Source organism: Cupressus sempervirens, chromosome 5 (assembly GCF_028749045.1).
Source record: "Cupressus sempervirens isolate cs-2001-9-10 chromosome 5, ASM2874904v1, whole genome shotgun sequence".
In the NCBI taxonomy this organism is placed as follows: Eukaryota; Viridiplantae; Streptophyta; class Pinopsida; order Cupressales; family Cupressaceae; genus Cupressus; species Cupressus sempervirens.
Window position 1 is genome coordinate 622,758,963 of NC_143122.1, and position 72,089 is coordinate 622,831,051.

A 72,089-nucleotide genomic window follows, 5' to 3' on the forward strand; every position below is an offset into this window, starting at 1 on the left:
ATCCATCATCAGGATGAGAGAGCTAAGAAAAAACATATGCTCAAGAAATCACAAAAAAACCACAAACTGTTCTTTATGATAAAACAAATTAAATTGCTGACGTTTTGAAGGTTGTCAAATTTTGTCTTGAAATTTGACGATATCAACACTGCACCTACTATACTAACGACGTCAGATCTCTATTGATGTCAGCTTACCTTTGCATGACTTTTTAAAAAAAGGTAATGCCTTTCTTTAAAGAAAAAGGACTCTTTTTTAAAAAGGGATTTTGTTTTCAATGTAATTTTATTTTCATAAAATAATAAAATTGTCACCTCAAGTAACATGCTCAATTTGAGAGCATTTTTTTGCCTCAGACTCCAACTGTGTCCAAATTGGACGTGCCTTTTATGAAAATAGGGGTTTTTGGGTGTTGCAAGCTCAACAATAAGGTCAATTTTTGCTTAAAGTGCACTAAGAATCAGTGTTTGCTTAAATTTCATAACTAAATTATATTCTTAATAATTAGTCATAATTACTAGTCATTAGGTCTTACAACACTTCAAACATCAAAGTTCAATTCATGTTTTCCCATGATGCTCTTGCATGCAAATTTGAAGTTGTAAACAAAATGCTTAATTGCTCATTTTATACACTTGCACATAGTTACAAGTAATCCTAACTAGATCCTATGAATGGATCATCTTAACAACAAGTTTAAGTGATTTGACAGCTAACTGTTATTATTTCACAATACATTGGACACCTAGCACAATTTGATGATACATATGATTTTCTAAATAGTATCTCACATTAACAAATATTCTTCAAGCTACTCACCAATTATAGGTATAATCATTTAGCCATTATCCAAATTCACAGCATCGTCAAACATCATTTGCATATTACGTGTCTCATCACCCTTCTAAAAATTAAATGTTTGAACTTCCAAATTTCCTATAAAGTTGGATTCATCCCCTACTGCCCGAATTTAGTTCCATGTCCACGCGAGTCTAAATGTGTATCTAAGTTCCCTATAGATCTAGGTAGGGTCCTTATTTTGGATATTGGCTCATCTGGGTCCTTGCTAGAGCAAACTCAAGCAAACCTAAGCAGATCAAGGCAACAAAGTCCAAAATGTGAAATAAAACAACTTTAAAGAGTTTTCCTTATTTATTTTTTATGTAACTCTAAAAGAAGACTAATAAAAAAATATTTCACTCATCTAATCTCTCATGTTGAGGAGGAAGATGACTTAGTTTTGCGACTATGCACATTTCTTGCGTGTGTGTGTGCACGTGCACACACACAAAAACCCAAATGGGGAAAGAAAGAAAAAATGGCCCAAACCCAAACCCAAATTAGTAACTTCGCAAATTTCAGCTCCCCTTCTCTATCGAACACCTCAACCTATTGAACATTTATTCATCTTCTTTTGTACCCCTTTGTTGTTTGTGTAGGCCTCATCAAAATAGGACAAATTCATCTACGATGGTGGGATCATCAGTAATATCTAATGGTTCCTTAACAATTGCCATGTTTACTATTTTTTTGTGATTATAAAAATTTAATAGACTCTTACACAAGTCTCAGCTTTAGCTACATAGTAGCTTATACCATGTACTATAGGTTGTTCGCAACAAACCAATAGAGAGCATATTAGCTAAGTAAAAACAATTAAGCTTACTCCAATCTCACTTAAAATATAAAAATATATACTATATATTCAGATTAAAAACATATCGCCAAAGCTAGTAATCATAAAAATGGACTTCATATACACAATTGAGAACACATTCAAGGTACAACCCCACTTCCTTCAATCTCTAAAGATGAAAGAATCCATCTTCACCCTACCGCTACAAAGATCTAAGTTTTTTTGGGGGTAGACAAGTTAACCATTTGACATTCCAACAAATGCACATCACATATCAAAACATTTAAGCATAAATTTGTCGGTGGTAAAACTATGTTTTCCTTCCCGAAATCCATCCCCAAAAGCAACACTATCACCATCTTTTTCAATTAAACGTTTTTAACTTTTAGATTTTACCTCTAAAAATTTATACAATTAAACATTTATCTTCAAAATTTACCTATAAAAACTATCCATATGCCAATGTAACTTTGTCAATAAATTAATACGCCTGCTTGAAAAGGATAAAGAAAGTGAATAAAAAAGTTTTAAGTTCTATATTCTTTAGAAACTAATTTAATAATACTTAAAAAATTATACATTTTTAAGAATTTGTAGCCAACTGAAGTAACTATTTTAGATTTATAAATTTTATATCCAATCAAAAAGTTTATAAATATGAATTCATTCAGCTGTCTATATTTTCATTATTTTATATCATCTTAACCAAGTTTTAAAATTATAATTACGAATTCAATAAAGGAGTTCAAGAAAATTAATACATACATTGCTATTTTGAATAGCTAAAAGTAACAGCACAAGCTTAAAAATGTTAAAATAATGCTTTATTAATTAAGGGAGTGTAAGTATGCAGGATAAGGAGTAACGGATGAAAATTTGATCCCTTTAAAACAAATCATACCGCCTATTTTGCCGCTGCTTCTCTTTTTAATCTTTTTTAATAAAGATGGTATGGATCTTATTTCTAAAATAATTGCAGTCATTTATTGGTTCACTTTTTTTTTTTGGTGGGGGGTGAGGGGCGGGACAGGTGTCAGCACAACAATGTTCGAGTTTTTTTAATCCACTGCTAGGATTAAATCTTTTACTCCCATTGTATGGTCCATGTAGGTGTAACTATTTTCATTCAATGAATTTAGCACAGAAAGGATGAACACCTGAAGATACATACAAAACACATTTATCCTCTTTAACTCCTCTGAATACAAAAAAAATTGCCGTTATTCGTTTGTACACAAAATTTACATCGTAACACAACCAAATTTCATTGTTGAAGAAAAACAAAAGATAATAACAATCACTATACAGATTCTATTCTCTGATCTGGACTTGCTCCTCTGGATGCTGTCAAGAAATTCAAATGAACAATCATTAATGATTCGGAAAATATTATCATAATTAAATCCAACAATCTAAAAAGCATTTAAAATTTGAAACTACAGATCAGGAATATCAGGAGGAAAAGTAATACAATAATGTTAGTAAAATCTTAATCTCAACCAATAAGGCTACTAGAGACATCCTCCAGAACAAGTGTCTCAAATAAGAAGAGTTAAAAAGAGTCCAAATGGACTCAACAATATGTTCATAGAGGAGGTTGAGTTCAAGTATCACTCTACATTATCCATCTACCACATAACTTGAGTAAAGAATAAACTAGTAAAACACTATTTACTTCCGACACTCCCTTAAATACAACTTAGGTCGTACAACAATCTAGTAGAGATGTTTTATAGGCCTCAACAAAACCATGTTAGGTAACCCATGTACAATTACGATGCAATCTCTCATAACCGGAGAAAAGGTGAAAACCCAGTGGAGAAAAACTCTCCTCCAAAAAAGAGAAGATAAAGGTTTGAGGAATTCCCAAAGAGATCTCCTAAAAATCATGAACATAAACATCACTAAGTATGAAGAATCTGTCAATTACTGTCAATGACTGATATGGTGCTATATTTGAAGATCCTCCTTAGAAAAGATGATGATCAGGAAGACAACAATCTATGTGAATGCTCCAAATGACACTTTCCAAACAATGATCAGACGGCAATAATGAATAATAGCAATAACATTTGTCAATCAAAAATACAGGCGGCACATGAATCTGCATGAGTGACTCTCAAGAACACAAACCAATGAAATTGTTTAAATGATACCATCATCACTTCTCAACCAACTTGGAAATGAATGTCAGACACACTTCAAGCAAAACTAAAGAGCCTCCATAAAATAGATTGGAAAGAGTGTCTCAACACACTTCATTCAAAACCAAGAAAACATTAGCACGAACAATATTACACGCCCCTCGTAATGCTGACTTGGGAAATATTTGGCAGCGTATCACTATGATATGCATAGGGGACCAAAAGAGTATCTACAACTGAGAAAATATTGTGTCAAACTATAAACTTGCATTAGGCAAAAATATCAAAGATTCTTCTATTGTTGTGGAAGAACTCTCAATTTGTCGAAGCTGTGACTGGCAAACAGAGGCTCGACACAAGCCCTCATGGCACTTTATAATTCAGTGCAAGTACAATAATTTTATGGCACATCATGTGTGCAAAGCATGACACCATATCTAATGTGTCTACAAAAATAATGCTTGTTAAGGGTGCTCAACTGATCCAAAGGACAGAGACTCAAGAAAAAAATTGCACTAACAAATAGCATACAAAACCACCTTTGTGACTTTATGCATTTGCCAAAAATAAGACTTTAGGGCCTAAAGGTGAAAGAAATGGCCCACCCCGTACATGCCCAGGGGCAAGGATCATGATACCAGATGCTACCCATCTCATCAAGTCAATCCCACCATCCTAGTGAGAAAAGGTTTTGTTGTCCGAACACGGATGAGGGAAGGGATGTTTGAGGGAATCATAGTCGGGGGTGAACCGTATCTTCTCGTCTTGGCAGTGAGAGCATATAGCTTCTCAGGCTCATCTGAATGAAATGAAGGTGACGGAAACGAGTTAACAATATTGGTTGGAGGGAAAGTTAGTGACATATAGAGAACCATTGGTGCAGGTGGGCCCAATTTCAGCTCTGCAAGTCAGAAAAAATGCCCTCTCCCTATTATAAAAAGTGCTCACAAAGAGTTGACCAACTAAGGCTAGTTGGAGAGATTGAATGAGCTGGATATGATGGAGAGTCACGATCCGATGGTAGCTCCACATGAGGCTAATAATCCATTAGATTCCAAGAGCCCCACTAAATTTGAACAAAACCGTGACACCCCACAGGCTGAGGTCTAATAAAAAATCAATCTGCCTAACTTCAACTGAGAGGAATGCCCTACACCACGTGTCTTGGAGACAGAACCACCAAATGACATTAGAAAGCTGCCAATGTGCATGCAATAGAAATCTAAAGACAAAGGTTAGAAAAATGAAGAGTTGCACACACAAGGTCAATAGTTGGGTTTGGCCAACCACTACTTGTAAACAATGAATTTTCCTAGGAAAATTATGTAATGTAATGACCAAATAACATGGTATTATCATGATACCATGTTAGGAAAGGCCATCCTTAATCCAGAAGCCAATCTACAAACATCCTCCAAGTAATGAGGTGAGTACCAATATACAATAGGCTTTGCTTAGATAGGCAAGAGCCAGTAGGAAGAATGGATAAGGTTCGGACAAGCATCTCAACCTGGAGGAGCTAAAAATCCAAATGGGACTCAACAATATCCTCCTAGAGGAAGTTCTAATTGGGCTTACTCAACTATCAAGCAGGGGATTCAAGTTGGATGCATTATCTGCATTATCCATCAAATTCATAAATGTATTTGCCTAAGTAAACTTAAGTAAAGAATAAACTAGTAAAACATCATTTACTCCGACACTATTGAAACGAAATATGCCTCATTGCTTTTTCTCCTCTGATATGATGTTTCTTTTTGTATGGCAATTGGACAAATAATAGCCAAAAAGAAAGAATTGATTTTGATAATGTTAAGGCAATGATACTAAAAACTCGTGGTTGCCAAAAATTGGAAAAAAGGGTAAGCTGAAAGATACGGGAAAATAAAATAAAGCAAGAGGAATAGAAGAGGAAAATTAGACATTTGCATTTAATCATTTTTTTCCAAATTAGCTAAAGGAAAGGAAAAGTCAAGTGTGAAACAAAAGGACAAGATAGAAGAGAAGACATAATAATAAAAATAAAAGGAAAGAGAAAGTGAAAGATGAAAGAACCAGGTTGAAAATAAGACACCAAAAAAGTAAAAAAATGGAATTAGAAAACGAAAAGAATGTGGAGTGAAAATTAAAAATTCCATTTATTAATCGTCTCTCATATTAATAATTAGCCAATTAAAGGATTCCAGGAGTCCTAAGGAGGATATGTTAAGGTCAAAATGGGGGAAATACTTAAAATATTATTCCCGTAAGGCAAACAAATGATATAAATTAAAAAATTATCAAAATTATTAAATCAAACTTATTCCCCAAAGGCAAACAAATGATAGAAATTAAAAAATTGTGAAATTATTAAATCAAACTAACTGACAAAGAGCCACAAGGGATAAAATAATTGATAAAACCGTGTAATCAGACTAGTGATCAGGGACAAAATCAGAAGGTTGTGACAAGATCAGAAAACATGATAAGAGTCAATTAAATAATTATTATTAAATTAATTGACAAATGACAAGAAATCAATAAATGATAAGGACTTCATGCAGGGTACAAGACACATGTTAAAGAGGGCAGAAGCATTGACCATTTTCAAGTGTCTATAATAAATTGTACAGAACAACTTCAGATTCACAGTTTCATTCTTAAATATCTCCGAGCAAAAGGAAGCAAGTTTGTACCTGCAGGCTGTTTTCCTTGGATTTCTTTCGTAAATAGTCCGCAAATGGCTTTTTAGGCACAGGAATGCATTTTACAATAGCAGCAAGTGGCCAACTGTTTTAATAAAGAGAATTAATCATAAACTACACAGTTTATCAATGAGTTTGACTCAAGAACTACACAGTTAAATCCTGATAGCAATATCATAAAGAGAAATAATAATTCAAAATCAATGAATTGGATAAGGCAATAAAATTATAAATTAATCATGGGACAAGTATTTTGCGACCAACCTTAGAAAACCAATCACAACACAAAGGATCCATTGTTTTATATTGAGTTGAGTGGTTTTTGCAAATTTCTTGAGAAACTCAACGATCACAACCTGGAAATTAACCAAAATTTTAAAAAGATATATAATCTTTTTGATTGGCATCAAATATGGCAATATATAATTCAATAGTTCTGGTTATGATTTGCTCATTTAATGTGTGAAGAGAAGCACTTTGCCTAATAATTATAGAACTCAAAACAGCAGAATGAATGGATCCCTACCTGAAGGATAACAGTAACACATATGATGCCAATAAACAAACGATTTTTTTGAAGTCCTCGAAATATGTTCTTTTGATCTGGCTTCCTCGCATTGAATTCATTGAATATCTGTACAAAAGAACTCTCTGAACTGTCAAAATCATATCACCATACAACCCAAAAAAGGGTAAAAATTTCCTCGTCAAAAGAAAATTAAGTTTTAACTACAGATTTTTAACTCTCCCCCAACATCAGATGCAAAAAAAGAAATTTAAAGCAAAGAACTTACCTGGCAAAACACAAAAGTATTAAAAATTATCGTGTTTCTAAGTTTGTCTGCATAGCCTGCTACATTTCCATCCTTCAGATTTAGAATGTCCTTCCCCTTGAAGGTAAATGTAAGGAGGACTATAATTTGAAAAATCGCCTGTGTCCAATTTTATAGCTAGTTAGCGCAACAATGAATTGATATAGTACTGTAGTCGTCATTCAGTACAGAAAAGAAAGAGAAAACATACTTGAGCAATAAGATTCCTCCACATTATATTTGTAATAAGCGGCTCCCTGCAGAAACCATTTTACAGTAAACCAATAGGATTTCAGTGTTGAGACTTAATGTTCTGTTATTGATTAAAAATTAAAAACATAAAAAATCATCGAAAGTACAATGCAGCATAACTTTTTATGAGCAATCATCAAAAGAGAAAGAAATCCTACCCAGATTTATGCAGCATAATGTTTTGTTATTGATTAATAATAAAAAAGGAAAAACCATCAAAGTACAATGCAGCATAACTTTTTATGAGCAACCATCCATGATATCTTAGAAAATCTACCCACAACATGCTCGCAAGTCTTGTGGATCTTGTCCCATTTACTAAAGAGAATTTAGTACTTACAATAACTTGAATAAATTCTAGCTCCCAAATATTTTCAAGGAAATAACATGAAATAAAAATCAGATGATTCTGCTAGAACTAAGTGTGATGCTAGTAGACAGAAATATGACAAATCCTGTAACTCTGGGAATGTGGAGCTGATTTCCTTTCTAAGGTCCTGTAGAAAGAAAAGCTAAAGATACCTTTAATAACAATTTGTCTACATAATCTCACAGCATGATCTAGCCAGTAACAAGATTAAAAAGTGTGACATATTTTACAAGTATTAAATGGCTAAATGTAATGCTGCCATGATTAAACACATTCCCGAAGTCCCAAAACAAAATGAAGGTTTAACACCCATTAGTAATTACACCCCTCAATGTCTCATAGCAAACATTTCTAAGTAAATTATAGGTATTGAAACTGAATTACCATCAAGGGTTCAGGTTCATAAATTATGGAGTTTAAGTACAGGGGTTCTTAAACTTTTGGACCCTAGATACAGGTCAGCATGGTATATAGAAGGAAAAAAATATTAAAAATATCAAAAGTTGTAGAAAATGAAATATTAGCCGTAATATGGTTTTAAAAGAATAAAGTAACCATACAACAAACTCGAGATTTTCTCTAAGATACACCAAGTTTCCAGCATGTTGAATATTCAATCATATGATGTAGCCAGGTCTATTGTCGTTTCTTCATATGTCAATGCCATACCATTTCATGGCAGACTCTCCATATAAAGAAATGTTTTTAGATGTACGTATTGTTAATCCTTCAATTATTAGCCTCTGAAAAACATAAGCTACGATGAGTATTACAAGTTGGTGATGGAAATGATGAAACAAATTTTAGTAATGGATGGTTGCTCTATCATTATAGACGGGTGGACAAATATTAAACATTGATCACCAATCAACATCACTGTCGCATGTTCAAACAGTCCTCCATTTCTCTTGGCCATGGATTGTTTGGAGAAGTAAGATGTAAACATGTATTGTCAGACTTTCAAAGATACCATAGAAAAGGTTGGGCTATTGAATGGCTGTAAAGACTAATTCTGTCTATGTAAGTATGTAAGTTGACTTGATGGTGGAGGGTGTTTACAAGCACAATTTTTGGACCTCTGTGTGTGTGTGTGTGTGTGTTGAACAAAGCATTTAAATTTTAAAACATAGATAATAAGGCAATGATGAGCTGGAGATGTACAAATGTTTATGTGCAACTATCACACTCATTTCACTCAAGACTTTAAGGTATGATGCAGGAGCATTATGCATGAGAAAAAAAATTATTAAAAAAAAAATTGTAGAGAGAAAGTGACGAAAATTAGAGGAAAATAAATAAATAAATAAAAAGGAGGAATTTCTATTTTCGAGGTGCATACGTGGCATAAAATAGAAAAGTTAAAATAAAAAATGGTTGTCATTCCATTTATCGAGGTGTGTGGGTAGAATTCTAGAGAGTTATGAATATTGTAGAAAGTTGTAGATATTGTAGAAGGTTGTGGATATTGTGTAGGTGGAATTCTAGAAGGTTGTGGATAAGTCATGCATTGGGTGGTAAGTGCCTATTTAAGCAAGGCATATGAGCATTTCTAATCAAGCTCAAGAAGTAGAAGCTTTGGAAGGTGAAAGCTTCAAGGTGTGAAAGCTGTGGAAGGTGAAGCTTGGGAAGGTAAAGCTTTGGAAGGTGAAAGCTTCAAGGTGTGAACGCTGTGGAAGGTGAAGCTTGGGAATGTAAAGCTTTGGAAGGAAAAGCTTCAAGGTGTGAAAGCTGGAAGGAAAGCTTTGGAAGGTGTGAAGGCTTCAAGGTGTGAAAGAGGAGGAAGTGAAGAGTGAGTTTTCCTGAGTCTGTGGACAGAGCGCCGAATGTGAGGCAGTTTACAGCAGGATTGTGATGGAGTTGTGAGCGTGTGAACAGAGCGCCAAATGTGAGGCAGTTTACACTTGGATCTTGGATAAAGTTGGAGAAGAGCTAGTGACTGCGGTTTAGAAACAAAGAGATTGCTTGGTGGCTTGCGAGCACAAGTTGAGATCTCGAAGGTTTCTACTAGAGTGTGGATCTGGACTAGCTTGGGTTTGGATTGGATCTTGAGAGATCTTGCAAAAATGTTATTGTAATTGCTAAGGATTTTCAAGTATAATAAAATTTCTTAGGAAGCATTTTATCTCTCTTGCCTTCATATTGTTGCATTCTTGGTTATGAGTTCGTAAGGGTGGTGTGGCCCTTCATCAAGTGGTATCAAAGCATACCTTCATCAAGTGGTATTAGAGCAATACTGCATCAAGGTAAAAGTCTGAAACAAAAGATCCTCAATCATGATTAGTGGTTAACAATAAGATTAAAAAAATCAAGTGTTCTTTTTTAATAAATTGTTATGCTATTATTAAATTTCTAATTTCATTGTTTCTCAATTTCTATCATGTAAATTATTTTCGTTCTTTGGAAATACATTTACTCCATGTCACCTATTTTGTGGATCATAAGATATGTTGACACAAACTCTCCTTGCCTTGTAGAGATGTAGAACACATTTGGCTTCGTCTCTAGCCAAAAAAGGTAACCAATTCATAGCAGACAAATCATGGTATTTTATGAAAAACCATACAAGTCCCATTATGATATGGTGATTGAACATTCTGAACACCCCCTTCATATAGAAACCTACAATTTAAACCCCAAATAGCATGCAGCAAGGCTTAAGAGAGTGCCCCCATCTAATCATGAAGAGGTAAAAGAAAACTCTCATTAAGGCTGTTCAAAATATTCAAAAAATATATAGTGAGAAGTCTATTGTACTTGGAGAACAATGACTAGCCTTTGTCAATCTTTGTGGTCCAAAATTCAACACACCAAATGAGAGGATGGATTAAGCTGCAGGGCTCAAACTGGTGTTACAATACTCGATTGGGCTCGCCAAGACTCAGCAAGCCTTGCAATGAGTGGCCCTGATTGTGTCATAGAAACTCAAGCCTTGGGCAACCAGCAAGTCTAGATGACATGTTGAGTCTTCCAAACCCATCAAATCCAACATGTCTAGCTTTTGACAATATTTGTGGTCCAAAATTCAACAAACCAAAGGCAAAGATGGATCAAGCTACAAAGTGCAAATCAATGTTAAAAGGCTTCCTTAGACTCACCAACAATCCGTGCAATGACCCCTTTCCCAATTTGCCCCAAAATTAGCCCTAGAATCACAATAGCATCAAAGTAGGGTTAGGGTTACATCTTACCAAATAAATAATTCTTTAAATAATGTGATCCTGGATTCAATCACATCATAAATCATACAATATCAATAATATCATGCAAGCATATTAGAGATTGGAGGAAGAAGCATGATACGTCTACTTGAAGCCATTTCTCCAATAAATCTGAGAGCAGATACCTGCCAAAGCCTTCTTTCCCTAATTAGTCGTTTGCTTGCACCTACTTTCCCTATCAATGTCTCATCCTCTCAAAAATGCATGCCATCTTGCAAAGTTAGGCAAAGGTCGTAAAGAGGTTTCTTGGTTTATGCAAGTGCCTCTTGTCCCTAGGCACCAGTTTATGGTCAACTCTAGTAGTCTCCTTACATGACCCTCTTACACCCCAGGCCCTTCTTACGACATTTGTTGCAGACAGTCAGGCGTATTCTATATTCTATCTTAAGCAGTATCTACTATATATAAGCAGCATATATGTATACATACCACAATTGCTTGTGAAAATGATAATGCTGAGAAGGGCAGATCTGAAATAATATCAGACTGTTGTATTGTGCCTGATCCTTCTGATGTATTTTTTCAAAGACTTGTATGAGTCCGTCTTAGATTTATCTTTTATTATATTGAATGCTTCAATCTTCATGATTGACCTTCCTTGATGTAATTGTATTTGCCTCCTGATTGTATTTCAAACAAATTTCTTTTATGGATTCATGAGTGATGATTCATAAATGAACGTTGAATGCTTCAATTAATTTCTTGTATACTTCATTGGTGAAAGGATCACCCCCTTTAATAAGACTTGAGTCACCATTCTCCTTGATGCCCTTTAAGAGTAATAAATTTGTTTCCTTGAGTCTCCTCAAATGAAACCTTATTCACTTTCTATCTTTCAATGTAGGGAGATGTCACATCTCTTCATAATTTCTTCCCTTTGAATGAGTCACAACCTTAAGCACCCTTTGAAAGAGTACATTTCATAATTTTCTGCCCTTTTAGAAAGAGTCTCTTCCTTATTTACTTTCCATTCCTTCATTAATCCTTCTTTGATTCACATGCTCTGTTCTTCATTCCTTCATCCATTAAATTTTTCTTGATTCACATCTTCAAACGATGTCTTTTCTCAATACTTCTCCTTTGAATCTGCATATATTTTCCTTCTCGATTTGCATAACCATATTCTTTTATATCTGCATGTATTCCTCTTTTACATCTGCATATCATCTCCTTATGATTCTGCTATAAACTCTCCTTGCAGTAATGCCTTCAACCTTTCTTTGATGATATTCCATTTTATCTTCTCATTTGCGGATCTACAAATGCATTCTATCAAACCCAACAAGACCCACAGACTAGAGCCAATTGCAGTTAGGAATCAGCACATGTCTGAAATGATTTGGAAGACCCATCATGCATGAAAGGTAGGAAGGTAATAGGAAAATTATGAGATTGCTATCTAAGTAGGCCACCCTAGGGATGTCTATTTACGATATTTTAAAGAGATGTTTTACTTGGTAAAGATGTAACCTTAATCCTAACTTGTTACAATTCTGATTCTAGGGCAAACTTGGAAGGGAACATTGCTGTTTTCAATTTTCACTGCTTAAAATTCTTTACATTTCATATTTTTTCAATTTCCAGATTCTTTTACCAGTTTTGGGTACGAAGTCCAAGCCCCAAATCAAAAATCAGCAAGGTGAGTCTGAGTCTCGTAATTATTGCTTAAACCAACCCTATTGGGTTGCGAACATGGGATGGCAAAGATGCACTGAAGTTGCGGATACATGTCATTGTCTCTTTGTACAAATTGTCAGAACTTCTTCTACAAAGAGGAATTGGTCTACATATATCTTCATCAAATCAATCAGGAGGAATAGGCTTACCTCTTAACAATTAAAGAAGCTAGTGGTCATCCCTAGTGCTTTGTTGCTTCAAGATCAACAAACTTCAACATATTGTCAAACTCCAACTGCACATTCGGATATTGATTCCAAAGATACCAACCACAAAGGTTGTTAAAGAGGAGGCGTGATAGGTATTGATTGGGGTTCCATTGGATGAGGCTGCCCCCATTGTGGCAGTGTTTTTTACTAAAACTCTATTTTTCATGCATGTTCATATGCTAATTAGGGACAATATATTCATATGTTATATGTTTTTGTCATTTGTCGTTAAGACTTCTAGCCTTCAAAATATTCATACCCATTTCTAGTACTAGAGATACATCCAAACTCAAAAAGTATGTCCCAAAGGTTGGAAGATGCATCTCCTTGCAACTATTATATGTAAACCCATGTTTGTATAAAAGAAAAAGCTGCAAATGGAGATTATATGGAACTACAAAATCACAAAACTCAATATGAATAGAACTACGCAATGCTAAATTGAGAGGATTGAGTCGTCATTAATATATTATCATCCATTTGCCTTTATTATCATTTCAATAGTTACTATTGATCAAGTATGTACATATCTTATTTAGATAAACAGTATTTTGTGGGGATGGGTTTTGTTACTATTGATATTGTTCTAGTGTAATATATTCTAGAAAGAGTTCCAAACATAATAAAGTAAGAAGGCTTATTTATAGATTCAGTATATTAATTTTCTTTACTTCTTTCAAAATCTATGAACCCGACATTGATATTACTCTTGGCACACAACAAATGATCTATATTTTGACTTCCATTTTAATGTGAGTAGGGTAATAAAGATTTTTTCAGGAGCTTGAACAGCTTTTAAATTTTAAGGCATTAATAGAAAATAAAGGAAACATGGCAAATAAAGGAAACATGGCACGTCAGGTATAAAGGAATTTTTTCAAAGTGACAATAAGCTATATAAGCGACTTATTTTTAAGAAAAATTTTCTTTTTATTACTTTTCCATAGATTGTTCTAGTCATGATTGGGCATGATCTCAGTTCGGCTAGGTCCCACCCCTACCATGCCAAGTGCCCTATGGGTACATCTGGGACATATCCACAAGATATGTCAACGCAAAAAATCCAAACTTTAGATATCCCAACGCTATTCTTGTCCCTGCTTGCCCTACCACTCCCATTACTATAAGGTACAAATAAGTGGACTGATTCTACAAGAACAAAAAAATAATTATTTAGTTAATATTGCATTGCAGCGATTTTCACACACACATATATAAAATTGTAGTAGTGTGATGAGTCCATATTAAGTGTATAAATTAATCCCCCAAGGAGTGTAATTCACAACTATTAGTTACATATTCTATTACTTATATATTGATGTTGTCGAGACTTAAGACATCTTGAATTATATTTTGCATCACAGCTTCTACTCTTGGGGACATTACCTAAAAGAAGAGGCCAGGTTCGTGAATATGAGCATATTTGCAGCTATTTTATGTGTGCATTTGGCATCCTCTTCTTTTTATATATTATTTGTTCTATTTGATCATAGTTTTGAGAGTGACATCATAACACTCACAAAGCCTGTTGACCCAATTTTGTTCTTCTTTTCTTAACACTTTCCAATTGCAAAATAGCCTGAATCCTAACATGTTTGTAGATATTGGTCGTTGGAGAAGAGTAACGGAAACTACCTTTTACTTCTTTGAAACAAAAAATATGAGAAACAAGATATACAGTCTCTTCAAATAAAGTGGCAAACACCAAATCCTGAGGAAGAATGTTTGTTAAAACCATCTGGAAGACTAGATTCATATTCAGACAGAAATTTATGGCTTGGATTTGAAATTAAGCAATCAAAAGAAGAATGTGTATGAGTAATCCTTACTTGCGCCCTACTGGAGGTCGGTGCATGAGGTGATCAGTCGGTGGTTCTGTTGCCAACGCGAGAGCCCCAAGTGTGTCCATTATTAAGTTAACCCAAAGGAGCTGTAAGCACAAAGGTTGGGGTCCAGTGGTGAGAACAAATAAATAAGAGTATAAAATGCCTTCAAATGAAGGCAACAACTGAAAACATTGCACTTGCCTGCACAGCATTCAGAGGAACATTTCCAGATGAAATAGCAGCAACAAAATTAATTGTAAGTGCTGCAACATTTACAGTGAGTTGAAATTGAATAAATTTCTGAATGTTTGCATAAACTGACCGTCCCCAGCGAACAACCTGCAAACATGTATAGAAAACTGTGAGTTACATGTCACTTGTGGAATCAATTTTGTAACTTTTGATATCTAAATTACACACAAATACACATCTATGGCAAACCTTTACAACAGAGGCAAAGTTGTCATCTAGAATAATGATATCTGAGCTTTCCTTTGCAACTTCTGTTCCTTGAATACCCATTGAGAGGCCAATATCTGCCTGAATACCACAAAAATTAAAAACCAGGTTCTATCAATTTGGTTGAATAGCCGTTCAATATTCTTGCTATTTTAACATATTAACACTTGGTTCTGCAATTTGAAATCCAGCAAACTGCAATATTCAACCTCATGCAGTGCAGGTGCATCATTTGTTCCATCTCCAGTCACAGCTACAACTTCACCTTTTCTTTTCAGAGCTTGTACCAACAAAAGTTTATCTGTAGGAGATGACCTTGCCATTACCTGACATAGGATAGTCAAAACAAAATGAATTTCACTTTTAAGTGTGATCTTTGGATAACATGCACATGTATACAGTATTACAAATGGACAAAGAAAACCACTGTCCCAAGCATACTCACACAGATCTGGTCCACAATTTGCGCTCTCTGTGCTTCATTGTAATTGCGAAAAACCTTTCCCTCGATAACACTATGATCTTCTAGGCTTTTATCTGGCTTGAGTATGTCACATTCAGTAGCTATGGCTTTTGCTGTAAAGATGTTATCACCAGTCACCATGCGAACCTGAAAGAGTAACACAAGCACACAAAGTGACCGGAAGAAATTAGAAACCAAAATGGTGAATTAAGAATGTGTACTTAGCAAAGACTTCATTTCTCAATTATGTTGAGTGCAAATCAAGTAATTGTCTAATAAACTGCTGATGATTTATAATCATGTATCATGAAATGTTAAGCGTTTTCTGTAATTATTTTCTAGTTTGCAGTATGATGATTAATAAGCTGATAACCCATACATAGCACCACCATAGATACAATATAGACAGCATAAATAGATACAGAAATTGAAACATAAAAGAGATTACGCAGAAGATATTTAGACACGGGATAAGGTTGAAAGCATGCCAATTTGGGATGAGGCATATAAATAGAGATAAATTTCTTACAGATTTGTGCTGTATCTGTCTTTTCAATTTTCAGAATATGATGATTACTAATCTCTATTCTATTTTGCAGGACGTTATCAAAATTCGATCTTTGTAAAAAGTGCATGCAAATGACAATTCAATATTGACAAATACGGAATACTAATTTGTAATTCTGAGTCACCCAACTCCAAAGGGCAAAGCATGTATTCTATCATCTTTATTATAAAGGATACGAGGAGACATATTCATGAGTGAACAGGTCTCCACAAGGAAGAGACATGCCCGTTCATGGGTATGTCTCATGAAGAGGTGCCTCTTCATACCCAAAATTTAATCGGGTTTCAAACCTTAACAACTGCAAATGATTTCCTTAATCAACATTGAAAGTAATCTTGCTCAAACATATTAAATGCCCAATCCGTTACTAATTGCCAATCATGATGCTCAATTGGGATTGGATATGAAACATCAATTGACTATAATCTGCATTGAATAGTCCCTAAATGCACATTGATCATATACTTGGAATCTATGGTTCTTCAATCAGATGTAAATATGATGATTGGATTTCCAAAATTATATGAAGTAATGATATGACTGAATGCAATACAAATATACATGTGTATGTATATTAGAATATACAGAGGCTAATATACATACATTCATATATATACGTCATGAAGTCAATCATCATTTCAATATCTGGCCAAAGCTACTGTTTCTTCGACATGGCATAAACATTAGGTAGTGGAAGTACAAAAATCATAGTTTTTGTTAATACAATAAGCAACCTGTATAATAAAATTAAAGGTATAATTATTTTTATCCTACAGCTTAACATCAGTATTTACAACGAAAACTAAGCCTAACTTCCTCTAGTTTATTGCAATAATTTGTTCACCGCATAAGATTATGCAAGTTCAGTTCATCCAGCAACTACTCAAAACTAAAAACTGCCCTGGTCTTAAAAAGTAATCATAAATTCAATATAATTTAGACATTCTAGTTTGCTCCACTGCTTTTAGATTCAATGTGCATAAATAGTTCCATGTTTGCTAAACATATGCAAATCCTGTCAGTAATGTTAATAAGATCTGATGTGTCCAAAACAATATAAACAATAATAATGTTATCTAAGAATCTGAAAAATAGCCTAAATAAACACAAATATAGAAATCATTTTAGGGGCTAATATTTACCAGTGAACTATTTGACCAATTTTCCCCCCAAAAATACTCCCTAGTTGAGAACACTTTTTAAAAGGGTGTCTTGTCCAACTTCCAATACAACCATTTTTCTTTGATGATTATCCAACTTCCTTTGTCAGATATATAGAAACTTAGAAAATTGACGAATTTTTCACAACTGATGTTTAGATTCAATATTATGAAGAAATTTATCATAACTTTTAAACCTCAAAAAATAAGCTTCCATAAAAAACACCCTTAAGCAAAAAGTGACTTCTAGAAAGTTGATTCCTAATTGGGCACATAGTAAAATGATATTTGGCCATTTTACCTTGACACCAGCATTCTGACATAAATTTACAGCTTCTCTTACACCGTCTCTACATGGATCCTGCAAAATAAATTAGCATCCAGAAACATACAATTATTATCAGCATGCATCGGTTTATATTTCAACAGTCACAAATAGATGCAACAGTAAACAGTAGATAATAAAATATCTATGGAGAAAGAAATAGTATTCTCCAATTTTCTACTTGAAAATGCTACTTCTCTCTTAAAAAGTCGAGCTCGGTTTAGGTTTACACTAAACTTCTGACCTAAACATAACATTAATACGATTGAACTTATTATTGCTGCATGTTACAGTGAAAACAAATTCGGCAATTTCACGTGCTAAAAACATCTGGCACAACACCAAAACCATTACATAAAAATAGGTCCTAGGTAAATTGATAGATCAGTAATGTATACCTTTATACCAACTATAGCCAGAAGTGTTAGATTGTCTTCAGGAATTTGCCATGATTCAAGTTGAACCTCATCACTAGGAATGCTTTCAAGATCACATGTTCTGTAAGCAAAAGCAACACACCGCAATGTAGCAGCAGCCATTCCTTCAATGATTTTCTTGAATTCGTCAGACTGCAATAAAGGGATAGAAGAAGCCATAAGGTTGAGACCAGGCAGATGGTATATATTAATAAGCATCATCTTTATGAGAAATACAAATATGAATAGCACACAAAACCTTGGAAGAATTCATTTCTTGCACTACACCACTGTTGTCCATCCATGTACTGCACAGATCCAATACAATCTCTGCAGCTCCTTTCCAGTGTATGTGTACTTCAGATGGAGACTGCAATTATATATTCAGATTTAGTAAAAATATATATCAGGACTAATTAGATGGTCACCAGTAATTTAGAGATCAGCATCTTCATAACTACAAAATTAATTGTACTGTCTGGACTGTGAAAAGAAAAAGAATAGAAAATCTCAGTAAATTATTACCTTCTTCAGAGCAACCCCCCCACGTTTCTTTTCTGAGTTGAAAGTAAACACATGCAAGATGGAGGATTTTGATTTTTCCTCATCAAAATTCATCCCAAACTATCAAAAAGCACAAAAACCATCTCAGAAATTTCGCTCTTACCAAGAATCCCTGTAAAACAGCAAAGATTTCTACTTAATAGACATAAGCAAACAGCAAACCTCCAATGCCCAAGAAAGAATAGCCTTTTCAGTAGGAGATCCTGTCACTTCTGTCTGTCCCCCACCCTAAGAAAGATCCAAAAATCTCATTAAAAACATGTGAAAGAAAGATAATGAAAACATAAATAATGCACGCACACGCACACGCACACACAAACACATTGCCATCATTTTGTACTTGAAATAGTAGTGATTCAACAGTAGGGAGTGAACACTTAATAATGTCATATAAAAGCAATCAATCAGATATAATCAATGGAAACCAGGAGAAGATAGTCAATCCAGGGAGGATATCAGTTTGTTTTCTTTATTTATATGCACTAAACATAGTTACCAGGAGATGAGTACCAAGTTTCTTGACCCTTGGTGCTCCTCTCCAGTTCAGGAATCTGCCTCAGTGGGACGTATGAGGAATTCTCCAAACATTATGAGAATTCAAATGAAGTTTCTTTGAATCTCTCTGTCTCCTAGATTCATCTCTTGACAATTGGGAAACTTCCTATAGAGGTCTATCAGATATTTCATTATATTACATCGGGTTTTTATAAAGAGTTTGATATGTGTTATTAGAGGTTCTTTTTGCAAAAACAATTCTTATGAAATCCCAAAGTACTCGTACAAAGAGAAAACACATTAGGGCTTAAGATGTGTACATACACAGAAGTTTGATCAAATGATTTGAACTATAGTGAATTTTAAGGGCTTCCCAACAGTGTTTATAAAATAATGGTGTTCCCTTTCCAGTGTGATGATGATATAAAATATTTTGTTATATCATGATGATGATTTTCAAATGCCAATATAATTAATCTTTGCTTTCATTGACATCTATTTCAGTACTTCAACATGTTTTTTATTTTATTTTCCAGCATTTTAGTATTTAACAATCTTTTTAAGTTGTGTGCCCATTGTATGATTATTCATTGAAAAACTTATCACGTCGAGTACCTGATTTTTCAAAAATGTCATACAAATACACAAAAGCTCTCTAAAGGATAATATCCCCACTAATTTAAAGAGCAACTCATAACACTTCAGAGGATTAACATGTCACCATATACCAAACAACAGGAGAAACCCAACTTCTTCCATATGGAAAGTTGAAGACACCAACACCTCACACTTCACCAACACCAATACTTACTCTATTTACCTAAGCCAGCATAAATATAAGTATAGGTCAAACACATGCTAGGAAATAAAATACCATAGTAACAATCCCCTAAGCATCGCTTAGGTGAGTGGAAAAGTAGGTCCCAGCAAATGAGGTCTAATAAGCACCAATGCACATAGAATTTCCCTCACCCACCAAAAAAAAAGCCATGCCTCCAAGCAATTCGTCATTTTCTTCATAATTTTATTCTTCAGTTCTGTCATACTGTTCTTCTAAGGATTCCATGTGTACCATGTGTTGCAAACCAATCCTCTTGGTAGTACAAAAATGTTGAAAATAAAGGTTGGCATACTCAACACCATCTCTAGTTGGCGATACCTTGATGATCCTCCCTATGTGCAAAAAAATTCATGTCCTAAAAGTGCTCAAAGACCTCAAACTTTAAATGAATATCAAAAAACATTTTGCTCTACTAAAAGAAGTACAAATGAAACAACTAAATCACTATGAACCAACTCCAGTATATAAGAAGCTTGCAATGAATTTACCCTTGTCAAACTTCTCTTCATGGATGCAACCTTCACAAACACCAGCACTAAAGCAAACAATTAAACTTACTAATTTGTGTTTCCCAATTGTAGGTGTCCGAGCCCCTGGATAGAGTTCTACACATGGTTGATGGGGATCAAATCCCAATGGGTTATCTTTATGAGGTCATGGATAGGGCCAAGGAGTCTATAAAAAAGTACCATGAGGGGAACAAACTCAAATATAATCCCATTTGGGAAATTATTGGAAACCCTATAATCCTTATTTAGATAGGGAATTTTAATCGCCCTAGAGTTACATTTTTTAACATTGTAATGTCATTTCATTGGAGATAATAGAAAACAAGTATTCAAATTCTTGCAATTATTGGGTTCTTGCAATTTGTTGTCTATTTCTCTATTTTGTTGTGTTTCTGTTAATAAGGGGAGTACCCTTCATCATAGTTGAGGAGTCATTGCCAATGCCGAAAGAAGTTACATCCCAAGTGGAGGACGAGTGACGCACATCATCAGCAATACCGTGCAAGGAGACACAATCACGCTCAATGCAGGCTACTAGGATTGGATTGACCTCTAGTTCTACACCTCCCTTATTTTCTAGTAGAACTAGGAAGAGGAAGACGTAATTGCAAATTTGTAATGATGTAATTAGTTTAAGTTCGACAAAAGCTATTTACTATTTTACTTCCAGCCATCAGTATTCCTCATGAGAACGTAATTTTGTACTCACTTTGCATTTAAATATATCTGGACTCAGCTTGTTTCTTTTGTCTTCTCATTACGTAACTCATTGGACACATCTTCTCATTGAATTTTGCAAAAAAAAAAAAAAAAGTATATCTAATTAAATTTAAATTGTTTTATAAGTTCCCAAGTTTTTCCAGAAAACCATTTGAATTTTCTCCAAATTGTTCTTCAGGCCTTGGCATGTTAATGTTTAGTCTGGGTTTTCCAACTATGTTCAAAAGGATGCAATATGAAGAAGCAAAAGATCAAATACTGTCCTTTATAACTTTGGTAAGACCAAACCTTGAATGTATCGTTTGTGAGTGGCCTCTACTCTTCACTATCTATCATATTCTATAGATTGTAAATTGCTGCACCATTGACCTACTCTGGTCAATAATAAACATTAATATAATTTATATCTCCTTTCTTTCTATTGCTAGGCTAAGCTTCATCCTTATTTTTGTGTATGCATTCATTTCTGAAAGGAAGAAACTTTCAAAATGCAAGCACTGATTTCATCATTACATGCTTACCACTAAGACCGTTTTTTGATTAAAAAAGAGAAGAATTTGATTTCAACAGCCTTCTCTCCCTAAAAGTGTCACAGACACAGAATTCAAAGAGCCCACCAAAGGAAAGAAAATTGCCAGAGGTTTTTGTTACCCATTAATAAAGGAAAAATATATTATAATTTATATGTTAGATAGGAACATTTTCAGATTAAATTAGGTAAATTTTCATGTTGAAGAATAACCAAAGAAAATCTTTAACTTAAATGCTTAACTGGAATTAACTAGCCACCATAAAAACTTTTGTAAAAGCTAATTAAATGTTTAAAGTTGTCCAAATTGAAAGAAACATATTCTAAACTTAACTAAAATTCACAAATAACATGCCATGCTTATCTATTTTTTCTCCCTCCTAACAACCCTTCAAGAGTTTCTAAGAAATCATAAGTTTAAATTGATTATATTATTTCCACTACTCAATAGAAGTTAGTTTCAATTTGAACTCTCAATATATGATAGATCAACAGTCCTATCTTTTCTTTGCTAAAGCCTTAAAACTGACACCGTCTAATATGCTAAAGTAATAAAGGTAGTAAAATTTCTCTGTCACCATTTCTTCACAGAAAAGATGTGTTAGTTTATGACTAAATCTGAAGGGTGGGTACCCGGAAAAGTTGGATATACAGCAATTTGTTGTGAGCATTTAATGGCTTCTGTTTGTTCTTTTATTTACAACAGAAACAAAAATTCTAAACAGTCTGAACTCCACTAATTAAACTCGTATTTGTAGATGGAAATCTAATTTTCACCTCAGGCTTAAAGATGCTTCCTGTTGTATTCTGTGAGATGCCCTCCTTAAGAAGATTGTGTGCCACAGATGCACTCTGTGGTGACTCCATCATTTCCCCAGCAACACATGCTTTAACGACTGTCATCTACAACTCAAATATGTTTTTAATTAAGGATCAAATGTAGCTAATAGTAATGATAATAAGGATGCATCGCATGACGACAATGATTTTTAGTTTAAGAAGTGAAACCAGTTAAAGCTGACCAAGTAGTAACTGTGACTAACCTGATTCAAGGTCAGAGTTCCAGTTTTGTCACTACAGATTGTTGTAGCAGAACCCATAGTTTCACAGGCTGATAATCTACGCACCTACAATGATATAAAATTGTCAGAGTTTGCATCCCAGTGACCATCCAACAACAGTAATAAGCTTCTTATATTGAATACTCACCAAGGCTTTGTCTCTCATCATCTTTCGCATTGAATAAGCCAGACTGAAAGTAGGATTAGGACACGGGTTAAAAAAGATTAGGGGAAAAGAAGGCATTAAAAAAAAATTATTATAATTTCTTAATATGGGTTAGATAACGTTCTGTGGTCAGTCATACGTTAAGGTGACAGCCAGTGGAAGCCCTTCTGGAACAGCAACAACAACAATAGTGACCTGAACAGAAATAGTTCAATTAGTACAGCATTAGAACACGGGTTAAAAATGATTAGGAGAAAGGAAGGCATCAAAAAATATGATTAGAGGAAAAGAAGGCATTAAGTTTCTCGCAATTTTGTAAACTGCCATATTTGTTGCTATAGAAAGATTTATCCATTCAAATACAAAATGGCAAAGTTACTTTGAAATTATAAAATGTTGCCTCACCGCAATTGCAAATATTTCAACAACCCCATTCATTGCATCTCCAAACTTGGTCTTGCCTGCCTTAAACTTGCTAGTTCCTGCAGTATCTTCTGTATGTCCAGTAAAGTACCTGAAGAAACAGAACATGGTCAATATTTGAAATGCATAAAAGTGACAGAGACAAATAATTTATAACAGAATAGTCTAAGGTACTTTTACTTACCTTATCAAAAGAACAATTAATACAAAAACTGCAACTGTGAGTCCAACCTTGCCAATAAATGTGGCAACACCATTCAGGCGAACCTGTTGTAACAGAAACCATTTTTGTGTGTTCAAAATTTAAGCGTGAAACTAACAGTAGTGAATAGACATAATGGATAATTTGATAAGTCGGGAAGGGTCCAGGACAAAACCTGTAGTGGAGTTTCTTCCCCATTATCCTCTGATATACTCGCCATTAAAACACCCCACTCAGTATTTAATCCTACTCCAGTAACCTATGATAAGCCAGTAAAATATATCAATTGATTAAACACATCAGAAAGCATAACACTATTTCTTTAAGATAAATGCTTACCAGTATTGTTCCATAGCCATCTGCCACCTTACATCCAGACATCAAAAATGGATTTTTTTGATCTTTGTGAACCTGCAGCCAAAATAGGGAGTTAAGCTGATGACAATATCCCAGCAATAAACATGCCATCGACACAACATAAGAGAGATTTGCATACAAATTTGCTTTCCCCAGTCATGCTGGATTCATCAATTGACAAGGAATGCCCTTCAATTAAAATGCCATCTGCAGGGACCTGAAAAGAAATGATAAATGTCTAAGAAAGCAATAATTCATTTCCGAAATAGACTAATAAAAGAATGTATAGGATAATAATGTTAGGCAGTTTACATATATACCTGATCACCAATGTTTAAAGGTAAAACATCGCCAACAAGAAGATCAAAAATGGAAACTTTAAATCTTCTCCCCCCTCGGATAACCTGAACATGTAATGCAAAATACAGTCAAATCAAAGCAACTGACAGTAAAAGAAAACGAGAGAAAAAACTTGTCTATTGGTGAAATAGAAGATTGAGGAAAATAGCAACAAGATATATACCTGCAGTTGAATGTTCCTTTTTTCTTCATTCAGATTTTGGAACTGTAGAGACTGCCGGTAGTCACTAATTGCTGCAAACAAAAAAGACAAGGCACATAATAGTTTGTAAAATACAGCACAATGCTCAAAAAAAGAAATTCTCATGTGAAAACTAGTTCTTGAAAATGGTTTTCCACATAACATAAAGTAATTGGAGATAATGTTAGAAAAGAAAACTCCGTTAAAGCAGAAATGTAGCTTTAGGTAACAAAAGTTCATCTGCACCCTATATAAAATTCAAGACCTCAATTTTGACTTCTAAATCAAATCACAAGATCTTGATTTTTTGAGAAAGATTTTCTACATATGAAAAGTAGCAAGCACACAGATGAACAGCATTCCAAATATTTCCGGAAAAAGAATAAGCTACAATATGCAGAATGAAATCTTACCTGTGACAAAAATTACAAGAATAACAGCAAAAGCTATACTTCCACCATCATACCACCCTTCCTTGATGCCCTACATGTTGCAAAGTGAAAACTTGTTGCTAAATTCAATGTTTGCAAGCGAAGGAAATTTAGCCATATTATTAGGAAAAATGCAAAAGGTGAAAAAAAATTCCATGGCTTACTTCAGTTTTTATTTGAAACCCAAGTGACAAAGCTGCACAGATCATTAAGATTATTAATGTCGTGTCTTGACAAGCTTCCCATAGAAAAACCTGAACACCAGAGAAATTAGTCCATCAATAACCATAATATCAATTATGGAAAAAACAATTCACAGTAAGAGTATAAGTTATTAAGAGCAAAGGAAAATAGCATATCAATAACCATAATGTCAATTATGTAAAAAATAATTCAAAATAAGAGTAAATGTTATTTAGAGCAAAGGAAAGTAAATATTACGAAGAAATTGCGAGCAGCCTTTCGGGGATATGTATTCTCCCCATACGCATTTCTACGGCGTAGCAACTCTTCAGGGTTTTCTTTAATACCCTTCTCAACATCAGTGTCTAAGAGCTTTGCTACCTCCTTTACCTGTTACCAGTTATGTCTGTTACAATCATAGCTACCCTAACAGAAATTTCTTTGAAAAACATAAAGAGCAATATTGCCATGGGCGGATCATTTTACTTTCTTACCCCTCCTATCTCCTGCAGACTTTCAAAGTCTTTATCTCTAACTAACTGAGCAAGCTTTTCTGCACTGATTCCAAAGCCTACTGGAGGCTTATCTGACAATTGAAATATCTCACATGCTTCAATGTTGTATTATATTTTTCAATATTGTCAAAACACAAAATGGAAAAACAAAAGAAAAGATTAAAACACAGAGTTTTGCAGATCATGCAAGTAAGAATGAAATTGTCATTCCCTCATAGAGAATATTAAGATGATCATAAGAGTCTCACAAAGTTAAAAATAAAACAAGGCAAGTCAGTAAATCAATGACCGTTGGCAAATGAAATAAATAGAAAGTCTAAATCTAGAAACAATTTCTTTCCAATATATGTATCCATCCTTCAAATTAAGTGGTAGAACTATATATCAAGAGCAAAGATGCATGACTTGTACAGAAAAAACAGCATTGATTATGTTAAAAATCCACTCAATAGACATCAAATGAACATAAAAACATTTAGTAGCATTAAGAATACAAACATCATTACAATTTAATGCAAAATCATCAATGTCAAGGAATTTGCCAATCAAAATTCATATTATTATGTTTCTTATATGTCTAAGAAGCACATCAAGAAGACTCAACAAAATGAAGTATAACAAACTCGTAACTTGGAAGAAAAATCAGCAATAACTTGGCAAAAAGTTAACTTCGATTCTTTTCCCCAAAGATGGAATCAAGTCAAGTACTTGACATATCAGAAGATGTATTGAGACAAAATTGGGCCCTGGATTTTCTCAAAAACAATAGTTACAAAATGCATGAATACAAAATAATAATGAAATTAGTAGCATTTAAGAAACAGTAATACTGTAGAGGTGATACTCAAGTTACTTGAAGAATTTTAAAACTATTGTGCAATAAGACATAATGAATACTCTAAACCAATTTTCATGATTTCTAAACAATACCTTATGTATGAATATCTTCATAAATCAATATAAATAAAATCATCTATACTCTACAATGGCATAAATATAAAATAATAGAGAATATTAATTGAACTTCAGAAAGAGCAATAGTGATACCCAAATTGGCTTCATGTTTCTTCCAGGAGAGCCTTTGCAACTTTAAAAGCTTAGAATTTCTAAAATTATTGAGTAATAAAACAAAATGAGAGCACTAGATTTATCTTCCTTAGATCAATAAGCACAATCTTAGAATTGAGTTCAATTTTTTCTCTCAACAACATAGGCATACCATTTCTTACTTCTGAGAAAAAAAGTTAATAGAGATAGCCAGGTGGATTTGGTCTATTAAAGCATTCCAACTTATGAATGATATCCATCATTAAATATACCATTCATTTCTACCAGAAAGCTTATAAACTAACACTATACAATCTTTTACTTCTGTTAAACAATTTCACCTTATCTTATTAAATGTATTGACCAACAGTCATGACCAACATATAAAGGATAAAACCTATACAAGAAAAAAGGAAAAGTCACCTACCGTCCTCTTTTTTAGTCTTGTCCCCAAATTGCTTAAAGCGATGGGCTGCCTGACAGAATGGAAAAATAAGAGTTAAGCAACATATGAGCTTTAAATTATAGATTATACAAGAGCAACGACAGTGGCATGTAACTTACCCTTACAGCTTGAGCATGGGCTCTGATTTTGCTTATTGTTTCTTCCCTTTGCTCTTCCCTTTTAAGATTTAAAGTATACCTGAACCGCCGAGTTGCATTCAAGGCTAATGTTGCTTGCTACATATGCACAAAACTAAAAATTCATTAGAAACATTAAGTGAATGATAAAAGAAAAAACCAAGTATAGCTTTTCTATTATTCTTAGAATGTTCATGAATTGGGTTCAGGTGAACAATAGTGTAAACTATTATTCTTAGAATGTTCATGAATTGGGTTCAGGTGAACAATAGTGTAAACTATAATTTTCAATTGTAGTTCATAACGGATCTAAAACACAGTCCTGATAAAAAGCAGTTTGACGCAGCTGTAATTTAAATTATAATGGCCTCAACTCTATTTCAGTTAAACAATCATAAGTCTGTACATGTGAATTGATTAAGCAATAATCCACAACAAAATCCATATTAAGGGTCATATATATAATGTTAATGATTATAAATTGCATGGTAAAAGGAGATGAAAATGACATCTCTATTTCCTCTAAGAACATGTTGAAAAGATATAAGGATCTATATTTAACCCTACAATTCTTAAGTTGCCCTCAACTATTCCTGCTGCAATGTAATGAAGAAAAACTAAGCACAACAAAAGAATAGCTCATTATACTTTAGGCAAAATGTATAGATTTGCAGGAACAAGCAATCCACCAACAGCATCAAGCAACAGCCAAGGTTCTTCAAAAAAAGGATTAGCAGGTCAATATATTGTGCCATTCCCCTCAGGTAACGCCTAGGGGGTGATTGTCAATAAGTGTCCAGCAAATCCCCTCGGGAATCATGACATGGTTTTTTAGCCTTCTGTGAGACCCTTAACTTGAATGTTAGAGGTAATCTGAACAGATGCATCTTTTGGGAGAAATGGCCAGCTCAATTCCCTACAGTGTCATGGAAATAATTTCAGACACACAATTCAGAATGATGGATTTTGGGTATCCATGGTGTCTACCTACAAACCCTTATGGCTTTCACCCTACATGTTTCAAGCACATTTTGTTTTTGAAAAACATAAAGCGGCCAGAACGAGGGGGTCAGCCCTTACAAACAAAATGCTGGCAACCAGCACACTACCAGCAAAAACAAACAGGAGACAACACTGTAGCAGAGAATTACCCTAACAACCAAGAAACAACCAGCTAGCAGAGAATTGACCAAACTACATAAGAGTTATACTAACCATACTATGATTGTTCAAAGTATAACTCGTTGGCATAAACAAACCAACCCATCCCAGAAACAGCACACTACCACTTACATCTATTAGAGCAACATCAAATCTAGTATCCAAACCTATAATACTTAACATACTATTAAAGTTCAGAATATAAAATTGTTGGCAAACAAGCCAACCCAAGTCTAATTAACAGCTGTAAACCAGCAAACTAGATAGCAACCGAAACCAAAAAACAACTAGGGACATAACCCCCACTTTTATTTTTCATCCTTTTCCTTTCCTTTCCCAACCAGGAGCACCCTAGCCCAGTCCTCAGCAAGAAACTTATAAAAGAGCTTATTATCCTCCATATCCAGCCCCTTTTCGTCCTTCTCCTGCACCAGCGCAATTGGAGGGTAGTAGCAGCAGCGTGAGTAACCTTTAGTGCAAATTTAGAGGAGTAAAACCCCTCCTCTAAGGATTTGACCCTTTTTTCCAGCTGTAACTTCTTTTCATCCTACTCCTCTTCTTCCTTGTTTTCTTTTTCATCATTTCTATACACCTCCTTAGTCTTTGTCAAGGGCTGGTTTTCATCCTGCAAAACCTGAGGGTTAGTAAAAACATTGGTTTTTTCCTTTACCGGGGAGGAGATGGTAAAGGGAGAGATGTCCACTTTCCTGCTGTCCATAGAAGGTTATAGGCTGCAGTGTAAAGCTCACCAACATGTGTAGTCTCAGTGGTAATGGCATTACCAGCAGATGCCTGGGTAGTACCAGCAGACACCTGGGTATTATCAATAGAGTTTTCACGTTTTTCTTTCTCTTCATTCCCCTTTTCTCTCTTGGAGTCAGAATTTTTCTCCTCCTCCAGTTCTCTTTCATTATTTTCAGAACTCTCCTCCTCCGCCTCATCTACCCTATATCTATTAGCTTTTTGTTTATACCTTGCCTATGTTTGTTTTTGCAAGCCTTCCACACCTTCTATTACCCTTTCCACCTCCTTCCAATTCCAACTCCTCAATTTCCACCTCCACTGGTTTTTCAATTTTAAATTTTTTACTACCCTTATGTTCAATGACCAGTTCAAGGTTTTTCTTTTTCTTATTTTCCCTACTAGGGGAAGGGTGCAATGTGAGGATTCTAATACTAGTGTTGGTACTCGACGGAGAATTCCGGTGGTGGCGTTGATTTTCAACCACGACAACCCTAGGGCAGTAAAGGACAAGATGGAACTGATAGAGTCTAAAGATCAGGCCCTGGTGGCTGATGGTAAAATTATTACCCTTACTCCTCTCCCTAACATCACTAATCATATCCTTAAGGGAATGTAATAGAAAGAATGGAATAGAAATGAAATCTCTATTTCTAAAATGGTTAAGAAGGGGGGAGTGATAATAATAATAAACTCCAAACCTGCCTTCGAGTGCGAGGTACTTCATTAACACCAGGCAAACATCCTTCCAAGGAGCTAGTAGCTTATCCCTTCAGAAGCCTCCTCTATAGCGAACAGGTTCTTCATTTTCTACAAAAAAACTATTAATGTTGGCCTCATACACCATCTTCATAACCTTCTTCCATTTCTTCCCCTTTATTGACAGCCCAATAGCCATAGCAATAACCTCTTCATTAACTTGGAATGTAATACCATTAATGGTGACCCTACGGTCATTCCTCCCATTCACAAACTGAAGAGAACAATTTTCGTCATACCCCACCATTGCCTGCATGTAAGGAAGAAAACCCCCCCTCTTTTAACAGAAACTAGGTTGCCATCCTATCTTTGAAATTTTCTATTTTTGTTGGCTCCAGTCGATTCAAATCTCCACCCATTCCTTCCCCGCTAACTCCTGATCCACCAACTTCAGTAATTTGCATTTGAACCTTCCTATCATTAATCTTTCTATCAACAGTGATATTATTAAACATCAACAGCACAATAATGATGCAAATAGCCTCTATAAGGTCTTTAAACTTCTCGCAAGCAAGTTTTTTGAGCGCTTTGAAATCCCATTCATTTTCATTATGGGATTCGTGCGTACTTGGTATCATTACTCTACCATCCCTGAAATCTCTGACAACATCCGAAACTATATCTTTCGTACTTTCGAAAAGGAAATAATTTAAACTTCGCATTATGTTACCATAATGACAAACTAACTCATATCTCAAATTGCAACTATGATGGTGTCTCATCATCTTTCCCTTATTCTTTTCATTAAATTTAGCAAATATCACCTTCCTAGATATAATGCTGCTAAAATTGGCACTAATCTTTATTTGTCTAGCCATGCTTAATTTTTGTTCCCCTTCTTTCCTTGCAGATTAGGGTCTTAATTTCCTCCTTTAGCATATCCATGCTTCTCCAACACGTCATTTCCTTTAATTGAAACCCCATGGCAGCCGCCGCGTCCACCACCATATTACCTTCCTTGTATATGTGCTGCAACTGAACTTTTTCCATCCCATTTATGATATGTCTAATGTTCGTGATGATAGTTTGGATATTCCATCTGGGCTGAGAAGCTCTCTTTGCCATATCAATTATTAATTTGAAGTCACCTTCTATAGTTATTTCCTTTATTTGCATTTCACTAATTAATTGTAGACCCCAAAGTAGAGCCATCACTTCAACCAAATTGTTACTTCCTGCTCCAACATTCCCAGAGTAGACTAGCAGCGCATCACCATTTCCATTCCTCAGCACTCCGCCCGCCGCCCCTATTCCCTTTCTTCCAGCACCATCAAAGTTCAGCTTAAGCTTTGTTATTGTTGGTGGTTTCCATCTTGTCTGTTGCCTCTTGATAATCTTAGAGTTATCAAATTGCTTAAAATTCCATTAAATACCCCACTTTTCCACTATTTTGCATTCCTTCCTACCTGGTTCTTCCTTCAATATCTTACATTTGGCAATCCTTATATTTTCCTTCAGTAGTTTCTCCATAATTCCCATAACTACCTCCTCGGGTCTTTCCTCTTTGCGAAAAATTCTATTATTTCTTTCTTTCCATATGTGCCAGCAAATATATGGTGGGACCATCTTCCATAAGAATATCAGCTTGGGATGAAAAAAGGGACAGTCCCAGTTTTCCACAAATTGAGTTGAGTTCTCCTTCATCACCCAACTCAGTCCAAATTTCTCCCACACCAACAACCAGATCTTTAGGGAATATGGGCATTCAAGGAAGACGTGTGAGATACTCTCCTCTTTTTCTTTGCATAGATAACATCTGTTTGTAATAAAAAAACACCTTTTTCAGATTATCCAGTGATAATATTTTACCATGTTGAACAGTCCACCACAAGAAATTTATTTTGGGTAGAAGATTACTAATCCAAACTTTACGCAATATTGAGGGACAAAAATCCTTTCTGAAGAGTTGTTTGTAAGCCGACTTGACAGTAAAATTACCAATAGGAGTTAAATCCCATACCACCTTATCCTCCTGACCTTGAATTGGTAGTCTTTGTGCTTCAATCAGCTCTTCCAATTCATTAAGGAGTTGGATATCCTCCTGAGAACATGTATCTTTTTGCAATTTCTTCCACTTCCTTCCAAGGTCAATATGATCCCCCACTCTCAGCCCCATCTATGTCTTCATTTTCTCCATTAGTCTTCTAAATTTGATGTAAACCAGCGATTCCCCCCCCCCCATCCAATTATCCTCCCAAAACCTGATTTTCCGCCCATTATCCATAATCCACCTTACCCCTTCCCTCAGCATACCTCTACTTTTGACAATATTCATCCATATTTTGGATCCCCCCGAGAGGTCATTGTTAAAAAGACTATGGGCGAAAAGGGAGTTAGAAAGGTATTTGGCTTTCATGATATTGCTCCAATCTATATTATTTTCTCCCACTCTCCATCCGATTTTAGCAAGGAGGGCTTTATTCAAATCGCTAAGCCTTCTCACTCTCAATCCCCCGCTTTCCTATGGTTTGCAAACATCCTCCCAGTTGACAAGATTTCATTTATTCTTTTCCTCTGTACCTAACCAAAGGAAATTCCTCTATATTCTCTCAAATTTGTCTGCCATATTTTGATTTATTTTAAATCGGGACAAAAAGTATATTGGAATACCCTGTAGAGCCGCAGAGAGTAGCTGTAGTTTACTAGCATTACTAAGGATTTTCCCTTTCCATCCTACTAGCTTCTTTTGGATTCGTTCAACAATAGTATTCCAAAAATCATTAGTTATCCCTACATTATTTAATTAAAAAATCGATGTTGCATTGACATATGTTTAATCCAAGCAACAATAATGGGATAAACAAATTTAATGTGCAAAAAGGAAAGACCTACTATTGCCAATGGTAGTTCCACAACCTAAATCACTCTTTGTAAAGGAACTCTTTTATGTGGAAAGCAAACATTAAGGTTGGAGTCCCACGGATGGGGGTCCACAACCCAAATCACTCTTTGTAAAGGAACTCTTTTATGTGGAAAGCAAACATTAAGGTTGGAGTCCCACGGATGGGGGTCCACAACCGAAATCACTCTTTGTAAATGAACTCTTTTATGTGGAAAGCAAACATTAAGGCTGGAGACCCATGGATTGGGGCTTCCTCAAAAATAGAGGGGGTGCTCGCAGAGATTTTTGAGGGCTATTGTGCAAAAAGGGAAGACCTACTATTGCCAATGGTAGGTCCACAGCCCAAATCACTCTTTGTAAAGGAACTCTTTTATGTGGAAAGCAAACATTAAGGCTGGAGTTCCATGGATGGGGGGCTTCCTCAAAAATAGAGGTGGTGAACGCTGAGATATTTTAGGGATATTCAAAGGTGAGCAGTCCCATGAATTTTATAGTATGTTTCAGCTTTAAAAATTTAGCTCCTAAATTTAAGGAAGCTAGCGGTCCCATGAATTGTCTATTGAAGATCAATTTAAGATTTTAAATTTATGGTGTCATAATTTTTGGTAGGATTCATTTTGTTTTGGTTGGAAAATACCAAACACATTAAACGTTGACATGTGGCACAAATTTCTCCTAAGCTAGTGGGGCTATTTCCAGCCCCACCCCATTTTCACCCACTCAAATTGAGAGGGCTAAAAAGTAGGAGCTCCTATTTTGTAGAAGAAGATCCCAAACAAACCTTTAGCCCCCTCAAAAAAAATCTCGTGGGACCTTTTGCTACTCAAAAATAATGTAGCCTCAAATTGATCTTTTCCCAAAAACCAAAGGCTTCTTCATTATTTGTCATGAAAAATGTGAAGATAAGAACACTATTCTAGAATGCGCACCACATTTATTGGGAAAAACATTTCATGTGTCAAAAACCCTAATACCCGCCATTCCATTTCAGCATTAAACAATGCTAAGGGTGATTGAGAATTCTCTTGAAAATTTTCTACATGCTTCTAAGGGCATTTAATTTCAATTTCATGCTTCCTTTATTGAAATCTACATTGGATTGGTCTTTGATAAGGGCCTCCAAAAACCAACATGTTAAAGAAGAATTTGGTCCCAACTACCTAATTATGTTAACACCCATTCCAAATGTCGAGGGTGCTTTAAGTAGGGGCATTTTGCAATTCATTGACCAAAAGAGCTTATTGTAACTCAAAACACAAATTCAATGATCCAAATGTCAAATTCATTGACCAAAAGAGGTTCTTGTACCTTGACACAAATACAAGAAGCAAAGTGGTGGCACAAGGCAAAAACTCATCATTACTACATTGACCCAAGCTAAACTAATGTGTTTCAAGTCGCAACCACCTACAAAGCAAAATATCTCCTTCAATGCCAATCTAGGACTTTATTTTCCACCAACCAATGTTCCAAAAGATGATCACGACAATCTTGCAAAATTAAGAGAAGGCTCCATTCCACATGAACCTATGTAGGTTGCTTCTAGTTTTTGCCATTATAGATCACATATGCTAAGACAAGAATGTTTAGATAACAGTTCAACTTCAGAAGAAAAATCTTTCAAAAAAGACTTAGATTCACATGATGACTATTTGTTGTCATGGAAAAAGAAAGAAATTCAAAAAGGAAATTTCTAGGCTGAAGGTTGTTTTTAGCATTTTTGTTGACAAGAATTAGGCCATCATCAACTAGCAGTCCTCAAGAAGTCTCTATACTTATAATTTGTAGAAGGTAGACCCTTGGATGTAACTCTCACATATTCACTAGGAATTACTCAAAATGTTATAATGTTTATTTAATTGAATATGATGAGAGAAGGGACCATTACCCATCACTTGATTTAGCGAAAAAATCCATCATCATGCCCTTGGTCATTGACTCGTGTGCCATGTGATTAATGTTGTGCTCATCTCTATGCCAATACCATAACCCCATACTTGAAGTAACTATCTTATAAAATAGCAAACCATATCAATTCACAGTAGACATTGTAATTATAGAGCCAATAGCTTAGTAACTATCAATTGTCTGATTTTTTACTTATGGAAGCATAGAAACAATTTGTAGAGCTATCCTCCTAAAAAATGAAAATTTGCACTTCACTATTAAACACATAACACCAAAGAAAAATACACTATGCACCTTTGCCATGCTTGGTTTGTTTAAAAAACAACTATTAAGTCCCTCAAATGTGTCACAAAGGCAAAGGCCCAATGTTCATGGTACCTTGATTAAAAAAAATAGAATTAAAGAACCACTTATCCTACTATGTGATTGTGTGATTGACATCATGTATATGTAGTACTATGTCAAAATAAAAGAGAACTAGCAACAATGAAGCAAACTAAGAAGGGCCATTGTAGAAATGTAAACATTGAGAAAGAAAAAGGGTTAAAACTTATAAGCAATGTAGCAAATATTAGGGGTATCTACTACATTTTCAAGACTCGCACATTTCAGCAATCCAAACATTATAGGAACAAGAAGTATTTCCCAAGTTGGACACACTTCCAATGCAGCAAAAAAAAAATGGAATAACACAATTTTATCGAGAATTATAATATTGCTCTTGTTTTTTAAATTAATTGGATAAAAAAAAGGATATCGATAATGCTCAAGATTTGGAGGGAAGTTCTCATGAATAAATTGGGAGTTCTAACAAACAACTCATTATTTATCTATGAAAAATTAATCTACACTGTTTTGTCTATTTTTATAAAGAAAATAAAAATTAAACTAATAATACCATACCAAGTAAAGAAACTGAATAACCTTACTTCCCAACAAGTGATATTGGATTAGGATAAGATGCTTGGAAATTTGAGAAGAAGTTATGAGTTGTGAGAAATACTATTTCACAAGTCTATCTACTATACGTATGAAGTAGCATTGTCTAAAGACCATTTAAAACCATCCATCTTCTGAAATGGTTGGAAGGAGGTGATCAACTAGGGGCTCTAAGATCCCTAAAAAATCCTTTACATGTACATACATTTAAGGCTGTCAGCCTATCGTAAATAAAGGGGCAAACATTGTTGGTTCAAATATCTCAAGAAAGTAGAGAGAATATTGCCTAGGTCCCTGTAGAGGTGGTGGTATCTCCAACAAATCTCATCATAAATGGGGTATACATAAGTGAGGCCCTCCTCAATCTATACTTCCTAAATAGAGCAAACAACACCCGTCCAATCTTGGCAAAAAACATAAGAATCCATCCCAGTTTGTAACTAGCACAAACACATCCTTCATTGACCATGAAGAAACCTCAAGTTGTGTCACCAATGCCATTGAAGATAGTGAGGACAAAAAAGGACCACCTAAAGACATGATCTACACATAAATAAAGCTTCAGGCTAAGTGGCACAAAAGAAAATGTTAAGCCAATCTACATGCACTACTTATGTCTGCCCTCTCTAGCAAAGTGGCATCATCAATGGTGGCATCTATTCAAGACCAAAGAACCAATCCACCCAGAGGGATAAAGAGCTAAATATGGATACTTCATGACCACAAGTTTAATGCCTCATGGATCATAGTCTAGCCTCAACATATAGTGACTAGAAAGCAACTTGTCCTAGATGATGCTCTAACGAACAATTTGCATGCAATGGATTATGAGTTCCAACATGCCTATTTGGACCCTCTGTTGAGATAATGGGTGTTGCACACATTGCATAATATTATTATTTTATTTTTTTATTATGTAATGTTGTACCTAGATGGACGTGCAACATGTAAAGATTCTCATGGAATATTCTTGATGAGTTGTATTGTAACATTGTGATAATATTTGATGTAATTATTTAATATTGGGAAAAAGAATTAAATGCCCAATATTAAATGTGGGGTCAGTGGGTTAGGTAGCACATGGTTTATTTAATACCACTTGGTGGTTTTGTGGGACTTGCTACTATATAAGCAGCCACAAGGGTAGTTGTTGTAGAGAGAGAGAGTGACAAGGAGAAGACAAAATGTCAAAATTATGGAACCAAACCTACACCATGTTGTAGTGCTCTGAATTAGCTTTCCAACGCCTGTAAGAACTCTGAAATCCAATATTCTGAGAGAAAGTTATGGCCATTTTACTAAGACAGTCTTTTTACCATTTTCAGTACGATTTTTCATTTTTTATTTTTTTTTAGTGACGAAAATTCCGACGGGATTAAATTTGACGGCCATCATGGGCTGAAACCAAAAAACTCTTTCATTTCCTCTAAACATGGCCAAACTAGGGCATATTATATATCAAAATTTATGGAAATGTTGACCCGGCTCCAATGGTGAAGTCTGTTTTTACCCAGGAGGTCATTTCTGCAAGCTACCCCCCAAAACCCTCATTTAAATGAAACATCCGTAAAAATCTTTTTGTCCAACAATTTCCCATGCCCAAATCTTTTAACATCCCATCATAACAGCAAATCCAAAACCCTCAGATCTGCAATAAATCATTCATATACCTTGCCCTTTTCTTTTATCCTCTCATGCATTCCCATGGATTCAATCTAGGGTTACAATAATAAAACCATAGCTCTGATACACGGTTTAGTGGGATCTTGTGACAGTGATGGGGTGACAGTGCAGGATTCTCTGGTCTTGGTTATCTTCCTGGATGTTCAGTTTTGCTTACATTGGATTTGAGATTGGTTGGATATTGTGATCACTAGTTTGTGTTCATGTATGTCATGTGAGAGATGACATGGTTATTTCTTTCTCTTTCCTCTGTTGGTTGTGGTGAACTTGGGAGAGCATTGGAGACTTGTTATGAGAGTTGTTCTTGCAGGATATCAGCTTATGTATTGTGGATGTCCTTGATGCTACATGGATTCACTTTTTTGAGATGTTGTGAGTGGATTGGTTATAAATTTGACATTATCTTTTGCAGTGGGAGCTTCTTGGTATATATGCGGCAGGTATTGCTCTTGAGGCTTGTGATTGCAGGTTGTAGATTGGATATGTCGGTGATATGAGATTCACTTGTTATACCTTTGAGGTATGGATAGTTGGATGGGTTTGGCACTTGCTGTGGGTGTTATTTCAGCTATGGATATTTTGACAACTACGGATACATGTGATTACCTTTGGATCAGGTTATTTGTGCTTGGAATTTCAGTTGGTACAGGATTTTATGATCTTCTAATGCGACAGGTTGGGTGGCTTTCTCTTTGGATGGCTTCTATGTATGTCCAGTGGCAGTGGCATAATAAGAGGTGAGATCATTCATGTTCGAGATGCTGGATACTTTGATTTTGTCGCGGGTACCAAGATGGAGCACTTGGTTTATTTTGATCCATGATGGCGGATGTGCTAGGAGGGATTGTTCCCTTGTTCATTTATTTGGCTACGGATTGACCCTATGCAATGTATACAACAAGTGGGAGATTGTTGAGATAATGGGTGTTGCACACATTGCATAATATTATTTTTTTATTTTTTTATTATGTAATGTTGTACCTAGATGGACGTGCAACATGTAAAGATTCCCATGGAATATTCTTGATGAGTTGTATTGTAACATTGTGATAATATTTGATGTAATTATTTAATATTGGGGAAAAGAATTAAATGCCCAATATTAAATGTGGAGTCAGTGGGTTAGGTAGCACATGGTTTTAGCACATGGTTTATTTAATACCACTTGGTGGTTTTGTGGGACTTGCTACTATATAAGCAGCCACAAGGGTAGTTGTTGTAGAGAGAAAAAGAGTGACAAGGAGAAGACAAAAGGCAAGAGTCGAGCGGGACAAGGCTTGACAGGTTAGCCAAGGGAGCATTTGTGAAGGTTGAAAGCATGGCATGGGATGTGTGGATTCATGCTTGTTCACATAGTTTTCTCGGTTGTGGCTATGGCCATGAAGGCTTCCATGGTTGTATGGCAATGGTATTTTTGCTGAATAATACATGGTGATGGATGCTTTTGGAGGTTGGGTTTTTCCCTCAATGAGGGTTTCCCAGGGTATATCTTGTGTCACAATTTTGTGGGTATGTTGTCTATTCTCTTGCATGTGAATTTTAATTCCGTATTTATTTTAGATCTATTATGGGTTATGTGGAAATGGTTATATTCTTTATTGCCAAGTTTCCTTACACCCTCTGTATACAAAACCAATTGACAAATCCCAAGATCCCTATCACGTCCCATGTTTGAAACCATCATTGAAACATCACCATCCTTATCCATATCATATTCAATTGTGTGAAATCCCTAGGAGAGACAAAACTGCAAAGGTGCAAAAAAAAGATCATACAGGAATAGAATCAATAATAGCTGGAGGACTAATACCTAATAGTTAAAATATAATGTATAAGCTAAGCATTGCTCAAGCATCCACTAAAATCAATTCAACAAGGGAATCATGGACTATTTAGTAGACAACATATCACTATCAATCAAAGATTTCTATATATTACATATCGATTGTACTTGAAAAGAGGATGCAACATTCACTAATACCAAATCAATTCAACAAGAGAATCAAGGATTATCTAGTAGAGAACATATCACTATCAATCAAAAACGTCTAAGTATTGCATATCAATTGTACATGAAAAGAGGATGCAAGTCATAGATCAGCAGATAAGAGACAGATTAAAAGCCATCTCAATGCTACCAACAATTAGCAACAAAATCAATTAACTACACAAGACTACAATCATCAAAAGACAATACTGCCTAAGACCCAAGTCAAACATATTACCTTTGCATCGATAAAAAATAAAATGAAAGTGGACATGGATGATCATTAAGCCACAAAGAAAAGTTCTTCATCCAATAAGAAGTTGTGACTAATCTTTTTGTATCGTAGTTAGCAAGTGATGACGGGTTAGTAATTAATTCAAGTGATACCTCTAAGTGACACGATAGTTAGATGAGATATATTTGTTTCACACATGATATACAATTTGAATATCAAAGGGTTTTGCAATATCTTGATATGGTAGTAACTGGAAAAGTAGCGACATATATCTCGATCAAGCAAGGTAACACTATAAGCCGAAATTGTAGATTAATCCTACATCAGCTAATATACCTTCACGATGGTCACTAAGTATGAGGTCGATACCAATAAATGGATACATTATGGCATTATTATCCTCGATAGGGATTAATCATAACAAATGCTAAAGGATGCAATTAATAAGATATATTAGATTGACTGAATATGGTTATGGAAAATGTAGGACCTCTTGAAAAAATATAGAAAGGATAGATGTGTCTATTAGGAAAATTTAATGTCAAAGGCAAGATATATAAATATATTCCCTTCTCTATTCACCACACAACAAATGGAGATATCAAATAAGAACATAGTCAAATCATCATAAGCAAGGAAAGGATTAAGGATCAAATTAGATGAAAAGGAAGAAATGATAGACAGTCGTAACAATAAGTATATTATAGTCAATATTTGTAATCTACAACCTCTGTATACAAAGGTACCTCTAAACACAGCCAGCCAATAAACCTTCCAAAAACACAATGGTATGCAAATAACTACTTCACAATGGTCACTTAACTGGTTTACTGTTGGATTTGTTATGCATCACAAACAAAAGCATTATATTAATACAAGTAAACTGTGTATTATATTATAACTGCATTATATCTATGTTAGGTTGTTTATGCATCATATAAATACAAATAAACTGCATACTATCAGCTTAATCAGATCTTTATGAGATCAAGGCTTTGTATGCTTCATTTGCAATATATACTTATATGTAAAAGCACATTTGCCAATATATTTAATTAACAATATGGGAAAAGGAAAGTAATTGCAATAACGGGAAATGGTGAGGCCTCACTAGGTACACCACCTCATGAAGCAAAGGGACAAGAGTTTCTGCTCTTGAGAGTAGCGTTAAGGACACCCTATTATAATTCCTTCAACGAACACATATGGTAGAGTTGTTTTGATAGCTAGGGAAAGAATCCTTAACTATATGAGGTAAGGAGGAATAATGGAGAGTATTGAAAAGGTTTCACTAGCTACGTCAACCCCATGCAGCATGGGACCAAGGGGGAAGAGTGTCCACTCTTGGGCCTAGGGAAAAGGCAATGAGCAGACTCATCATGTCTTTCTTATCTCATTACTCATTATGGTTAAGGCCATGAGAGTTAAAGCTATAAGTATGCTTCATCCATAATCTTAAATATAAATTGCATATCTCTTTGTTCTATCAATTTCTAAAGCTTGAGGCAAATTATATTATATTACACTAACAATATAGTTTGTTTGTATATATATGAACTTGTTCCTTATTTGGTGATTGCAAGACTTGTATTCAAAGCACAATGGATGAAATATCTTTCATGGTAAGACACTTCTTTGAACCTAGAAATTGCAATTGTGTTTGTACGGTATAAAGTACAAAAAATTCTGGAAAGGGACATTACAAATCCAACAACCATCTCATAATGATAAAGCCTTTACATTAAGGCAATGAAAGAATCGAAAATAGTAACATAATTCATCCTTTCAAAAAGCGTCTCAAAATCAAGTCAAAGAGCTTCTTAAAGTCATTAAAACAATAAAAGATTGATGGTTAACCTCCTCATTAATTGCTTAAACATAGATATGTGGTCAATGGTCAGATAATCTCTCCTCTTGCCAACCTAAACTTAAGGTTTGAGATGACAAACCCCTCAATAATTACTTCAATATAGAGATGTTGTCAATCAACTCGTAGTCTCTCCTTATTCCAACCCAACCTTAAGGTCTAAAGATTGTCTCTCTTTGGATGCTTAGAAAGCTACATATCTAACATTATCAAGTTTGGCAAAAGAAAGTCGAATCACAATGGTTCAATAGTTGTCAAAATTGAGATCTCAAAATTTCTAAATTGACTGGTTTATGTGTTTGGATCAAGATTGAGGTAAGTCCAAACTAAACAAAAAAAAAATTGTTTTGCAAAACTATATTCAATGAATTCATCTTGGAGAGGTTGTCACAATACAATACTTTGTTGGTATATAACTTCAAAATGGCCCTCCTTAAAGAACATAGAGAATATGATAGAAGATGGCAACAAGGTGGGAACCATGACAACAAATTAGTCGGGCACACATCATAAATAAAGGCAATCCAATAGTGATGCCAAAAGCTATGCTTTTTCTTGTTATAAAATTGACAAATCTTGAGAGAATGGTGAACATCCACAAGGAGGACAAGTCATCACAAAGTTTTAAAAACCTCACTTATTGTACTCCCTACAAATGGAGGGGGTATGGAGGGAGACTCATGGATAAGTGAGAACAAAAGTTTATGATGAAGAGATTTATACTCATCATCAACCAACAAATCATAAGGTAAGATCCATGAAGGCAAGCTGCTCTAAAATAATGTATGCTGTGGGGACCAAAATAAAGGGCAGCATCCCAAAGGCCTCAAGATAAGAACTCGTACATAGAATCGGCAGTGGGAAGAGAGAGGGAAAGTAGGACAAAAGAAGGGAGAGGCAGGCAAAATAGTTGAGGGTGAAAACATTGTCAAAATTGGTTGTGGCGTGTCTAGTGTTGCAGGAGATGCTGGCTGAAAATGGTGGCAATTAGCATGAAAGCGGAATGTTTAGGAAAGCATAGTTTGCAAATGTTAGCTGGGATGAATAAGGAAATTACAGCCAGGGGGGTTTGGGACCTGTAGGTGAGAACATAATCCACGACATTCCACCACTTCCACATAAGAAGAAAGTAAACCTATCGGAGTTGGAGAAGCAAAGGAGACCACTGAGAGATACAGTAATATTGCAGTCCATAGCAAACAAATTATTTACAAAGTCATGATCTCAAAGGAAATGATAGAATGCACATATTTCCATAATTTTAAAAAGAAGTGCAAGCCACCTAAACTTTCCTTTGAAAGCAAAACTTCGTAAGATTACTCAGAAGATTTGGACAACAATAACATTCAGAGACCATTAAATGCCTATTCTGAAAACTAAATTCAGACAGAAATATAACAATATTATGCAAAACATGTTGCAAACCTTAAGAGACTTACAATTTATTTAAGATATTCACCGTGCTGTAATTCATGTCATGATTTCTGAAAACTGGCAGTCACAGAATTTATCTCCTTCTAAACTCTGAAAACTGCAAAGTTATCTACGGACTTTCACAACAGTTTAATCTATAAGTAAAACTCTAGTAAATTTATACAGACATGCACAAAAATATTCTAGATACTGCTCAATAAGCCATTTGAAGATTTTCACAAAAACCGTATCAAACCTACTCTACAGGTATTCTAAAGACTCGTCTAAATAATTGTGAAAAAACTGAACGCCAATGTTTATTTACAGCATTTAAAGATGTTCAGGAATAGTCGTGTTACCCTCCATTTTTTTAGTCTCTCGAGCGGCGCCTTTTTGCTCGGAATATCAAAAATGTCATTACTCCTCGTTTCCTCCTCCTCCTCGTCATTAACAATTCCTTTGTGATAATCATCCAATGATGTACGGCTAGGGGAAAACATCCTTGGAGTCCTCGGAATGTTTGACATTACTCTTGAGCGCGCAGGAAAGATGACACTAAGATACACAACACCTAATATAACCTCAAAACAGAACCTCCATACGAAACAAGCGAGAAAAGTAACCACTTAATTGAAAGATGTATGCGAAATAAGAAAAGATACTTAAGCTGTCAGAATCGCTCTAAAGACAAACTTGCGAAAACACTCGAGAAGATATCTCTTGTATTTGCATCTGCTCCAAACTCCTTCTAGGGGTTGGGTTTCGAAATTTCAAATCTGTGCCCCAAAATGTATTTATAGGTTTCTGTGCTACTTAAGACCAAAAGGAAATCGCAAGTACGTTTCATGGGATACGAAATACGAAACGGACGCGTACCGTCTGACTCACGCCAGGGCAGAAAGCGCGTGAAATTACATGCGAAGCAAAAAAATCTAAGAGTACACTTCTTTAAAAAAAAATAGTCCTCGACATCAACCAATCTTTTTCCTTTAAATGCTGAATCGTCGGTTCAAATTTCTTCGAATCACTCTTCCCACGAAATTTCCAGCTCAATGCGTTATTTTCTTTTCCGCTTATATCTGTTTTCCTTTCGGCTTTTTCTTCTCGATAATTAAGGTTTTTTCAATGTTTTTAGGACTTATCGTATTTTTTTGGGATATTCTTTATTTACACTTAATTATCTCTTTCCAGCTCCCTCTGTCAATAGGTAATGCAATTCGATTTCATACCGCTTTCCTCCTTTTTTCTATTAATTAATCGTTATCACTATTACTATTATTTAATTTAGTTTTCAATTTTTTTCAATTTTTGTTATATCGCCCGCGAAGTTTCAAGGAAGGTGCCGCGATGATAACTCGACATGTGGGGATCACGATATTCTTGTACTATGTACTGTCCAAAGCATGGGACGCGCTTTCTTCCGGTATTGGCTATTCGGCAAACTAAAACGAAAAGCCGAATAAAAGCAACTCTGAAAAAACATAAAAAGCAATTATTTAAAAAATAAATTATTAAAAAAACAAAGCGTAAGTAAAAGCAATTATTAAGAAAAAATCTAGGAGTACCTAAAAGCAATTATTAAAAAAAAAACTACATGGCTTTGGGGAAGCATTCGTTTTAGTTTGCTGTATAGGCATTTCCCTTTCTCCCCAGCCGAGATTCTTAATATGGTAAGGAGTGTGAAGTGGCGTACTCCCCTCCCTAAAAGGGAGTTCATTAGATAAAATAGAATGGAAGACCTAAATGTTTTTGAGGTCGAAGATGGTTAACAAGACCGAGATCTCATCTCAATTTCTCCAAAGAGACCAATCAAGACTAACTTGATTGAAGATGGTTAATAAAATCCAGATCTCTTTCAATTTCTCCAAAGAGAACAATCAAGAAATCTGATCGCATAAGGATTCTTATCAAGGGCACTCAACATCTAGCATCACATTATATGTATTCCCTAACTTCTTTATCTAAGATGAAAGCATTGGTTATTCCACCTCTAAGATTGAAGCATTTTATTCCACCTTTGACCTTTTTTAGTTTACACTTTTCCTTCTCAAATTCTCTTACAAGTTCACAACCTTTTACTAAACAATTGAAACCTTGCTAAGTGGTTAATAATTGATTCTCTATCTAGTCTCCCACAAATGATTCTCCATCTAGTCTTTTGCTAAGTGGTTAATAATTGATTCTCTATCTAGTCTCCCACAAATGATTCTCCATCTAGTCCCCCAACAATGCAAGGGAAAGGCAAAGGAATTAACACCATATTTAATAAGTTTAATTTAGAAGTTGTGCAAAGGAAAGGCAAAGGAACTTACACCATATTCAATGAGTTCAACTTAGAAGTGGTGCAAGGAAAAGGCAAGGGAATCGACACCATATTCAATGAATTCAACTTAGAAGCCTTCCTTGTTTGTACATACCTTCAACATAAGCCTAAATAGTAGAAAATGGTGATGAGTTGGGAACCATGACATGAAGTTGGTAGACGCATCCTAAAGAGAGCTATCATAAGAAACCCAACACACCAATAGTGACGTCAAAAGCTATAATTTTTATTAAGGAAGTTTGATTAAAGGTCTTGGGTGAATGATAGAATGTCCACAAGGTAGGTAAGACATCAAGAAGCAAGAAAAGGAAATGCTTGCTTCTTGCATTTGGCCAAACAATAGTCCTCCCTACTAGGTCGTGATTTAGTGAGAATGGAAATTTGTGACAAAAAAATGTGTAATTTTTAATCGATTATCCTTTGTACTAGGTCATGGTTTAGTGAGAATGGAAGTTTGTGACAAAAAATGTCTATTTTTTTATCAATCGATGAAAGGCAAGTCATTCAAAAGCAAGAAAGCTCACTTCTTGCAAGGAACCCTCACTTCTTACATTAGGGAGGACAATAATCCTCCCTACTAAATCGTGGTTTAGTGAGTAACCAAAGTCTATGACGAAGAAATGTGCAATTTGTCACCAATCAATACAGGGCAAGTCATTAAGAAGCAAGAAAACCTCACTTTTTGCTAGAAACCCTGACTTCTTGCATTAGGGAGGACAATTATCCTTCCTACTAGGTCGTTTAGTGAGAACCAAAGTCTATGACAAAGAAATGTGTAGTTTTCATCAATCAATGAAAGGCAAGTCATTAAGAAGTAAGAAAGACTCACTTCTTGTAAGAAACCCTCACTTCTTGTGTTAAGGAGGGACAATAATCCTCCCTACTAGGTTGTTGTTTAGTAAGAATTGAAGTCTATGACGAAGAAATGTGCAATTTATCATCAATCAATGAAAAGCAAGTCATTGAGTAAGAAAAGCTCACTTCTTGCATTAGGGACAACAACAATCCTCCCTACTTGGTTGTGATTTAATGAGAATCAAAGTCTATGACAAAGAACTGTGAAGATGAAAGGCAAATCATTAAGATGCAAGAAAAGTGCACTCCTTGTAAGAAACCTCACTTCTTGGAGGAAAATAGTCATGGTTTAGTGAGAACCAAAGTCTATGACTAAGAAATGTGCAGTTTATCATCAATGGATGAAGATCGACAACGCACACAAGAAAGGCTCACTTCTTGCACTAGGAGATCAACAATTCTCCAACAAGATCGTAGTTCGGTGACAAACAAAATTTATGAGGAAGAGAATTATCCTTGACATTAGTAACTTAAGATCAACAACGTAGGCAAGAAAGGCTCACTTCTTGCACCAGGAGGTTGACAATCCCCCAACAAGATTGTAGTCCAGTGACAAACAGAATTTATGGAGAAGAAAGTTACCCTTGACATTAGTAAGTAATTAATGGTGCAGGATACCTAAGGCAAGGTGATCTAAAATAATGTATGGTGTGGGATAAAGAATCCAGGGTAGCATGTCCAGAATCCTAAAGGGATTGACATGGTACCGGTAGTGGTCCGTAGGGCACAAAAAGGGCGAGACGGGCAGAAACAGGGGAGAGTGAAAATGGTGTCAAAGCATGCTGTGGCGTCCCCGGTATTGAGGGACATGCAGCTGAGAGGGGCGGCAATTACGAAAGGGGAATGTTAAAGCAGCATAATTTGCTAATGGTAGTTGAGGAAATATACGGAAAATGCAGCCGTGGTGGATGAGGTTCCTGTAGATTTGAAAATTGGCAAGGGAACCCATAGAGACACACCAATTCTGCATCACGTCTCAAAATTACGGAAACAGGAAAAAGCAAATGTGTCCATTCTTTAAGAGAGACGGCTTTCTTTCAAGAACGAAAATCCGTAGTTTATTTAGAAGGTTTTTGGACATTAGGAACCAGACACATTCAGACAACATTCAAAGCCTATTGTGAAAACTAAATTCGTATATTTGTTTTAAGCTATTGACAATATTTAGACAGAAACATTACAAAGTTTAGGTAGAACATGGTGCAAAACTTTAACAATAGAGACAGGGAGATTTACAGTTTACACATGATTTCATCAGGCCTTGATTAATGGAAATATATTTGAAAAGTTACACTGGCGCTGGCAGAAATAGTCTCCTTATAAACTATGAAATCTGCAAAGTTGAAAACAAACTTTCACTGCAGTTTAACCTCTGTAAAACCCTCGTAAATTTATGCTACAATGCACAAAAAAATTATTAAGCCATCTCCTAAGATTAAAATCAGTAAACTGTATAAAGATTTCAAGACGAAACATATCAATCCAAAATCCATGTGAGTAAATGTTTACAGCATATAAGATTATAATCAGTGAACTACCTTAATATTTTCACAAAAATCATATCGATCCTAATCTACAAAATCGTTTAGGGCCCGTTTGGTTGTAGGTATAGGAATAGGAATTGAGAATAGAAATAGGAATGCATACTGTGATATTTTGGAATGGACATTAAGTTCATTTTAAGAACAAAATGAGAATGAACTCATTTTAGAAGGACTGAACTAAAAAGTTGCATTTAACATTCAACATTAAATCTGTAAACTATTCAATGGCTTCCACGAAAATCATGTCAAATCCTAATCCACAAATTATTCATAGATTCATCTAAATCCAGTTGAATAAAACAAACTCGGAAGTTAAACAACAGCATTGAGTATCGATGTGTTACCCTCCATTTCCTGAGCCTCTCGCGCGGTGCCTGTTTGTGCGGGATATCCCAAACATCACCACAACACGCTGGTGACTGCTCCTCGTCATGGTTGCCAATCCCTTTTTGATAACCATCCGTCGATGTACGGCCAGGGGAAATAAATCCGGGAATCCTCGAAGTATTGGACATGATTCTTAAGAGCGCAGGAGAGATGACACTAAATTTCAGAAATAAAAATAATATAACCTCAAGCAGAACCGCTGCGCGTAATCAACAAAAAATGCAACCACTTAATTGATGTATCCATTTGCTTGAGCTGTCAGCGCTGAGGCTTAAACGAAATGAAAAGATAAAGTAAGCTTACTTTTTTTACAAAGATGAAACTTCTGAAGCACTCAACCCATCTGTCCAGTTAAAAGTCCTTCCCCTAATTCTAAAATATTATATCACTGCCTTTAGTCTGCTTTTAGAGGTTTCGGTGCTACTGCTTATGACACCGTAAGATGTATCTTTATATCGCAGATTCGTTTCGTGGATGCTAAAACACGATATGGACTCGTATCGTCGGACTCACGGTACAGTGCCAGATTCACCGCTTGCTTTTCAACGAAGAAAGAAATGTAGGTGGATTACCTCAGCAAAAAAAATGTCCTGGATCGAGCAAACTTCCCCGAAATGTATGTGTAAACTTTATCTTTAAAAAGTCCTGGATCGAGCAAACTTATTCCCTACGCACTTCTTCAAATTTCTCTGCAGCTACATTTGTTGATGCCTTCGAATTTCTTCGCATCCGCATTTGTTGATTTCTTCAAATTTCTCTGCAGCCACGTTTATTGATGCCTCCAGATTTCTTTGCATCTGCATCTGTTGATTTCTCCAAATTTCTCTGCATCTCAAACTTGCTGTGTGAAAATTTCTAGCTCAGATATGTTTTCCAACATTTTCGTCTCGATTTGAGTTTTGGACACACTGATTGATTAATTTGGGGTAACTTGTTCTTTCAAATTATTTTGGGGGTAACTTTTCTTTCAAATACTTTTCTCGATTGAAGTTTCAAGGAGGTCCAGGCGCAGCGAAGTTTCATGATAACTCTACATGTGGCGCACAACAGTCTTGTCAGGCGTGAGTAGTGGGACACGGGTTTTTCTGTAGTATTGTTAGAAAACTGCCGTACTGCCCTGCCCGGTTGTCAACCCATTTGATCTTTTATTTAAAACATATTTAATTTATGAATTGTTTTATATAAAAAATTATTTAATATTTTATCAATCATAGATATTAAATGGGAACATTTATTTTTCAATAAAATAATGTAAATAATCTAATTATAATTTTACACTATATTATAATTTATAATCTAATCTAATTAGTTAATGTATTTTCTGATAAATATCAAAGATATAATAATTTAATATGAAAGAGATTATTTCATTTTACAATTAAGAATTGAGATAGAGAATATAAAAATTGTAGGAAGCAAGACCTAATGATAAATTTAAGCACAAAATATACCCAAGTTTAATATGGAATGAGTTGAGTGGTGGCCCTCCCACTAAGTTAAGATGAGGTGTGAAATGGAATTACACCTCTCTCGTCATCTCCTAAATGATGACAACTGGTGCAAACTAAGTAGCCTTAATGAGCCTTAGTGTAATTACATCGACACACTAAGAAAGATGATTGTTAATTAATAATTATATTACATGTTGCTATTAGATGATAAATAGTTATAATCATTAAATAATAAATATCAAGATCTTAAATTTAATCAATTATGACAATTTTATTAAAGGCAACCTTGTTAAAATAAGTTTAAAAAATTAAATTAAATAACTTTTATTGCTATTACTTTGGCAAATACTCTATATATTATATTACATAATATAATTAGCTTATGACCTATAAAGGATTGACATTCATTTTTGGAGGGAATAATTTTGAATATTATAATATATTTATAACTAACAAATTTCTCCTTACTCCTAAACTCCTCCACGAGCTCGCATAATTACCTACCATTATAGTGTGAACACTAGTTATAAAATAAGGTTGGGAATTTGTCCAAACCTGAGGACTTTGTCAAGGTGTAGACAAGAGGCAGACACTTTAACTTCCTCCTCTTAAATAAGGCCATGAGAAAGGTGTCATCAATAGTGGTTACTGGCAATCTAATCCATTCTTATTTTTTATAACTTGTGACCTTGTGTCATTGAGGTTCTGTGTAGCCAAAATCTTTTAAAAGAAATGATCGCTTCCTCCACTATTTATTGTTTCCTATAATTACAAAACCACTAGGCCTCTAATATTAAGATTATGTGCCCTTAACCAACATTCTCTTAATTTGGCCCTACTACATTCATCTCCCCTTGCAAGGAACATGGAATGTTTGACCATCAATTCATTTTCTTTATAATAATTTGCTTGAAACACACCAAAAGCTATACATTTTTTGTTAGGCTCCACTAATTCTTCCTCAACTTTTTCCTTCTTAAATCTATGAAGGAGAAAATGTTCCATTATTTCAAACTCCTTTTAATGTGTCTTAGTTTCTTATTATCCTTTCATCATCCAGACTTTTCCTCCACCATAACTCAATAGATCATCCATCTCCTCTTTCCTTTGTTGTATTCTTTCAAACTTAAAATAGTCTTCACATGTCTCAAATCTCTACTAATCCCCAAGTACATCAAAAAATAATCAAGCAGTGAAACTAAAAAATAGTCAATTGCATTCTAGATTTAATATTAAACCAAACTAAAGAAACAAAGAATCTAATCCAAATTCTCATCTATATTGACAATGTCTGATCATTTGTTGGTCCATATAAAGATCGCTTTCTTGGGTTGAGGGTCAAAGCTCACTTTTTATTGTCTATAATACTTGTGAAACTAGAGACGAACATACTAAATCCTTTCTCAACCCACCACTTTTTTCCTCCAATATTTTTCTAATCCACCTCGTAACAATTTTTCCCTCTGTGCATTTCTCTACTAGAATATCCACATTTTCCTCAAACAATTATGAAAACAAAATTGTAAAGAATTGGGATCCCCCACAAATCTATGTCAAGTACAATAACTCAAAAAGGATAGAAAGGAAAGGAACAAAATGGATACCCCCTAATATTAGATGGTTTAATTTGATGGATTTTCTAAGAGATTGAAAGTTATTACACGTGGTTTAATAAGAACCAACAAATGAGTATTGACCATATCCTTTCAATGTAATTTTGATGACTATACTAACTATTAGGTTGAGGCGTGACACTATCGTGGGGGAGAGGGGGTGGCAATTTGTCTTATCTATTGGAATTAGAGCCCTAATCATTAAGGGGTGCCCTAAAATCATAATGAATGCAATTGTTTATGACTTAGTTAATTTGTGTTGGTCAATGGAAGGAATCCTTCATGGTACTTATATGTGTTGGCATATAACTGAAGAACAAGAGTCGAGTTATGAGACTTGTAGAGCTTGTCAGTGAGATAGGTGAAAGAAAGTATTGTCATTGATGTCAACTCACATTACTAATGCATGAAAGGGAATCAATGAATCAAGTAATGAACACAAGATCATCTCAATCAATGTAGGACATTATTAGAGTTAGACACAAATGAGATCAATAAAGAAAAAGTGGGCTTCACAATCCACGTAGTTAAGTTGGACTAAGTTCAAGCTAGCAACAAAGCAAAGAAACAAGACAGGTAAATATGGAGATAGGATTGAGAAACTCACGGTAACTCAAATAGGATAAAGGGAACTTTCATGATTGCAGAACTGGGGCAAGAAACTCATGACTAGACATGTCGTTGAATGGATGAGTCAATTTGACATCTTTAGAGAACACGTGAAAGATCTATCACATCGAGTTTAAACAAGAAGGGAGGTGAGAGAATTCTTATTTGAATTCCTCCCAACAAAAAACTAAGGGTCATAGGAAACCTGTGAATTTCCATTAATGGAAAAGTACACTTAACATACACCACCTATGGAAATGGTGTAGGTTAGGAGAAGGAAAACACTCAAGACAGAGATAACTAAATTCAAATTTTAAACTCACGCATTCAAGAAGAATGAGCAAGAATGGTATATAGTCCTACATTTTTTAATATAGAAAAAGAGATCGCAGATTGAGAAGCTTGAAAGTGAGAGTGTTAGGTTGTGCACAATCTTAGGTGAAAGGTGAAAAGAGAAAAGGTGAAGATAGATTATGAATGATAAGTGTGCAAAGTGAATATAGTGAATCAAGCACAAAGGGTGTGGAAGTGCAAAAGACCATAAGGGTTAACCATGCAAAGGACTATGTTTGAGTTGCAGAGCAAAGGGATAATGGAAAATAAAAGGGAAAGTAATACAAAGTTTATAAAATTAAGGACATAAAAGAGTTCAAAAACTATGTGATTGTACATGATAACATTTGATAGTTTATGCCATACAATGATTTTTTAATGGAGATAGTGGCACCCAAAATATTTCAATGGCTTTCGGTGCACTAAGGGCTAACGATCAATAGATGAATAAATGATTTGATCATGTCTATATGCAAAGACATAGGGCTCTCAAGACATTTGACAAGGGAGGAAGAAACAAGTTATCTATTTGAGGGATAGGCAATACTATGCGAGATAGGGACATCAATTCACGGGGGGCCTAAGGCATTGACAAAGCACATAAGGTGGACCTTAATACAGAGGTTTCATGCTTGGGCCATTGTATAGTGAGAAGGGTTGAACATGATTTGATAGGTCACATAAAATTCATCAATGGAATTATTAGAGGCTTTTCAATGTGATGGAAATAAAAGAAAACAAAGATACAAAGCCATGGAGCAAAAAGTTGCAAATCCACAAGAACTCCACACCTAATCACCACGATTATTGGGTTGTCAATTTGTAGAGAAAGCAAGTTAGTTGGGTTGAAAATCTAAAACAAGAGATCAACACACATAACCTCAAATCCCTGGTACCTAATAACTACGAGGGAGATTTGGGCAAAGAGGGGGAAGATATTTCCTCAAAGTGTAACACTTGTTTGGGTTATGTGTATCTAATGGGCTATTTTCCATATGGTGTGGGTATTGTGGACTTTTGATGGGCCATTTCCCTAAAATGGATAGAGGATGAAAATTTTCACCATTTTTGGGAGTAGGATTTTATACATCGCATCAACAACCTTTTCCTCTGGCATGAGTGGCTGCATGTTCTTGGTTTGGGTAGAATCAGTTCAAGGGTTTATGTCTCTTAACCTTGTTTATTGTAAATTGGATTCCTAGTTTATTTCTTGTTGCAATTCCTTTTATATTTTAGGTCTTGTGTACAAGATATACCTGTTGAATAACCTAGTGGTTGTTGTTATGTAAGGGTCAACACTCTTGCTATGTTTCTTTTATCAATCAAAACTAGTTTTTCCATTGCAAGTGAAGGTCAACTTAGTAAATAAGTACTACAATGACATTTTCTTGCCTTTATTTTCAATGGTATCGTGCACATTGAATATAATAAAGAACAAATCAAAGGAACAAAGATTTACCTTGTCAAACTTTCAATTTAGGCATGCCTTAATTTTTGTGATTTGCACCTTTGTAGGATTCCATAAGATTCATATACCCTTAGACAAGCCAGCAGGCTTGTTGAAAGTTCTTTTCCACATTTTGTAGTTCTAAAGAAATTTTAAAGATTTTGGCAATTTCAACTTTGTTTCTTGCAAAATAATTACATCAACAAATATTCTATTCATTTTGCATTTGGCATTTGGTTGCAAACTTCTCATTAGGGGTGTTTAAACCCCCAAACATCTTGAGAAGTTATCTTCATTTCTCTCTGTAGGAGACAACTCCCTTGAATCTAATCATATACATTTTTATACCAATTATTCCTTTCTCTCTTCAATCTCTTCACTCTTTGGCCTATTTGATTTTCTATAAGTTTTCTTCCTAACTTTGGTGTTCTACCTAAGATCGTGAGAGGTAGATTGGCTAATACATCTCTGATTTGTTATAACTTGACTTCATCTTTAGTTGATGCCTCTTCTTATGACCATTTTATCTTGTTGAATCAAAAACTTTTAAATCCCTCTACTCACCAACCTTTAAATTCTCTAACAGCTATTATTAATTGCATTACATTTTTTATCCAACGTCCCATCAAATTTATTCATGTTTGATCTTTGCTAAGTTATTGATCCACTATTCTTTGTCATCTTCATGTGCACCTTAATATCTTCTTCTTTCTCTTTGGGCCTGTCTACCTTATATTCTTGTAAGGGGAGACAATACACATTCTTCTCATTTCTAATATCTCGTTGTTATATGTACTTTTGGGGAGAGGGAGAAACAAACCCTAGTTTTCCAGCCACACCAAAATTTGGAGGTACCAACCTCATATCTTTTATATACAATTTCCTTTTCCTTTTCATTTGTTGCGTGGATATTTAGCATTTATTTATTTCCTCTCTTCTCACCATGCCATCTTATGATTGGAGGTATTGAATAACCTACTTTACAATGATTTCTACTTTTACATCCAAGAAAAAGGAAAAATATAGTTTTCCACTTCTACAGATTGTTCCTGTATTCGATCAGTTGAATACAAATGGATATCAATTGGATTGAAATTAATTTAATCATGATATAGAAGGCAATTTTCCTTCCACGATGTCCAAGCTTAGGATTGGCCCTTATTTGGGTCCAAAATGCCCAATTATAAGGTGTTGTTCATCTAGGGTTTAAAAAATAGTCCATTTCAAAGCATATACTAGATCCCCTTCATGCCACAAAGGGCTTTCACTAATTATATACTATCCATTTCTTTCTCGTAATCAAAACCCACAATGAAGAGTTATTTCAATAATAAATTAACTACTACCACCATTGTTTGTTTGATTTCCACCCAATCCCGGATCTTCTTTCTTCTTACAATTTTGTTATGACACATCGAATAATTATCATTTGTTCAAAGGACATTGTAGCATTTCCCACCTTCCTAGAAGCATTGATTTTGCATGGTTCTACCAAACCTCTTAAGCTCTTTGTTTGTGATGTCAACCAAGATTGGCAACTAATCTTTGATGTCTTAAGTTCCCTCAATGACCATTATCACGCATGTTTATAAATACAATATTTTCACTACTTCTTAGACCGTGGGGGGATTGATTGACACACTCACAACTATGTTGTTTTGTGTCTTTTCTTCACAATTCCTCCTCTTGTTGAATCCACATAACCTTTGGTCTATTTTCCTCCATTTTGTTGTGCCATGCCAACCATAGTAGGAAAATATATGTGCATCATTATTTTAAAAAAATATGTGTGTGTATGTACATGTGCATGCACATGCATGTGTTCTTTTGTATATGTTCACAAGCAATAAACTGTTGTCATAACCAACACATATAAACAAGCTACAAGATTAGAAAAAGGAAAATAAAAACTAAAATTTATATCTTAGATTGATAATGAATAGAAATATAAAAAATATACTAATGAAAAATAATTAGTTTGAATATATTTAAATTTTCATTCTAATATTTAAATAAAAAGTAAAAAAAGTAGACATTTGATTTTGTTTTTCATTGCTTAGTTGTTTCTTAAAATTTTCTCCCCCATAACATATATAATTTTAATTTATCAATTTTTTTTAACAAACTCACCCAACCATACAATAAATAATACTTACTTTTAATTTAAATTATTTATAATATTCCTTTTTAAACCAAATAGTCAATTATCTTTTACCCAGCTCCCCATTCACGGTATCACCCATTATGAACCCAATAAATCATATTTTTGTAAGGTAAAAAATAAATAGTTTAGAATGTATTTGCTTATTTTATTTTATTTCTTTTAAACAAACTTGCCTCATTTTAAACATTGTTTTATGTAAGCTTTAATCTTCTTGAGGCAATCTCTATAGTCAAACCAAATGATGTACGAAGGGACCCGCGAAAGATATTTGGTCAGCACTTTACACGTATTACTTCTTCTGGACATATGTACGCTTTAGCTAGCTACAACATAAAATATATAAAAGGCGATTGTCAAAAGAGAAGAAGATAACTTTCCCCCTTCGTAAGATGAACGTTTTAGTTTTGCTAGTTAGACGTCGTCGTCCCCCGTACGTAAAGCTCAACTAGCATGGATAGCAAAGCATATTCTATTTTTTTATTCTCATGTTTTTAAATTAAATTTTACGTCCTTCTGGGAATAAGATATTTATTTCTGTTGGCACTTTCCTGTTGATCTTCTTATATGGAAATGAGTGCATTGGAACTTTATGAATTGTACCGACTCCTTAAAAAAAATCCCATAAGGGCCCCTCCAAATTGGCGATATCTATGCCGGCATCAAATCGGCAATTTTAAATAAATAGAATTAAGATGTAAAGGTCAATAGTTACATAAAATTATAGTAATTTATTGTTTGTCAAGATTTAATATTTTTTTATTTTTATAGTAAACTTTTGAATAAATAATAAATATTTTAGTTTTTATTAGAATGAATAATAGCTTTGAAAATGCAATATGGGAAAAAGGGCTCCTATACCACCAAAAGTATTGAGCCAATAATATAATTTCTGTGGTATATAAAATATATAATTAAATAACAAAACTTTAGAAAGATTTTTGTTATTCAGAAATAAATATATTTGATTGGCTAAAACTAATAGAATTTGGGTAGAATATGGCAAGTACAATAAAATCGATATAAATATAATAATAATCATATACGACAACTTAATTATTATTTTTTGAAACTATAGTTTGTCAATAGTAAAAGTTTATTATACACATTATAGTGCATCTTAATTAAAAGTGTCATATAATAACTTAGTACTTGTCCTTAGTTTTATAGAAATTTAATTTTCAATTTAATAAATGTATTATAATAAATGGAATATTTAAATTGATTATAATAATATTATATAGCATGTTTATAATTATATATATTAATATTTCTTAAGAGATTGCATAATATAAGTATATATTATATTTTTAATTGAATGAAAAGTTTTAATTTATAAATTATAATATTAAAAATCTTTAAAAGTGTCAAAATATCATGTTTACAATCCGAGTTAAAATGATATAAATCACATGATTAAAAATATAACTCTTAAAAACTATCATTCCATGAAATTCAACTCACGCAGGAGTTAAAATGATTCATTTAATCAAAATCATAGAAAAATATTTTATAGAAATTATTAAGTTAAAAATCTTGCATCCTAAATGCACAATGTATTGATTTTATAATTAAATTAAAAATTGATAAGTTTAAACAACTTGAAAGGAAAACTTTTAATCACGAGTTAACGTATGAAATGCAAAAAGTATCACAATAGTACTTAGCTTACAAAATATATGTTATTTTGTAATATTTATGATAAAATGTTGATTTATTTAAAATAGTACGATTTTAAAATATTTTAATATGAATTTAAAACTTTAAAATGTTAATAATTGTTAATCAATCATCATTACTATTCATATATATGTTTTTTATATTATCTATTATCTATTATCTAGGTGAGCATCACTTAGATCCAATGAGTACTAAGTGTTCCATTTATTCTCATGAGAGATGGATTCATGTTGAATCACTACTCATGAAACATGGGTCAATGAGTTTGACTCAAAATCACATAGTCAAATCCTGATAGCAATATCACAATTTGACTTGCTGTGGAAATTATCTCCTACTTGTCAATTGATGAGCTTAAGGGGCTTTCTAATGAATGGTTCACAAGGCACAACACTCAGTGAAGGTTTTGCAAATGGGGTTGCAAGCTTTGGGTTTAACCATGGAGGAAACTTTGTAGTTAAGCGCGCTTAGGTTGGACTAGTACTGGGATGGGTGACCTCCCAGGAAGTTTCAGTGCTTCACCCCTATGAGCATCACCTAGATCCAATGAGTGCTAAGTGTTCCATTTATTCACATGAGAGATGGATTCATGTTGAGTTACTACTCATGAAACATGGGTCAATGAGTTTGACTCAAAATCACACAGTTAAATCCTGATAGCAATATCACAATTTGACTTGTTATGGAAATTATCTCCTACTTATCTATTATATACTTATTTTTATTTTTTAAATAAGATATATTAATCTTATAAATTTGAGATGTGTTCATGTTTCTATATTGTTTATTATCAATTAGAAATATATATTTTTAATTTACATGTATAATGACATATTTTAAAGATTATTTACACTTCTTTATTAAAAATATTTATTATATTTCAAAAATTAATATAAAATTTTTATTTCAAAAAATTGAAAATCGCTATTTTCTATTAAAATGTAAAATGAAAGACATTAAAATGACCAAAGTGTTAAAAAAATAAAAATGACAAGGAGTAATGTCAAATAGCCCTTTATTTATTTGATGTTATTGCGCAAATAAAACCATAAAATATACAAGAAAAGTTTGAGAAAAAGCTAATATGCATTTTACTTTGTTGTAGAGGGATTTGGTTCAATTCATTTGTTTTCAAGGTTGCTAATATGCTCAAGTTATGAACATTTTTCTCTAGTATTTTGTATTCTTATAAATATTTATTAAATATAAATATGTTGGAAAATCAAGTATTATATATTTTTAATGTTGTTTAAAAAACTTATAATAGTTTTGTTAAGTTGTAAGTTTTTATTTAAGAGAATGTTTTATTTTTTATCTATTTGTTTGTGTTTCATATAGGTGTTTTGTAGTATAGTTATTCATCTTTTACAATCATAAGTCACTAATAGATCTTTAAATTTTATTCTTTCAAGTAACACAATATCCTAGTCATATTGGTTACCTCTTGAGGTAAAGTTCCCATCTCTGTAAGATAATTTCATGACAACTTAAATTTCAAATTATTTTTATTAATAAGTAGCAAGTCAAGCATGGTGTCCCTTACATTCAAGGACTAGAGGTCAAACAACTACCAAAGGCAATATAAGAGTAACATACTTACACCAAAGAGATGTAAAATAATTGTTGGTGTAAATAAGTACTTTGCTATTTACACTTAAGTTTACTTAGGTTAATGCATTATTTAATTATATTGCATTATTTTATTATTTTTATTTGTGAGACACTTAGGAGTTTGTGCACCTTTATGAGTTGTCATGTTGACAACACAGGAGTATGCAACTCTATTTGAGCACATGGTGTCTACAATATTGTTTTCCGTGTCCCACCCTTGTAGGCTTATCCTCTCATCCTCGCACTTACTTCTGTGCTTAATGGAGGATAATCCATATCTGGTGGACATGTGCTTGGTTGTATGACACATCATGATGCTAACTTCTATGCATTCTAGAAGCTCTCTTGAGGTCTTTATATTCAGGCACTCATAGTGTACTCTTAGTATCAAGTTATTGAATACATTGTTATTCAGATCATACTCTCTTCATTTTTGGTCTACAGTTGTGCTTGTGTTTGAGTTCTTAGTTCCTGGGTGAGTTTTGCCCTTAGGCAAATTTTTACATGGTATCAGAGCATAGAGATTTTCTCATCACAAGCCATTCGAGACCTCTTGCTTGCTTCATCACCTCAGCTTGAATTCGGAGTGTTGTAGAAATTGAGAGCGTCCAACATCAGATCTGACCTCTCCATTGCGTCTAGAATGCTGAACCAGTGAAAATCAACTATAAGCACACCTACCTTGGCTCAAAGTCGACCGTGAGGCAAATTTTTTTTGCAAATTGGAACCCGGAGGGCCCGATTTGCAATATGGTTATGGTCATTTTCGCAGATTTATGAATTTATTTTTGGATCTACAATTTTATTTTTCTCTGCTATTTTATTTTTCATCAATTTTGTGAAATTTTTGACCCCTCGAGCACCAGTAGAGAAATTTTTTTTAGCAGACCCGGGTAGTGACATCCCGGATCTGCTATTTGGAGGTATTTTTATTGTGTCACAGGGCTTTAACAAACAGTGGCCATACCACAGTAGGGTTTGCACAGTGATTTTCGGCAACCCTCTGCTATCCTTTGACACAAAATTCGGCGAGTGTCTCAAGGAAACCGGCAACCCGGCCCTTCATTCCAATCCACCGGGCCTTGTTCTTTGGTTTAAACGTTGTGACTGTTCAATTAAAAACAGCGCACATTCAGCTTGCCCATTCAATGTGGGACTATTCTCATATACCCAACAACAATTAAAACCCCAAGCATGTTGTTTCCCGCCCAAGCACAGTTTTCTGGCTCGCATTCAGGACTTTTCACGGCACTCGCTGTTTCTATTTCTCTGTCGTCGTCTCAATAGTCGGCGCACTGTACTTTCCGGACAGGCGTGTTAGATCCCACTCAAACCCCTGCGCATGGGACTCTTCAATATTTCGACATCGTTTTTGGTATTTTTGGTGCCATTGCTCTTTTCCCGCCCTCCGTGCTCTGTTCTGCGTAGTGATTGTCTTCGGTGGCATTTGCATTTTTCGGCCCGTTGTTTCCCCAGCACTACAGATCTGCACTGCCGCCCGCCTGTAGTTTCCTCGACCTTTGTGGTCATTTTTCGACAGTTTCCCGCCCTCACACTATCTTCGGCTCCGAACAGAATATTTCGGAAGCATCAAACCTCCGGCCCCGCGAGGATCTCCAACCTATTATAACGCTTGCCACGTGGAGCATAGTCAAACCAACCCAGAACTACCACGTAATCCCATGGAATCCATTTTTCTTTGCCACATCATCTCTCTGTACAATACGAACTGCCAGCTCAGTTGCCACGTCACCTTAGGGCATTAATTTTTGCTGACGTCAGCAGAACACTGCGTTAAATTTGACGCCCGTCTGGACATCATACCTGGGCATTTTACAATTGTATTAACAGCCATTTGACCGTCAAATTTAGACTCTTTGTTTCTCCTCCAGACCCCTCTCCAGATTGCTTTTCAATTTGGCAGCCTGACTTTGCGAGCTCCTAACTTGGACATCCAGACTCCGAGTCAGGTGCAATTTTTTTTGAAATCAAGTAGAATTTCCTGAATTTTCTAGTGGTGGTGTTGTTAAATTTGACATCCATCTGGACGTCATACCTGGGCATTTTACAATTGTATTAACAGCCATTTGATCGTCAAATTTAGACTCTTTGTTTCTCCTCTAGACCCCTCTCCAAATTGCTTTTCAGTTTTGCAGCCTGACTTTGCGAGCTCCAAACTTGGACATCCGGACTCCGAGTCAGGTGCAATTTTTTTTGAAATCAGGTAGAATTTCCTGAATTTTCTAGTGGTGGTGTTGTTTTCTGGTTTTGGTGCATAGATTTTGCAAAAATTGCATTTTTTGGCGACTGTACCTACATAATCCTGCATTTTGCAACTTTACAAGCTCCGTACGGGCACATCTGATCACTTTTTCAGGTTCCATTTTTTTTGAAAGTGCATTTTTTTGGTCTACTTTCCAGATTTGAAGTCAGATTCTAGGGTTGTGTGGACAAATTTCTCACTTTCAGAATTAGGCCTTCTTTGGCATTGTAGAGCTTTGATTCTTTTTCAAACTTGTTGTAAAACTAAGCTACAGTGCTTAAGTGACAGATTTCAACCTTATAAAACAGTTGTAAAAGAAAAATCAGAAAGTCCACTTTGTTCATTTTGACAAGTGGCTCATTGTAAACGCACTACTTATAAAGTGCCAACAACATCTTTTTTGGGGGGTTCTTTTGATTGAGTGAAAAAGGGGGGGGGGGGTGTACTGTGTTTTTGTCTCTCTCTATCATGCTCTTTTCATTTTTGCATCATGGGTTTTAAATGTCCTCCTTTAACTTCATGCAACTATTCTACATGGAAAGATATTGCATGGAGTAGATTAATAGAAAAAGGATATAGTTTATATGTTGATGGTACTATTACCAAACCTACTGATGCTAAAGAACTCATTGATTGGACAATACAAGACCGACAAGCTTTAGGTGTAATTAGGAGTTGTGTACATAGCGATCTTCTCTTCCACATTAAAAATTGTTTAGAATCCAAAGAAGCTCGGGACAAACTTGAACAATTGTATGGTAAAGTGGATGAAGAAAAGGGATTTCAGATTGAGGATGATCTACTTCTCTTGGATCCTAAACATTATGACACAATTCAGGATTATATCATCAAAGTCAATGAGTATAGGGCACTTCTTAAAGATTGTGGAAATCCCATAAAGGATGATAGGTTGATTCATCACATCCTGAAAAAGCTACCTATTGAGTACGCCAACTTTGTTTCGAGTTTTAATACTCACAAGTTGACCGTGGGCTCTGCTTACCAGAAACCTTCCTTTGATGGATTTGCAGATATGTTGATTGTTGAACAATCTCACTTGGTGGATTTTGGACTTCTCAAGTCATCCAAGACCAAAGCCTTAGTGGCTAGTTATGATCACAAATCTAGTCAAGGGGGAAAAAGCAACAACAACAAGAAGCAATGGAAGCAAAAAACACAATCTGAGACACAACATGACTCCTCTCAACAAGGTAGTTCTTCTTCAAACAAGAAGGGAAGTAATGAAAAGAAGGACAAACTCTTTTGTGCATACTGCAAAAAGCCAAATCATGATGAGCATCATTGTAAGACAAAAAGAATTGATGAGTTAGAAAATCTACTCAAGAAGAATAAGATTCAAGTGCCAAGCACTTCCAAGGATTCTACTCCTACCTCTTCGAAGGGTAAAGGTCAAGCACTTATGGAAAACACAAATTCTTCTTCGGAATGGATACTTGACTCAGGTGCCTCTTACCACATGGGTTCTTCAAGGGAAGATTTTTCCTCATTGAAGCAGTCAAAGGTACCACACATCTTTGTGGGAGATGATACTAAGATGGAAGTTGAAGGGAAAGGACATGTTGAAATGGAAGATGGGGAGTTCAAAGATGTTCTCTACGTTCCAAATCTAAGTTCCAATCTTCTATCAGTTTACCAAATCACTCACCTTGGAGATGGTCATAAGGTTGAGTTCCTTCCCGATTTAGTGATGGTGCGAAGTCTAAAAGATGATTCATTGGTAGCAATGGGGAAAGTCAATGATGACAAGAGGTTATATTCCTTCTCCCACTTTGTGCCTAAGAGTCCTTCCCAAGCCTTGTTAACTCACTCTACTACACAAATCAATTTATGGCATCAGCGGTTTGGTCACCTTGACTTCCGCTCTCTTCAGCAACTTTGCTCAAAACACATGGTCAAAGGTCTACCTAATATCAACTTTTCTAAGGGGGAGTGTTCATCTTGTTCAGTGGATATGCATCTCAAGCAGAAGTATGATAAAGGGAAGTTTTCTCAAGCTCCAGTTGTTCTTCAGCTAGTTCACATGGTATTAGCAGGACCATTTGCAGTGACTTCAGTCAACCAAGGCTGCTACATACTCACATTTGTTGATGACTTTTCTAGATTCACTTGGGTCTTCTTCCTTCATCACAAGAATGAAGTAGTTCATAAGCTTCAAGAATTCAAGGCTCATGTTGAAACCAAGTCAAGGAAAGCCATCAAAGTATTAAGAGTGGACAATGAGAATAGATATGTTGACAGAAGACTTAAGAACTTTTGTAGAAATGAGGGGATTGATCTTTAGAACTCACCAGCATTCAGTCCGCACAAGACCGATGTTGCTGCAATGAGGATTAGGACTCTCAAGACCATGGCAAGTTGCATGATTAAGGCCAAGTCTCTTGATCCTATACTTGATGTTGAAGCCATTAGCAGTGCTACTCACATACTTAACAGATCTCCTCATCTAGCCTTAGATGGCAAGACTCCTTTTGAGGCATGGTGCGGCAGAAAATCGATTGTGAGTCACCTTAGAGTCTTTGGTTGTCCAGCATGGGCAAACCTTTCTTCCAGGAGTTGCAAGGCATTGACATCTAGGCCTTGTACCTTTATTGGTTATGAAGACAATGTGAAGGCTTACAGACTTATGGATCCAGAGACTCATGAGATTTTTGTGGAGAAGGATGTTCACTTTGAGGAAGGATCACCGAGCTTATCCTCTACTCCTCTCCGCACATCATACACAGTGGAAACTGATTGTGACACCAGCGATAATGCTTCAACAGGTTCAGACACATGGGGTTCTATCGACAGTTGCAGTGAGAGGTCACATCAATCCAGTCCATGTGCTTACATTGCCACAGTGAAAGGTCCAACACAGCATGGTACATCTCGTCTTCCAGCCCCAGCTTCAATTGACTTGGGAGACAAACTTGAGGACTTACATCTTCTCATTGATGATGATTCTTCTATAGTTGTTGTGAGGGCTCACTCTGACCCTCATGTCCATTCTCTACATGATCAATCTGCATAGGTTGGCGTGATTGTGGATACTTATGAACAACAATTAGTGGAGGTCTCTTTGTCAGTAGAGGAGACAGATGGTTCAGTGGAACAGGTTCAACAGACATCCTTGCCAGATCTGCATTCATTCTTTTTAGTATAGTTGGAAGGGGTGAACCTCAGTATCAGTACAGGGATACTTGAGCAGGTTTCAGGGCCAGCACACATCTTCAGGACTGTACCTTTGGCATTGTTTCTTCCCAAGGGGAGGAACACCATTATGCATTCTTGGACCAGCTTCTTCATTGGATCAGCTTTCACCTGTTGGCATTCTTCTTTTGGGGGGGGGGAGCCTATTCTATCTCTCTTCCTTCTCTCATTCTCTTTTGTATATATTGGATGTATGTCGTAATGGGGGGGGGGTCTTGATTACTCCATCCATCAATGGTGCATCCTTCTCTATCTCTCTTTTTGGGGGAGGGTTTTTCCCATGAGGTTTTCCCTCTTTCCCCGCTTTATGGGAGATTGCATTTCATTATGTACATGGGTACCTTACATGGCCTAGTAGCCGGGACCCATTTTGCATCTTCATCCTAGTTCGTAAGCTTAAGGGCATTCCCTCAATTGCACTTAAGGGGGGGGTGTTGGTGTAAATAAGTACTTTACTATTTACACTTACTTAAGTTTACTTAGGTTAATGCATTATTTAATTATATTGCATTATTTTATTATTTTTATTTGTGAGACACTTAGGAGTTTGCGCACCTTTATGAGTTGTCATGTTGACAACATAGGAGTATGCAACTCTATTTGAGCACATGATGTCTACAACACTATTTTGTGTGTCCCACCCTTGCAGGCTTATCCTCTCATCCCCGCACTTACTTCCGTGCTTAATGGAGGATAATCCATATCTGGTGGACATGTGCTTGGTTGTATGACACATCATGATGCTAACTTCTATGCATTCTAGAAGCTCTCTTGAGGCCTTTATATTCAGGCACTCCTAGTGTACTCTTAGTATCAAGTTATTGAATACATTGTTATTTTGATCATACTCTCTCCATTTTTGGTCTACAATTGTGCTTGTGTTTGAGTTCTTAGTTCCTCGGTGAATTTTTCCCTTAGGCAAATTTTGACAATAATTATAAAATATGAGAGAGAAAAGCTAATGAAGAAATAAAGAAGACCAAAGGAGCAACAACATCGAACCCACAAGGCAACATAAACAAAATAGAAACCCTAGCTAGGACCTTAATGGGCACACTAAATAACCCTATCCCAGGCTTATTGGAGGTAGTCAAACACCTATAGATATAGTGCAACTCTAAATGGATGTTGCAAAAGTGCCAACATAGTAGTGATGCTCCTCATAACCTGCCAACTATACTAGGTAATGAGGCCATTCTCCTTAGTGATTCCTCTCCTTGAGCTTTTAACCCATTGACATCTACATGTAGTTTTCTTACCTTCTAATCTAAACCTTTGAACTCATAGATCATATTAGTGCAACCATAAAAAAAAAAATCTGAAACTATTGGACTCTCCATCATTTCCCTTATTTCTTTGGTTGCTAAAGGCTAGACTCACCCTCTTTTTCTGTTATCTTCATTTTTTGTAATTAGATATCAAGGATTGGAGAAATAATCATAGTTTTTATTGGGAATAAAGGATAAGACTTGACCAATTGACACAATTATCCGTAATAGATACAACATGAAGGTACCACTCCATGTTCATTAGATTAATCCTCCTATGGACCTTCCAAGGCCAATATTATTGACTTGTTGAATTTAACAATGTTTAAATAAAAAAAAAAGATACACTCAATTGAAGCAATAAAAGGGAGGGGGAAAGGGAAGGCACCAAAGAAACACATAAAATAAAATTGAAGAAAAGAACTTGTAGATAAGAAATTGGTGGTTAAAATTAAAAACATAGTTGATATGACAACTCAACTAATGATTTGTAGACTTCATGTACGAAGGTATATTATCTACATACTATAGGATAAATTTAATTTTCCAACTTATTTAGCTAATTAATGTTCAAATCATTTCTATAATAATGTTAAGGTCGTTTTTGTCTGCCTACCTTGGAGCTACCCTAGAAATGTTGGATTAGATTTGCAAATTTTATTTACATGATTTATTTGTTCCCTACAAACATTTAATAACCCGTTAATGTTTGTAGAAGATGCTCAATTTAGAGAAATTGCATCATACATCAAGAAAAAACCATTAGAGAGGCATGTTGCTATAGAAATATCATGAGAGGGAGAACTTGTTTCCCCTCAAAATAGGAGTAGTTTTCAAAAAATCATTTAGTGTGGTAGAAGAATGGATTGGTTTGGTTAATAACCTAGGATGAAAAGTAAAATCGTAGATTGCAAAAAAGGAAGGCTATATATATATATATATATATATATATATATATATATATATATATATATATATATATATATATATATATATATATATATATATATATATATATATATATAGTTACAAGACCATACATGGAAGCCTTGAAATTGTCCCAAGTTAGTTGGAATGAGCTTGTACATAAGAGTTAATGAAATAAGAGCCTTGTTCCATTTACAAATGCATATCATTAATTTCCAAAGTAGATAGATACATCATGCGATCCATGGACAATTAGGTTATTTAGCTTCCCCTCACATTCCATCTACTTCTTCTGCTAAATATTCAATTCCACATTGGTTAGGGAGGAAGGTTCTGAAAGCAACATTATAATTTAGAGTTCATGTGGGATAAGATATTAGAGCAAAGAGGATTCTATCTAAAATAAGGTGGGGTAACTAAATAAGAAACCTACAAGGCTATAATATTACAATTTAACTTAAGAGCCTAACTTGCTTAAAGGCAACCAATATGTTAGTTACATGGAGTGTTAAGAATTAGAATTGAGCTCATTTCTATTATTTTTCCTTATTTAACATAAAATCCATCCACATAAACTGAACAAGGAAAACTTATACTAGGACAAAATTTTTATAAACATAGATTAAGGAAAATTCAACACATGTTGACACCTAACCATGTATGTTGGTAACATTGAAACAAAAGAAATAAAACTATTGTAACTTTATCCATCAACTCAAATAGGTGATAGACCATTGATCATAGTAATTGTTTCAACCACTCAAAGATTCATAAGATGTTTGACATCCTTTAGAAGTTCACTCATCTTGCCAATTTGAGTTAGCATCCCTCCCAATAATTCTAATGTCTTTTTCCTTACATAGCACCTCTCCTAATCATTCTAATGTAATTTCATCACATAACTCCACCATGGAACGAACTCTTAGTTTTTTCTCATATTTTTATTGAATCTTCATGTACCTTGGATATTCAATTTTTTGGAGGATGACGTGGGTTGCCTAGTGCATTGTCCATCTTTTTAACTTTTTTGATGCTACATTTGAAATGACACTTTATTTCAATTGCCCTTATGGAGTAAGGAAAATAACAATACCACTCTTTCTACTCTTCCTTGTCGCCTATTTTTTAAATTCACATCTAAGCCTGTGACGACAATTTCTTGAGTATATAATGAAGATATTTTCCCTCCTTGATTTTAACACTTTATAATGATGATATTCTATTATGATTATCTCTTTATTTATGCAATATCTCTATGAGAAACACTGGTAGAAACAAATGCATTCTTCGTAGCCTACAAGCTAGTCATAACTTTGGGTTTTGCTATGCAACAAGTTAGAATTCAGGGAGGTAATTCTTAGGATCACAAGTTCACTTCAAGTTATAGTTTCTCACTTGGTTAAGTTTTATTTATCGCTCTAATAAGAAATGAAACAACATTTCAAAACTTTATATTGAGACCAAGCATTAGAAGTTGTTAATATCACCATTAATGTCATTTGGCTTCAATATATTATTAGGTAAATTTTGGTACTAGTTAGTTAGTTCATATGACCATCTAAACCATATTTATGAAAGTCAAAGTGCTTGAGGGGTCAAGTACAAGTCTCCTAGTGATCATAGAAATGATTTGAACTCTCCTTAATATCTAATATCTAAAGGTCATTTAGAAGATTTATACATCACCTAAACAAATACATTCAAATAAATTTTACACACATATATTCACAAGTAATTCTAGGCCATTTGTGAAAGTTGGATTCTATTATGTTTTTGATATTATTAACAAATTTATAAACAAACATTCCAATTCTACTTAAATCATAGTGCACAACTTTAACAATCAGACATAGACATGATATTTCTAAAGTTCATGAAAATGTTTTGCCTATCTAACACTTAGTATGCACATTTGACTTCATTTGTTAATTATTTGAAATTTGGAATAGAATATGATTTTAGAAATGAATCAGTTGTCAAATTTGTATACTAAAGAGAGTTGTCATATGATTGATCATAAAAATAAAGAATAAATTGAAAATCACATTACACAACATTTTGAAGATCAAAAGAAAAATAGCTATTAGACCATAATTACTATTTTTACTATTCTTTTAATATTTATTACACATATATAATGTTTTCATTAGAACATTAGATTTAATCTATTTTAAAATTTTCCATTTAATGTTTTAATAAAATTATTCTCAAGCATGGAAAGATTTTCATAAGGAGAAATTGATCCAAAGCATTGAAAGATTTTCATAAGGAAAAACTGATCTCAAGCATTGAAAGATTTAAAGAGAGTTGTAATTACCCTCCATCTCTTGAGGCTCTCGACCGGTGCCTGTTTGCCGGGAATTAAGAAAATATCGACGGAATCCTCGAAAGTTTCTTCATCGTCGCTGTGAATCCCTCTCACATAAGCTTCCGGCGATGAACGGCAGGGGGACAGCATCATCGAAATCTTCGACATTTTTCTTTGCGATTGCAGCAGAAATGACACTAGAATTCTAAATACTGCAACCTCGAATGGCGGAAATGGTGTATAATTGTATGCGCGAAAAATGCAGCTTAAGCTTCAGAAAACCCTAATTTTGGAATCCAAGAACTTCGTTCTTCTTCGCTGTGCTAAATAATTTGTGCGCAGATTGATTTATAGCGAGAATGAATGGTGTTTATTATAATTTTTAAAATGTTTTTTTCGAATCCTTATAGAGGAGGTTTATTACGAGGACATTTTATATTTATTTTTTGTTCTCATTAACCTATGCCTTTCCCTGTTTCAAAATCAAAACAATTATAATTTATTGTTTTTATGTTATTTAGAAATTGGAGAGAATCTCAGCTAAGAAGTTTCTAGGAAGGAGCAGAGCGTCAACTCCTAGAGTCAACTAGTAAGGGATGGATGGTGCCTCGATTAGATAAACTTTTTCTTCATAGCTGTTTAAGAGCTAAATTATTTGTTTGAGGTAAAGGCGTGCTAGTGATATAGTTTATGAAATTGAAAACAAATGTTGATGAGAAAATTGGTACATTTTATATTTGAGCCTAAATTCTATGATTATGATTAAATATAAATTTATTTAGAAGAGTAGTAGTATGGAAAGATAATCAAATTTTATTGTAACTGGATTGATTGTGAGTTTGACATTTGTGGGTCATTTTATAATGATTTAATTATTTAATAATGTGTCAATTTATGTTTTAAGAAGAAATGTAGCTTTAAAAAAATATAGTTTGTGAAGATTAATAGAGTTATAGTTTTTTTTTTTTTTTTTTTTAAATTTGAGAAGAATTTTGTTGAGAAGTGTGAGAATTATAGTTTATTGTTCTTATATTATTTGAAAATTGGAAAGAATGATTTTTTAGGAAGTTTCAAGGAAGGTACGAAGAGTCTATTCTTGATAGTAAACTTCTTAGCACAATTCTTGGATTATTATAATTGTATTTTCATATATGTCTAATAATAATTAAATTATTTCAATTAAAGCATGTCTCTCAAAAAAAAATTTCAATTGGAAAATTACTTATATCCTAAAATAGATTTGGGGGTTATTGGATTCGTTTCGAGAGTATCGGATATCTCATATATATAGGGAAGGTAATTTTGTGGCCGACTATTTAGCAAATATGGGGTGTGATGATCAACATGTAGAGTTTGTTGCCTCGGCTTCACATCCCAATCTTAATTCTCATCCAATTATTATGTTTGCCTTTCCTATTCTAGCAAAACTTTTTATCCAGGACTCAAATTAATGTCTCCAACTGCAACCCTTTGTAGTTTGTGTTGTCGTAGGAGAAATCTTTTGTGGGCTGCTTTTCTTCTGCTTATTTCTTTTGTATTTCAATGAGGAAATGGGGTTTTCTTTCTAGTTCTTTCCCCATGGAGTTATCGAACTAGCTATTTTAATATATAGTTTGTGGCCCCGTCCACATTTGCTAAAAAAATAAAATAATAATAATAATAAAATTATTTGTTTCAGCTAATGGCATGTTACAAAATCGACAAAAAATGTTGATGAGATCATTGATGCATTTTATATTTGAGCTTAATTTCTTGATTCGTGTTTAAATACAACGTATTTTTTGTAATAAGGAATTTAAAAATAAAAAACTCTTAAGATTAATAAAATTAAGAATATCACATATAGAAGTAATCAAATGATCAGGAGGCACACATATTTATAGATTTATTTTTTATTGATAAGCAACAAATCAAGGGTGCTATTCCTTTACAATCTAGGCCCTAAGGCTGAAAACCTACCAAATGCAGTTTGAGAAAATAAAACAATGCCCCGAGACCAAAATGCTACCCAAGGTAGCTACAAAATATACAAATGACCAATGAAGGGACTACAAATAGTGGACAAACAAATAAACCTAGAAAATAAAAAATCCAAGGTCTATTGCGCCACCAAGGAACCCAAAAGAAATTAACCTAAAGTTTCACCAAGTTTGCTAAACATTTCTTTTAAAAGAAAATAAACAACAACAGATAAAATATAGCAAAAGCAATAACTCACATACATACAACCATCATAAACATATTACATCTCTTAAGGGTCCCATGATGTTGAATCACATTTAAGTTTAATTAATACTAAATTCGATATCTGACAAATACACAAGAAAGAATAACTACAAGTACGAATCCATTTAAATAATATATAATTTTGTCAAATGCCACTTGGCAACAATCAAAATGCATAATCATCCACTATACAAGTCATGGGGTATGAAAAGCTCAAAGAATATACATCATAAAATAAATTACACCATCTCGAAAGATCTATGAAATCAAATACAATGTAATAGAGTAAAACCATCCTTCATTGTACACAAGATCATAATGAAAGGAAATACATCACAAGGAACTCCAACAACAACATCAAACTGTCAGATTTCAATGGTATAAGTAAAATGCACTACCACCCGACCTCGTCAAACCTAAATGGGCCACTCCCTTCGTGCTGAGGAGATAATCTCAAGTCTCATACATGTATCAATCCCAAAAGTCAAATCCAACATCTAGGTCAAGGAAAGCATGAAAGCAATCTATCTCAGAGGTACCAAGACACAAATGACATCTAAACCCAAAGACAACAATGACACATAGGAAATCTACTATGTAAGTAGGCAAGTGTCATCGTATGAGCCAACTCTAAGGTTACCCTGGCAGCCACTCTAGACTCCGGCCCCTTAGTGTCTCTATGCGGCACCGATATCCTCTCGTACAGATAAGGGATATTAACGAAGCAAGGTTGCAACCAAGCATCCTCTCTACTCTCATCCTAGCATGTACTAGCACTCAAGGCATGGGCGAGGAAAAATAATGACTCTTATTAATTCATTTTTACTCTCATCTAATGAAATATTACCACTTATTAAAATAACCTAAAATGGATTACCCAGGCAACCTCTTTAGGGCTCCGACCTCCATTGGAAGCCTAAGAAAATAAACAACAATGGATAAAATATAGTGGA

General features: G+C 34.7%; 1 protein-coding gene across 4 annotated transcripts; it reads right to left on the minus strand.

Moving 5' to 3' along the window:
* Window positions 1-2,800: 2,800 nt before the first annotated feature.
* On the minus strand, window positions 2,801-48,970 carry LOC149557438 (calcium-transporting ATPase 5, plasma membrane-type-like). Of its 4 annotated transcripts, none has more exons than XM_089832081.1 (35): window positions 48,333-48,970; window positions 47,987-48,161; window positions 27,368-27,484; window positions 27,231-27,279; window positions 25,736-25,827; window positions 25,500-25,631; window positions 25,223-25,312; window positions 25,041-25,110; window positions 24,610-24,680; window positions 24,407-24,490; window positions 24,226-24,303; window positions 24,069-24,140; window positions 23,905-23,988; window positions 23,712-23,794; window positions 23,510-23,618; window positions 23,244-23,299; window positions 23,087-23,129; window positions 22,921-23,004; window positions 22,655-22,780; window positions 18,946-19,011; window positions 18,745-18,843; window positions 18,479-18,589; window positions 18,202-18,372; window positions 17,780-17,839; window positions 15,733-15,897; window positions 15,497-15,613; window positions 15,270-15,368; window positions 15,030-15,167; window positions 14,832-14,932; window positions 7,488-7,533; window positions 7,259-7,396; window positions 6,991-7,098; window positions 6,729-6,820; window positions 6,456-6,549; window positions 2,801-2,980 (listed from the first exon to the last, which is right to left on the minus strand). In XM_089832081.1, exons 2-35 carry the CDS (start codon window positions 48,155-48,157, stop codon window positions 2,948-2,950), a joined length of 3,249 nt encoding a protein of 1,082 aa, XP_089688207.1. In that variant the 5' UTR covers window positions 48,158-48,161; window positions 48,333-48,970; the 3' UTR covers window positions 2,801-2,947. The 4 variants fall into 4 exon arrangements, with proteins under 4 accessions (XP_089688207.1, XP_089688206.1, XP_089688205.1 ...); XM_089832080.1 differs by having other exon boundaries at window positions 47,987-48,185; XM_089832079.1 differs by having other exon boundaries at window positions 47,987-48,228.
* Between the last annotated feature and the right edge of the window lie 23,119 nt (window positions 48,971-72,089).

Excerpts from the sequence above, each read along its gene's own strand:
- LOC149557438 (XM_089832081.1), bottom strand. The coding sequence starts at position 48,157 with ATGTCCAATACTTCGAGGATTCCCGGATTTATTTCCCCTGGCCGTACA. Across the intron at positions 18,590-18,744 it reads GGGGGGTTGCTCTGAAGAAG|TCTCCATCTGAAGTACACAT; the intron begins GTAATAATTTAC and ends ATATAATTGCAG. Across the intron at positions 6,550-6,728 it reads GTTGTGATTGGTTTTCTAAG|TTGGCCACTTGCTGCTATTG; the intron begins GTTGGTCGCAAA and ends TTATTAAAACAG.